The following is a 60,948-nucleotide window of genomic DNA, read 5'->3' on the forward strand; positions in this document are numbered from 1 at the left end:
AGGGCTCCGGCAACAGCACTCAAGAGCAACTGGTGACCTAAAGCCCAGCTAGAACCAGTTCCAGGTGGTTTTATATGTAAGAGAGTGTCCAATGAGTGTGGTCACTCTCTTGCACAAAAGCACATGGCTTTACAGTGAGCTTTTGTAGTGTGGACACGTTTTTGTGGAAGATTTCTTCCACTAAAAGGTTCTTGCTCAAAAAGCCTGAGATGTAGATGTAGCACACTAGGGTTTTGCTATTTTCATGCCTTCAGGAAAATACCAGAACCTTGCAATAGAGGCTTTGAGTTAAACCATGTGAATTTGTTGTTTCAAAGTTGAGCAAACATTGGGCTTATGTTTGTTCTGATATGTACAGATGCCAACTCATTTAGGGATACACCAGTGTAAACAAAAAATGAATTTTCTCCTTTTTTATGTTGTATTCCACCTACCGGATCCTGGCACATTTTATAGGAGATCTTGCTCATGAGGTTCTTACTTCATTTATGATCTGGCTACATGCTGGAAGCACAGGCAACGTGGCACAGGCACCCCAGCTGCCAGGAGAGGGAGGAGTCAGGGCAAGGAGTCAGCAGCCAGAAGCTGCACTTTGCTCACACAGCCTGCATGAGAAAGACAGTGGAAATGCTGCCTGACCCCTGCACCTCCACTGCTGCTGCCAGGTACTGGGACTGGAGGAGGGAAGGGCTGGGCAGGACCCCATGGGGAGCAAATGGGAGCAGCTGCTGAGAGGGGAGGGAAAGGTGTAGCTGCTGTGGGGAGAGGGGTGCTGTCAGTAAGGGAAGGCAGCTGTTTGAGGGGCAGAAAGGGAACAGCTGCCGGGAGGTACAGGCGGGGACTGCTGGGTGGAGAGCTGTGCTTAGCATGGCAGCCCCCAGGCAGCAGCAAACAAATAAGCAAGTCTCTGGAGTAGACCAGGCCAGGGGTTAGATGGGGGATCACGGGTTTGGGAGAGTCCCTTGGGGAACACGATTCAGAAGAGGGCAGAGATGGGGGAGGTTAATCATAGAGGAAGGTGGGCATGGGCAGATTCACTCTTATGCCCCCCCCCCCCCGGAATCTCCCCAGGATATAGGGTGAGGCCAACAATAAGGGTTTCAGAATGCAGAAGGGGCTCCAGGGTTGGGCGGTGAGAGTAGATGAGGACTCTGTCGGTGGTGGGGGTGGGTTCTGAGGGATTTGGGGTACTAGAAGGGACTCCAGGCTGGGGCCCAGGGTTTTGGCCTGCAGGGGGAGGCTCAGACTGGCCTGACAGTAGTAAGCTAAGGGGCCAATTGCCTGAATTCCTGGGAGCCCCCTCCTGCTCTGGCAAGGGTGGAGAAGGTCTCCCTTCTCTTTGGGGAGTCTAAGTCCTGGTTCCTTTCTGTTCCCCCTCACAGGCCAGAGCCACATCTCCCCACTCCTTGAAGTGCCCAATCCCTTTCCTACTCTCACTGAGATGTTGGTCCCAATCTCTTCCCATCGCGCTGAGTTCTAAAGTTAATTGTTTGTTTTGCAAAAAACTATTATGGTTCATCACTTTTCAATTAGTCACTGTCATGGATTCACGGGCCTCAGGCTTTCTCCCAGCTCCATTCCTGGAAGGAAACCTTGTCATTGCAACATCCCTTCTCAGGGGTCCACTCTTTCTTGGGGGTTCAGCCAACCTCCTGGAACCACATCCCTGAGCCTTCAAAACACAAGTCGCTTGTGGTGGCCCCCACAGGGAGGCCACTCGCTCTGGGCCTGTGGGATCCTCTTCCAGAGGGAATACTCTCTGGGCTCCCAGGCTTAGCACAATGCATCTAGTTCTTTCCTGCACCCAGGGGGAGCCCAGCTGCTTTCTCTCTCCAGTTCAGAAGCCTCCTCCTTCTAGCAGGTCATCCTGTATCATCTCCCCCTGTCCTTTGTCTTTGATCCTAGTTAAACAAGTTTCCTGGGCCCTTCCTCTTACATCCTTTGTTCCCACTGGCTGGAACTAGCTGCCAGGTCACTGGGGTCCTCTCTCCTCAGCCCTTAGTCATCCAATTCACCAGATCCGGGTGATTTCTAAGATGAGTTAGCTCTCCTGGTGACCAGGTCACCCATCAGTAGAGTTCCCCATCTCTAGGCCATTGTCTAGGACCCTGGCTGCTAGGTATGATCACACCAGGTCCCCTTCTATAACAAACTCCCTCTGCCAGCACCCCAGTAAACATGCAGCATGCAGGGAAACTGAGGCACATACAGTATTACTGCAAAACACCAACAAAATTCCCAAATTCAGAACAGTCACCTTTTTAAATGCATTGATTACCTCATCATGCTTGTGTTAAGAGACACTGAGAAAAGAACATCAGCATCTAATCTTCATAGATCATTCATACCCTCCTATACCTTTGACCCTTTAAGTTTTTAATTAACCAGAATAAACATAACATAGCCCTAACAATAGCCGGCAATAAAACTTCTGCTTCGCAGAGGCAGGTTTACACTTGAAATGCCAGAGTGGCACAGCTCCAAAGGGCATAGTAAATCCATCTCCAACAGAGACGATAGCTAGGTCGGGAGAAGAATTCTTCCATCACCTGTCTACACTGGGGATTAGGGTGGCTTAATGACATCGCTCAGGGGTATGGATTGCTCAGACCCCTGAGCAATGCAACTGGGTTAACATCAATTTTCAGTGCAGATTGCTTACTTACTCCTATAGGAAACCAAATTTGAAAAAAAGCCTGGTAGAGCTTTTCTTCCTGATCATTTTCTAGCTTCCTGCTCCCCTCGTCCCATGATTCTGCTTCCTCTATCTTCAAGGGTCACCTGGTAACCTTCATATTAACCCCCCACAAATTCCAAACAATCCACCTTGGTGGAGTTTCCATTCCGGATTCCCTTCCTCTGTGTGTCTTTGCAGCCACTGCCATACATTCCTTTTTGGTCATTATCCATCATAAAATTCCACATACAAACTCTTAAGCTATGACATTTCATAACATACACTTCCAAGGTATCATTGCCCCTTCTTCACTTGGGCTACATCTATACTACAAGCCTCTTGCAGAAGAGCATTTGCATATGTCACACTCTCATTTGCATTTCCTCTTCCTTTCTCTTTTGTGTAAGAGGTTTTTGCACAAAAGGGTTTTGAGCAAAACCCACCTTTTGCGCAAGAGTCGTTCTTCTTCAAAAAACACATGATATATGTAAATGAGCACTCCATTTGCATTTGCTCTTACGCAGGAGTCTTGTAGTATAGACGTAGCCTTGGTTTAAAATTTTCCTTTCACTGTGGGTTACTCTGCATTGATTGACGACTGGAAATGGTGAACTGGAGCCAATGGGAACTGTGAGGCTCTGTGACTAGGACCCTTTATGTAAACAAAGAAGTGCAGGCATGTTAGTGGCTTTGACAAAATGGGCCTTCAGCCCACCTTGAAAATCACTGCTCTAAACCTAACTGATCTAAGAAGCAATCCTTTAAAATGTTGAGAAATTGTGTGTCTAAACTGTCCTTCTGGCCATTTGCGAGTCTGGACATCCTTCTGCGAGTCATTGAAGCTTCCCATTATTGTCAGGTTTTTTGGATTATTTTGCATCTTTGGGTGAATTTACACTGCACCGTTTTTTTGGAATAACAGCCGTTATTCTAGCAAAAGAATGCTAACATCCACATCACAATTGTGTTCTTTTGAAAGAAAATTGAAATAACAGAGGGCTTTTTCTGACATTGGTAAACCTCATTCCATGAGGAATAATGCTTCTTCTGAAAAGCTTTTTTGGAAGAGGGTGTGTGTGGACACTCCACTGCTGCTATGTCAAAATAGTTCCTCACTAGGGCCATTCTAAAGTTATTTTCCCCACTGCCTTCTAGGGCTCTAAATTGAGATAGTGTGTCCACATTAGGAGAGCCTGCCTCAGACTAAATTTGAGTCTTCCCTGTAGTGTGGATGCTGTATTTTGAAATAAGCTTTTCAGGAAGATATTTTCTGGAATAGCTGATTCCAAAAGAAGCTTGCAGTGTAGACCTACCCTTACTAATTCCCTCTTTTATATTAATATAAAAAAATTTGAATGGGTCAGAACGTCAATTGTCCAGTTACTAAGAATTCATAAGTAAATCCTCTGTGACGGCACAATACTATTAGTGAACATGAAAGCTAAACGTCTGGTCTGTGGCTAAAACTGTTTGCACAAACCATTTTGCACTAAATCAATATGGGTGTGTAGGTTGTAAGACATTCATAGATAAACTAATGCTTTAAAATTCCTTTCAATATTTGCTAATCTAAAGCTCTTAGATTTGTTACAAAACCAAAAGCATAAATAACTCAGCAACACAATGCAGGTAGAATGATTTACTTCTGGGTATATGTTTGGCATATTTTGTGGTTTGAATGAATGCAAAAGTTTGAGCTGAATATTCATATAATTGCTTGAAGTATTTAACTTCACATTTAAATGCCAGCTTCACATTTGCTGACAATTTCATTTTATTTCATGCAAAATGGCTACTAAGTATAACAAAGTCCCTTGAGGGAAGTAAACTTAGAACTTCCAGATTTGAAAGCACAGGCTATAGTTGCACATGGGACAACTTGGCAGGTTCAGAATCATTAGCAGGCTATTATCCTAGAAACACACAGGAGTCCCTAGGAGGGGACAGACAGCCATGCTTTTTGAGCATGGGTTACGTACTCATCCCCACTGTAGAAAGGCCACTCTCTGCTTCAGGACTCCACAGAACTTCAGCTTCCCATATCGTGCCCAATAATGTTTCCATCACTAAGGCTGGGTGTGGAGACTAAATCCGGGCTTCCGAGATCCAAAGGCAGGATCCCCTGCTGTTTCTGATAAATAATGACAACAGTAAATTTGATTTCCGTAGCTGAGTCATAAAGCTGTCTATGTGATCTTGGTACTAGATGGAGAAAGGACTGAGATGGGATGGGTATGTGCTCAGAAATCAGGGGGCTGCCCAAGTTAAGGTTGGTTCAGTGGGGGAGTGTCCACTGCACACAGGATTGGAAGGGGTTAAGGTGGCCAGGTCTGCCTGTTTGAGCCACATGCTGCATTCAGAGGGAGAGCCAGAGAGCAGGGAATTGAGAACAAGGAGGCTTAGTGGAGCAGGAACAGGTGGGGCCTATAAAGCCAAGAAGCTGGCAATGTCGAAGGGCTGCTGGAAAGGGCAGCCATTCCCTGGGTAGAGGGAGGAGGGGTTGGACTTGCTACACCCAGAACAAGGAGGGGGCCTGGAGCTTCAAGAAGCAGTCCAGGGAAGGAGCAGTGAGAGCTGGGGCAGGAAAACCATGAATTGCTGAGTGGAGAGTCCCTAGATTGGATCCTAGAGTAGAGCGAGAGCCTGGGTTCCCCAATTAGCCCCTATGGGCATGGCAAAAGACAGCAGACAGCCTGAGGCTTCTGGAAAGACTTGATTACACCTTCTCCAGAAGGGGAAGACACATATGGTGACCCAGCTGGAGGGGCAACTCTGGAAGAGGAGGCTGCCGTTCCTGGAGTGAGAGGGGTGTTTATGGTGAGAGGACAACAGGAAAAGCACTGCTGGGGGCAGGAGGGGATCACCTCTAACCCCCAGGATGGTCGGCAAGAGATTCCACTTGCAGTGTTGGGAACGAAACGCCAAAATGTGCAGACACACAGAATTTAAGGCCAGAAAGGACCACTGTGATCATCTTGTCTGAGGTCCTGAACATCATAGGCCTGGCACCTCATCCCCACCCTCCCCCAACTCCTGTAACAGACCCCTAACCTCCGAGTTACTGACTACTGAAAGTCTTTAAGTTAAGGAGAAGCCACCATTGTCTCTAATTTAAATGTGCTTTTGACCTGTGCCCTTTGCTGCAGAAGAAGGCCAAACAGATCCAGTTTGACTTATGGGTATGAACCCTCTGTGTTAACTCAGAGCCCTACCTATGTAGTGTCCCACATGAGGCCATTAGGGATACTTGCTACTACCAGTTGTAGGCTGGTCACATGACATTGTAGGCAATTTCAACATACTTTTTCCTCCACAAACTTAACAGGCTCACTCTTAAAATCTCTTTGGGGCAGCATTCCCAAAAGGCCACTTCTCTGTTTAAAAATCTTCATCTGTTTTCAAGCCCCAACATCTTAATGGCCAGTTTGCAGCCATTTCCTCTATTGTTAGCATTGATGCTTAACTTGAATAACTCCTCTCCTTCCCTGGTGTTTATCCCTTTGCCGTGTTTATAGAAAGCCATCTCCTCTCTCCTCAACCTTCTTTTGACTAGGTAAAACAAGACAAGCTGCTCGAGTCTCTTGTTGGAACCCAGGTTTTCCATTCCTCTCATCATCCTAGTAGCCCTTTTCTTCATCTGTTTCAGTTTCAGCTTGTCTTTGTCAGACATGGGAAACCAGAATTGTACATATTATTCCAGAGGAGGCCTTACCAGTGCCTTGTGCAGTGATAATGACACTTCCTTATCTCCGCTGGAAATACCTCATTAGTTCCATGCTACACATTATTAGCCCTTTTCCTGGCTGCATTGCCATGGTGATTCATAGTCATCCTGATATCAACCAAAACACCCAGGTATCTCTTTTCCTCTGTTGCTCCCAACTGGTACATTTCCATCTTATAGTAACAAAATATTTTTAGACCTTGCACTTTCCACTGTTAAATTTAATCCCTTTCCTATTGTTACAGTTTTCAAGGTTGTCTGGATCTTATATGATATTCTGGTTCTCCTCCATATTGGCAATAGCTCCTCTTTTTGTATCATCTGCAAAATTCAGTTAGTCTACTCTATAAGGTGCCACAGGACTCCTCGTCACTTTTGCAGATACGACTACCCCTCTGATACTGCAAAAGTTGTTCACACAATCCCATTTCTGGTGCCAAGGTCCTTAATGAAAAAAGATTGGTCCCGAGGTTGATCTCTGGGGGTCTGTCTACACTGCACGCTTATTTTGGAATAAGCTATTGTGGAAGATATATTCCGAAATAGTATGTAAACACTACGGCTGTGTCTACACTGGGCCACTTATTCTGGAAAATCAGCCGCTTTTCTGGAATAAGCTACGAGCTGTCTTCACTGGCCCTTGAATTTCTGGAAAAGCAACGACGCTCTACTGTACAAAATCAGCCGCTATTCCGGAAAAGCTACGCTGCTCCCGCTCGGGCATAAGTCCTTATTCCGGAACACTGTTCCGGAAAAGGGCCAGTGTAGACAGCCCAGTAGTCTTTTCCGGAAAAAAGCCCCGATCGCGAAAATGATGATCGGGGCTCTTTTCCGGAAAAGCGCATCTACATTGGCCACAGATGCTTTTCCAGGAAAAGGGCTTTTCCGGAAAAGCAGCCTGCCAATGTAGACGCTCTTTTTCCGGAAATACTTATAACAAAAACTATTCTGTTTTAAGCATTTCCGGAAATTCATGCCAGTGTAGACACAGCCTATAGGGATGCCTTAAAACTAGTCAAAGGCAGGGTCCCCTAATGTGGATGCTCTACCTTGATTTAATGACCCTGGAGACACTAGAGAGAAATTACTTAGAATGGCCTTGGTAAAGAGTTATTTTGAAATAGCAGCAGTGGAGCATTCACGCTGCAGCTATTTCAAAATAGCTATTTTGGAATAGGAGTTATTCCTCATGGAATGAGGTTTACAGAAGTTGGAATAAGCCGTCCATTATTTTATGTTGTTTTGAAATAACGGAATTGTGTAGATGCTTCCATTTTTATTTCGGAATAACGTCTCTTATTCTGAAATAATGGTGCTGTGTAGACACACCCTGAGGAATTCCACAGTACCTTCCCTCGGTCTCACAACTCACCTTTCATTATGACCCAATTTAGTCTTTCCTTTATGCAGTTCTTTATTTACCTTACAAGTCTTGTATTAACCCTCATAATTTAATTCGTAATATCTCATGTGGATTTGTATCAAATGCCTCACTGAAATTCAGGTAGATTAGATCTACTCCGTTTCCTTTGCCTGAAAAATCAAATTATTTTCTCAAAGAAAGAGATCAGGTGGGTCTCGCATTATCTACTTTTAGTAAAACCATGTTAAATGTATTCCAATTACCATTTTCCTCTATGTCCCTAACTACTTTCTCTTTCAAAATGTGTTCCAACACCTTGCTTACAATTGAGACCTGTATTTCTTGGATCATTTCTCCCCCTGCATTCTTAAAAAAAGGAACTTTATTAGCAATTCTTTAGTCATAGTATATTATTGTACCTCGGTGTTCTGTACCTCGGTATCTTCAGTGGTCTGAACTGCCAGTGTCAGCGTCGTCTGGTAATGGTCGTCCTGGCGTGCTCCTGACAGGACCTCTACTCTGTCGGCGATGATAAACTTTTGGCTGTGTGCATTACAATCAGTACTCCCTTAATCTACAGTGTTAGACCCTGTGCACTTGGGTCAACACAAAAGATCTCTGAGAAACCCCGGAAACGACAGATGCAAGCAAGATTTTGAATCAATCGAGCAGGTTTATTGTCAAATGCGAAGCTCTACTAGTTGGTAACAGAGATCAATACAATGTTACACCACTGAGCACTATGGCCCGTGTTGACAAGGTACCAACACTGGGCAGGCCTATTGCCATAGAACAGATATTAACAGCAGTCAGTCAGAGTTAAGCTACTGTGCATTCTGTAAGTTTAGGCAATGGCACCTGCCATTCAGGCGCCTAGTGCGCCCCCCCCCAGTCAAGGTCGGCCAGAGAGCACCTTTTGTGGTATCATTTTATAGACAGGTACAAACAACTTACATCACTTCTTTACGTACCAGGTTACCACCCTTTGTTGCCTAGTTACCACCCCTCACCTTACGGAAGGAGGGCTTACTTACTATCCTTCATGCAGTCAGTCTTGACCCAGTCCTGAAGCTAGGTCGGTGTGTACATTTGTTTTTGGGGAGTCTTTGTACCAAGACATTTCTTATTAAGATGTTCCATTACTCCTATTTGGCTTACAGTCTGTACCCAGTGCCTCCCTGTTTCCTTCCATGCTCAACATACACAATTACACAGTTCTCAGTAGGGCCTCTTTCTTGGCTCCTGTGTTCCTGAACCAAAGTCTCGCTTACTAGATTCTAGGCCTGTTGCTGTTTTCATGTTACAGGCCTCTATTTAGGCCTGCTGACTCCATGTTACTGACCCTCAACTTACTACAGATATTACCCCTGAGTTTACAGATTCATTAAAAATCCTTGCAATTGGGTTGCAATTTCATGTGTCAATTCCTTTAATTAGTCTCCAGCGGAGATTAACTGGTCTCAGCTTGGTCTCATTATTATTTTGGAATTGCACTAATTTTTACTTTCATAACATCATTCGCATTACCCATCCTGCCACAGTCCCTAAGCTCTTCAGTACCATCATTAAAAACTGAGGTAAAATATTTGTGTAGGTAATGGGACTTGCATAGTTAATTTTAGCTCCTCCCCAATCATCAGTTATTGGATGTCCCACTTCTTTCTTTTTTTATCTGACCTTTTTTAATGGGTAGCAGGTTTAAAACTAATAAAAGAAAGTTCTTCACACAGCGTGTAGTCAACCTGTGGAACTCCTTGCCAAAGGAGGCTGTGACGGCTAGGACTATAAGGGTACGTCTACTCTACAACGTTAATTCGAACTAATTTAGTTCGAATTAGTTAATTCGAACTAACTTAGTTTGAATTAGTTAATTCGAACTAACTTAGTTCGAATTAGTTAATTCGAACTAAGCTAATTAGAACTAACGGATCCAGACTAAAAAACTAGTTTGATTAGCGTTTTGCTAATTCGAATTAGCATGTCCACATTAAGTGGACCCTGAACCGGGGTTAGGGATGGCCGGAAGCAGTGCCGGCAGGGCATCAGAGGAGGACTTAGAGCGTGGAGATGCTGTCTCAGGCTAGCCGAGGGCTGTGCTTAAAGGATCCCGAACCCCACCTCGGACAGACAATTCTCAGGGGTGCCCCGCTTGCAAAGCAGTCCTGGCTTGGAGTGCCCAGAGTACCCACACTGGGCACATCACAGCACTCGGCCATCAGACTGGCTGCACTTGCCACAGGCTGCCATCTGGGGAGAGGAGGCAATCGGGGGGCTGCAGGAGAGGTTCCACCCCAAAAGCCCGCAGAGCCAGCCCAGTCCTCCCCATCGGGGGCGCGTACCCCATTCCTCCCTCACCTCCTTCCACTTACCCTTCCCTAGCCCCTTTTCTTGATGTACAAAATAAAGGACAATTGTGTTCAAAAATGGAATCTGTCTTTATTGAACAAAACTGGGGGAGACTGGGAAAAGGAGGTGGGAGAGGGGAAGAGAGAGGCTGGGAGAGGGGAGGGCAACTAAAATGATCAGGGGTTGGGAACATGTCCCATATGAAGAGAGGCTAAAGAGACTGGGACTTTTCATCTTAGAAAAGAGGAGATGGAGGGGGGACAGGATAGAGGTCTCTAAAAGCATGAGTGGGGTGGAGAGGGTGCATACAGAAAAGTTCTTCATTAGTTCCCATAAAGAAGGACTAGAGGACACCAAAGGAAAGGAATGGGTAACAGGCTTCAAACTAGTAACAGAAAGTTGTTCTTCACAAAGTAAAGAGTCAACCTGTGGAACTCCTTGCTGCAGGAGGCTGTGAAGGCTAGAACTAGAACAGAGTTTAAAGGGAAGTGAGATCAAGTCATGGAGGTTGGGTCCATGGAGTGGTATTAGCCAGGGGGTAGGAGTGGTGTCCCTGCCCAAGGTTTGTGGAAGGCTGGAGAGGGATGGCACGAGACAAATGGCTTGGTCACTGTCTTCGGTCCATCCCCTCCAGGGTCCTTAGGGTTGGCCGCTGTCGGCAGACAGGCTACTGGGCTAGATATACCTTTGGTCTGACCCAGGACGGCCATTGTAAGCTCAGGGCTCAGGGTCGGGGGTCTCAGTGGATCACCTTGATTTTTATGCACTCCTGCTCCTGGGTGGCCAGGCTGGCAGCTCTCCAACCCTAGATGGCCACTTTCCTGTGCCTAGTGCGGAGGTCGTGGATGAGGTCCACGATGTCTGCACTAGCCCAGGCAGGTGCCCGCCTCTTGCGGTCCCAGGCAAGCTCCTGGGAGCCGCCAGCCTGGTCCCGGGAAGAGGGGGAGGGCTGGGGGGCATCGGGTGGCTGGCTCGAGCTGTGCCAGGTGCAGGGTCTGCTAGCTGGGTGCTGGCAGGCTTGCACCTGGCATGGGCACCGTAGCCAGCCCCTGCCCCTTTAAGGGGTCCAGGGCCAGGAGGGGGGCAATAGAGTTTCCCTGGTGTTGGCCACAGTGGCCACCAGGGCAAGCTGGGGAGGGCTAGCTTCCCACTAGTTCAAATTAAGGGGCTACACACCTCTTAATTCGAACTAGTAAGTTCGAACTAGGCTTAGTCCTCGTAGAATGAGGTTTACCTAGTTCGAACTAAGCGCTCCGCTAGTTCGAATTAAGTTCGAACTAGCGGAGCGCTAGGGTAGCGCCTATCGAAGTTAATTCGAACTAACGTCCGTTAGTTCGAATTAACTTTGTAATGTAGACATACCCTAATAGATTTTAAAGAGAAGCTAGATAATTTCATAGATGTTAGGACCATAAAAAGCTATTAGCCAAGGGATAAATGGTGTCCTTGGCCTCTGTTTGTCAGATGTTGGAGAGGGATGGCAGGAGACAAATCACTTGATCATTGTTTTCGGTCCACCCTCTCTGGGGCACCTGGGCTACGTCTACACTGGCCCCTTTTCCGGAAGGGGCATGTAAATTTCATGAGTCGTAGTAGGGAAATGCGTGGGGGATTTAAATATCCCCCGCGGCATTTAAATAAAAATGTCCGCCGCTTTTTTCCGGCTTTTAAAAAAGCCGGAAAAGAGCGTCTACACTGGCCCCGATCCTCCGGAAAAAGCGCCCTTTTCTGGAGGCTCCTATTCCTACTTTGAAGTAGGAATAAGAGCCTCCGGAAAAGGGCGCTTTTTCCGGAGAATCGGGGCCAGTGTAGACGCTCTTTTCCGGCTTTTTTAAAAGTCGGAAAAAAGCGCCGGACATTTTTATTTAAATGCCGCGGGGGATATTTAAATCCCCCGCGCATTTCCCTACTACGATAGGTGAAATTTACATGCCCCTTCCGGAAAAGGGGCCAGTGTAGACGTAGCCCTGGTGCTGGCCACTGTCGGCAGACAGGATACTGGGCTAGATGAACCTTTGGTCTGACCCAGTACGGCCGTTCTTATGTTCTTATGTTATGTTCTTATGTTCTTATGTACCTCTACACGGTAGTTTTACTTCCTGATCCTGCTTTCAGTAAAAAACCCACTTAAGAGGCCTAGTTTTATATGCAAACCTTCTCTATGTTTTTTTCACCCTGCATGAGATACAGACCTCGGATAGTTTTTGTATCTTTGACTTCAAGTAATTCCAAGCCTCCTTCACATCCAGATCCTTCAGTTCTTCAGTCCAATCCAGTTTCCTAATTCCCCACATTTTTAAAGTTTGTCCTTTTGAAATCAAAGAATCATAGAACAGAATGGAACTTTGTGAAGTCACCTAATTCAGTCTCCTGCCCTCATGGCAGGACCAAGCACCGTCTAGACCATCTCTGAGAGATGTCTGTCTAACCTGCTCTTAAATATCATCAGTGATGGAGATTCTACAACCTCTCAAGGCAGTTTATTCCAGGGTTTAAACAGCCTGATAGGTAGGAAGCATTTCCTAATGTCCAGTTGAAGCCTCCCTTGCTGCAATTTGAGCCCATTGCTTCTTATCCTATCCTCAGAGATTAGGGAGAATAATTTCTCTTCCTCTTCCCTGTGACATTTTAAATCCAGGTTAAACCTCTCTAATTCAACAGCTCATGATCTGACCTATGCTGAATCAAACTATGGGAGGTTAATATTATCTATCAGCATTATCAACACTTCCTCTGCTTACTGGGCTCTTAGAAGACATTTAAGGGGTAAATTGGAGCAAAATAACAGAGCAGATCACTGGGAGCCAGAACTGGTGACTGTAAATAAACTTTATGGGGACACAGATACTTGGTCACATCTGGCTAACTAAACTCATGCCAGACTACAGATGTTGCTGGACTAGAGAGTGCCAGACTAGAGAGGTTCAACTTGGACCTAAAAACTGTTATACTGTCCCCTCTCGGTCTTCTCTTTTCCAGATTAAACAAACCCAGTCTTCCCTCACGGGTCCCTCTCTAGACCTTTAGTTGTAATTCGTTGCTCTGCTCTGGACCTTCTCTATTTCCTGAAATCTGGTGCCCAAAATTCAAAGAATACTCTACTTCAGTCCTAATCAACACAGAGTAGACTGATAGAAGGATTTTTCACATTTTGTTTACAATGTTCCAGTGAGTGCATCCTAGTGTGATATTGACTTTTTTTGGAAACATCACACTGACTCATATTTAGGTTTTGGTCCACTGATGCAGAGATCCCTTTCTGCGGTACTCCTTCCTAGATAAACTTAAAAAAAACAACTAATAGTTCTGTATAGGGCTGTCAGTTGAAATGTGTTAATGCCTGCAATTCCATTTTTGTAATGCGTTAATTGCAGGTGTTAATGCTACACTGCCCCTTTGAAGTGCTGCTGACCCTGGGCTCCACTGCTCCTTTGAAACATGCAGAGGAGGCATTTCTAAGGAGCAGCCACCTCACAGCTAAGCTAGGCTATGTGCAACATTTCCACAGCTAACCCTGGGTTCCTGGGAACTGCTGCATAGAACCTGGGATCAGCTGGGAAGTCCCCAGCTGACCCCCGGGCTCCAGGGCTCCAGGGCTGCCCCTTTCAAATGCAAGTGGAGGCAACATTTTAAAGAGGCAGCGACAGCATAGCTGATCCTATTTACTTCAGACCACTTCTGAAGTTTGTCTAGATCATTTTATACTACGGCCCGATGCTCCAAAGCACTTGCAAACTTTCCCTCCCACACACACACACGTCAATTTATATGGGCCTAAAGCATATGAGATTCTACCAGCCCACAACTCCCAGTAACTTGGCAGTAATCTCTGGGGAGCTGGTTAGCATGTGTGTACAACAACTTAGTGTTTTATAAAAACAGATGTTCCTTCTGCCCTGTGTGCTTACCTATTACATAATTTGCCCGAACACTTAAAAGGAAAAAAGTGATTAGCTAGAGAACATAAAAAATCTCATCCTTTCTATGTAGGAAACAGATAGAAATGATACCTGCAAAGAAGGGGAAATATTGATTTTGTCACAATGCAAATTATTTTATTAGTAAAATGTTAGCAGTCTCTCCTTCACTGGTGGTTTTTTTATCTATTTCTCACCCATAATGCACATAGACCAATGCACAGGAAACCATATGTAAAACATTTTATTTCTTTTTTCCCCCCTCAGAAAACTTTGAAACAAGAGCACTGGTAGGTCTGTTTATTATTGATTGAGTAATATCATCTAAATAAAAGGTAAGAATCATTTGTGAGTTGCAGATAACAGTCCTTTTAGGTACTGAAACAACTTTAAGGAAAGTCAAAGAAGAAAAATGCATTTTTGAGAACCTAAAATGAGGGAATTTTGCAGAGGGTTTAATTAAATTCCTTAACTGCAATATCTATATGTAAGCCATATCTATAGTCAATTTGTGGTCTGGATCTATTAGCAAATCACTGGATAAATTTTAGACTATATCTTTCCTTTTTACATTCTTAAAGATTTTGCATGTCGTGAAAACTATTTGTTTTTTTAACACTCTTTGATAAATTATTGAGGAATCATGATGTTGTGTGTGTTTTATTTGTTTTGAAAACCTGACATGTATCCATTTTGTCCAGTTCATTTGTCAAATAATTTTAACTGTGCTTCCAGCAAACACACACAATAAATGACCCCAACCTAAAATCATTTTGTCTCTTAGGCTATGTCTATACTACAAGATTATTTCAAAATGAGTTATTTAGAAATAATAACTCCTGAAATAACTTTTTTAAAATAGTGCTGCTACTCCTCACAAGCAGGAGTTATTTCAAAATAACCAGCCCCTTCTTTCAAAATAACAGGCTGGGTAGGATACACCTACACTGCAATAGTATTCCAGGATACTGGAGTATTCTGAAATAGCTAACCCATGTCTTCACAGCAAGCCCATTATTGAGATCGCTATTCCAAAGTCCCTGTAAACATCATTCTACAAGGGGTAAGGGAATTTTGGAACAGAGCTTTATTTCAAAATGCGGTGCTCCATATAACGAAATAAGCTATTTTGAAATAGTCTCAAAAATTAACTATTTTGAGTTACAATACAGTGCAGATGCACCCATAGTGTAGACACTCTAATTGTTATTTCAAAATAACTCCCTAGTGTAGACATGCCTTTATAGACAGATACCTGTGGATCAGGACAAATCTGTGACTCAGACGTTTTCAATAACTAACATTTTTTTCTTGATCTGCAGAAAAAAGTTTGAGACTAAATGAGACCAAGATTCCCATAGACATGGATCATTTAGCCATTATTATCATTGGGCTTTTCTTCATAAATGGTTCTAGTCTAGGTAAGAAAATCTTCTTTCTGTATTTTTAATCTGTTTTCATAATTATAATATAAGGCCAAATTCTCTGTAAAATGTATATGACCAAAAGGATATTTCTAGATGAAAAAAGTCTTTCTTTCGTTCTTTCGTTCTTTCTTTTAGTTTTCTGTATAATTTTAGGGGCAGTGATTATAAAAGCACAAATGATGATAGGGAAGTGCTAGTCCTGTGTTTTTAGACTTTGTACCTGCTTTATTGGTTTAAAATTCATTTTTTATTTATTGTAGAATGTGCAATGGCCTGTGGATATAATGCTAAATTAAAACACTTTCCCAATCTTTAGTTGAATTAGCATTGAGGGGAAAACTTGCTGCGGAGGGTGCTAAGTATTACACATGCTGCTATTGCACTCCCTGACTGCAGTGCAGTGGCAGCCTTAGACATCATGACTGATCCTACTGAGGAGAAACGTGGGTGTAGATTTTCAAAAGCTATGTTGGGTGCTGAACTCTTCTGAAAACTTGGCTACAGATACATATTAATGGAGATATACATGGAGAGACATTATCGTAGCCATAGCCACATCATAGCCAGCCTGGTGTGGTAGCCCCAGTTAGGGCTGTGCATGGCTCTTTGTCTTACTTTAGAGGCTGGTCAATTTAACAGCAGAATAATGTGATAAGAACAATGATCACCTCCAGTGTGCAAGACAGCTGATGTCTCTGTTCATGCTATTCTCCAAAGAATTAAACTTGAAAATGAACTGATGTTCCAACACTTATGTGTGAATTTGGTTTGCGGAACTGGCCTGAAACAACACTGTGAATTGGAAATCCAGTAAACTGAGGGGTCTGTAGTTTCCTGGGTTGTTCTGATTTACATTTTTATACTTGGGCACTATAGAGAATGGGGAATACTGTTAGAGAGGAGGGATAAACTTTGTGAATGTGGCTACTATGTCAACCCTTAGAATAATAATGACACATGTAGTTGGTGATTTTCTCAAATCCAGGAGAATTCGGGTCTAATTCCACAATCACTCATAGACACATAACATTCCTCAAAGGAAAGGGTTCTTGAAGTCATTGGGATGTGAGTAAACTACACCTATGAGCAAGGGATATCTTTCCTTTCTTCCGTGTGTTTCTGGCCTACCTGGAAAAACTGAAAATGTCCCCCTTTAGCACTTTAAAGGGTCAGAACCTAAAAGGGAAACAAAGAGAACCCGGACTTCATTTAAAAAAAATCCTCCACATTTGTAAACTACTCTCATTAATTTGGGGATTTGGACCCATGATTCTTATTTTTATTCTTATACTTATACTTATAGAACATCCTTATTTGCTGGATACATAGCTAAACTAGTTTTGCATTGAAACTGTTTGATTTATTAAACAATGCACGCTCTGAAGTTAGTGAACTGAACCTTTTGTTTCTAGTCATTATGTCCTTAAACTTTTTAGAACTACTTTATTTTATTCTTTCATACCTAGTACTATACAAGAAGAAAACAAGCTTCTTCATTTACCAAAAGAGTAACATTTTATCTTGCCTTACTTGTCTCCACTAGCATAAAGATAAAACCTAGCCAAGAGGAAATGCTTTATAGTCAAGACCTTTTTCTAATAAAGTGATTTGTTGGCCGTAACCCAACCAATCCTAAACTTGAGTAGATTTCTGGAGCTGAGGACTCACTAGTGAGCAGCCCCCTGACACTGGTCAATTAGAATGCTCAAGCTAATCCTATCTGCCACAAATCGGAAGAAGGAGAGGGGCTGTCTCTCAGACAACGAGACAAAAAATGATCCAGAGCCTCAGATCGATTGTGCCAAAGACAATCCCTGTCTCTGAAACTCTAGTGTTTAACATGGTCACGATTTTTTTCTCAATTGCTTGAGGCAAATCATCATAAATGCTTGAATGAAAGAGAAAAATGTAAGATCATCTTGTATGTCAACTGAAACATTTTGTTGCATTTGAATTGGTATTTTCAAGTATTTGGTGGGGTTTTCTTTTCTTTTCTTTTTCACGTGCGAAAAATAAAAAAAATTGTTTTGAACTGAAGTAGTTTTTCTTTGTTTTTTCATTCAATCCCCAGTCTGAAAAATCCATTATTTACCCAGCTCCATTTGTAAACTTCCTTACGTAGCCCAGCCACTACAGGGGGTTAGAGTGCCCACTGAGTTACATGTAACATTGTCTCTCCATGGATCTAGCTAGCCCTGTGCATGGCTCTTTGTCCTACTTTAGTGGCAGGTCCATTTGACAGTAGAATAATGTGCTATTCTGAATGATTTCATGCTACAGCTCCTGCTGAAAGGCCTGGACTCAAATCTCATACTTGGCCCATGAGGCAGTGGCATCATTTAGTTTTGTTTTAGTTTCAGTGTAATTATGAGCAAGCACTCCCCATAGTAGAAACGTGGCATTTTTATTTGTCTGAAACGTGCCACATACACACCCCTGTGGGGGTTTCCGACTCATTAATAAACCACCCAGGAACTCAGGTCATGATTATTGTTAATTACCGTAGAATTTATTAACATTATGTATTTCTCTTTTCTTTAGCGCCAATACCCAGAGATGACGGCAAGCCTGTTGAAGGTAAGTGTAAGGGTCTTTTCTCAGGTATCTGTGTTTGCAAACACACCAGGCAGGACTGTGATCTCTAATCCCCAGAGATTACCTCAAAGACTGAAAAGTCAGCTAATTGGCAGAGGAAAGGATTTACAGATTCCCTCTCTTGTATACAGTTTGCACCAGGGGCAGGCCAGAGTATAGCTCCTCATGGCCAGTGACTATTGAATGATTAAAGAAGAATAATGGGAAAACAGGAGCTGGTAGAGAGATTCTGCAGATGGTAGAGCATTCAGAGCTAATGCTCCTAGAGAAAGGGAGTGCAGGTTTAGCAGCTGATTGATAGCACCTTAAAGACTAACAAACCATGGAGATAGTATCATGAGTTTTGGCGGGCATAACCCACTTCTTCAGAGGACTAGAATCTTAGAAGTTCAGCTCCAATAATAAATAAGGAAGATGGGGGAGGGGGAAGAAAAGCGAAGGGGAGAAAAAGGAGAGAGTGGACTGATCTTTCAAGTACTATCAAGGGGCTGATAAGAACAGTTATCACATCAGGTGTGGAAGCCAGCTGATGTCAGTGTTCTTGCCATTCTCATAAGAATTAAACTTGTAAATGAAATGATGTTCTAACCCTTCCCTGTATATTTGGTTTGTGGAATTGTCCTTGAACAACGCTGTGAATTTGTGATCCATTTAACTGAGGGGTCTGTAGTTTCCTTGGTTGTTCTCATTTTTCTTTTTATAGTTTGTCTGTATAGTTGCCCTTTTCCAGTGTTCTGGAATCTCTCCTGTCTTCCATGATTTTTTCAAAGTCAAGAGGTAAAAGCTGAGGTACCTCCTCTATCAGCTCCTCGAGTATTCTAAGATGTATTTTATTAGGCTTTGGTGACTTGCAGGCAACTTTTCTAAGTCATTTTTAGCTTGTTCTTGTTCTTATTTTATATTCTAAACCTACCACCTTCCCTCTAGCATTCACTATATTAGGCATTCCTTCATCATCAGACTTCTTAGTGACGATCCTAACAAAATCATTAAGCATCTCTGCCATTTCTAGGTTTCCTGTTGTTTCCAAATCTCAGAAATATCCCATATTGTATGTCTACATTTGTAGCCTAATTCAAAATAGCAGTGCAAATGAATGCATTTGAAATTGCAAATGAAGCCAGGGTTTAAATATCATTGCAGGAGGAATATCAGGTATTTTGATACAGGGCTTTATTTCAAGCGCCCGTTTTCCTGCCGCTTGTAGACGCGGGCTGTTATTCCGGGCTTGTCAATTTCAAAAAATGGCACCCAGCTGGGAAGATGCAAATCAAGCACAGGATAGTTAAATCCCAGGCTTGATTTTCAATTCTGAATGCATACATTTGCAGCCCTATTTCTAATTAGGCTTCAGGTGTAGACATACCCTTATAGAAGAATGAGGAATACTGCTAGAGAACTGGGATGAAGTTTGTCAAAGTGGCTTCTATGGCAACCCTTAAAATAATAATGATACTTGTAGCTGGAGATTTTCTCAAATCCAGGAGAATTTGGGTCCAATGCCATAGTCACTCATAGACACATCACACTCCTCAAAGGAAGGGGGCTGTTGAAGTCATTGGGATGTGTGTAAACTACACCTATGAGCAAGGACATCTTTTCTTTTTTCCTTGCATTTATGGCCTGCCTGGTTACAGAGGAAACACTGAAAATGTGCCCTGAGAGCACCTTAAATAGTCAGAACCTAAAAGCAAAACAAAGAGAGCTCAGTTTTATTTTAAAAAAATCCTCCAAATTTATTAGCTAGTGTCATGACTGGAGATTTAGACTCATTGATCTGCAATGGCAAGGGTTGACAACCCTGAAAGGGTTCCTGAGAATCTTAATAGCTTGGATTGGACTATTGAGGAAAAAAGATGCTGTTCTTTTCCTGTCTGATTTATTTCCATACCTGTCTCATATTTAGCAGAATTTTGAGAAACATTACTACAAACATGATATGAATGTTGAGTTAGATATGATGAGGTTGCCTAGAATCATAGAATCCTAGGACAAAATGAGACCATGAGAGGTCATCTAATCGAGTCTCTGCACTTTTGGCACAAATAAGTATTATCTAGATCAACTTTTCTTAAAGTGTTCTAAGGAATCACTTTCAGAAACACTTCAACAGGCTGTTCCAGTTTGTTCGTTTACCAGCGCCATGACCATGGACCCTCAACTGCTCCCATTGGCTCCTTTTCACTCTTTGCAGTCAAGGGGAGCCACAGGAAGTGGTGTGTGCTCAGCCACTGCTTTCCATTGCTACACTTGGCTGCAAAGAACTAAATGGACCCAATGGGAGCCTTGAGGCTCCGTGACCACGACACCGGTAAATAACTAAACAAATTGGGGTGTCCAGTTAATGTTTCTGAGTGAGATTCCATAGAACACCTGACAGGTGTTTGTCTAACATACTGTGAAATATTTCTAATGATGGAGATTCCACAGCCTCCTTAAGCAGTTTATTCCAGCATTTAACTACCCTAACAGGAAGTTTTTCCTAATGTCCAACCTAAACCTCCTTTGCTGCAACTTAAGCCCCTTGCTTCTTGCCCTATCAAGGACACAAATTGTTTGAAATAAAAATATTTTTTTTCTTTTCAGGTCAAGTTCAAATAGAACTGAGTAAGTGTGTATGGATTCTTTTAATATAAAAGACAATTCAATTTCACGCTGGAAAAGAGATGCAAATAGAAATGAAGTTCTCACAGTTAGAAATAAGGGAACTAAATGATGGTTGTAGTTAGTAGAATATCATTCTGATAAAATGTGCTAGGACAGACAGCTGAATTATACAGACCTATTCCTGACCTCTTGGCGGAAGTCTTCCCTGGGCTATCTGTGTCTTACATTCCTCATATCCATTCAAAATAGGGCATGTAAGTATCTTGTGCTGTACAGGTCTAGCTAGCACTTGTTCACTGTCCTGGAATGAATTTTATCATTAAGCTGTCCTTACCTGTATGTGAATATATAGGGAGTTAGGACAACATATTTAACTACCCTGACAATGGGTCTCCAATGAGGTGATTTGGAATTTTCCATTCACGTCAATCACAGCAGTAGAATCACACGGTTTAAGAGAATGAATGGGTGTCCCTCACTCAAAGTATAAAATATTTATCACACGGCCTAATTGTTTGCTATATGTGTCAATTGTCTTCTCCACTATCATCCTCCTCCCAACCCCTCTGAAGTCTGGGGAGTATGCTTCTGCCGGAATCGTATGCTTCTGCCAGGCTCCAAGTGTATGGGAACCCCTTCAAAGTCTGTCCCACTGGCCAGGCCTCCATGTTCCTCCATATCTTTGTGGGCTATTACTCTTGACCTAATGGGCTGGGGATGATGGAGCTAAAGAGGAGAGAAAAGGAGCAGAGTCAAATTGTATTGGTGCCTTCCCAGCAGCAGAGTGATGAAAGGGCTGAGGACTTCAAGAGTATTCCCACATTTTTGATACAGGGGGATGGGAAGGGAGAAACCTTCTCCATTTGCTGAGGAAAGAGACTATCACAGGCAATGTCTACATTGCAGAGTTTTTCAGGCAAAACTACTTATGTCAACACTGCAATTGTGTTATTTCAACAGAAAATCAAAAGAATGCAGGGGTTTTTCTGACAATAATAAACCTCTTTTAGGATGTGCAAGTCCTGTGTTCTTAAACTTTGTATCTGTTTAATTGGCTATCATTTAAAATTAATTTTCTATTTATTATAGGATGTGCAATGGCCTGTGGCCATGATGCTAAATTAATTAAGGACTTAGTTCGAGTTAACGTTTGACTGCCGCGTGTAGCCACGGGCAGTTAGTTTGGACTAAGGGGATTTAAAAATGGTGCCCAGACGGGAAGATGAAAATAAAGCCCAGAATATTTAAATCCTGGGCTTCATTTGCAACTTCGAATGCCTACATTAGCCTCCTTAGTTCAAACTAGGGGGCTAGGGTAGACATAGTCTAAGATATTTCCTCCTTCCCGCTCCCCCAATTCTCTTTCAGAATATGATCTTAAGAAGTGGGTCTGGCCCATGAAAGCTCATCTCCTAATAAATCTCCTTGTTAGTCTTTAAAGTGCTACATATTTTTTCCTCCTATAGTGGAAGAGTTCCTGGGGAAACTGTGAACCACTAACTTATGAGCTGTAGTGTGGGCATGAATCACCCCTCAGTTATGACTGCTGTGGCTGTAAGTTGGCCTATTGTAGGTCAAAGTACATTTTTAGGGTAGACCTGCCCTCAATCTCAGAGCAAATGCTGCCTCATTGGGGCATGATCTTCTTGCTCAAATCTCATCTTTAGAGGTGGTGGCATAGGGTGGTAATAGTCCTTCTGGGTATTCCTAAGGAGGAAGCGAGAAAAGAAGAGTCGGTGCTAGAGAATTCAAGTGTTCCAGGAATGCCCAACACACTGGTGCCTGCATGGGCCTTGATCTTGGCATTTATTCCAAATAGGATCAAACTCTGCCTGGAAGCATGTGGTATTGGCAGGGCCGGCTTGAGCCATTCCTGCACCCCAGGTAGTGGGCATGCGACAGATGCTTGGCTCTGCCCCCAAGCATACGGTGCATGTGTGGCCCTTCACCCCAGTGCACTGTACACCTTACATCTGCAATTGGACGTGTAGTGCCTGATGGCAGCTCTAAGGGGTGCCACACAGCCCCCGGCCCTGGGCGTGCAGCACCCCTTACAGCTGCCATCAGGTGCCCCCCATAGGTTGGTGCCTGGGGAGCTGCCCAGCTAGCCCCCCTTAATCCGGCCCTGGGTATTGGCACCATAACATGTGGGTATCCTTAAATGTTTTCCTTAGGACTGATGCACTTAGGGAAAGCAAAGTTCCCAACCACCATGTCCCTGTAGAGCTTTCATTACCTGGTGCAGACATGTTTCTTTTCATATTACAGTTTGTTAAACTGGGGAAGAGGAGGTCATAACTATTGGAGATTCACAAAAGGGCGATGGGGTCCACCCCCACATTAGCACTCCCCCGTTGCCAAGGATGTCTCATGCTTTCTCTAGTTGGCTGTTTGCTGGAGAGGAGGTGTTTGTTATGTGGCCTGGGACCAGGCTCCTTTTAACCCCCTGGATGCAGTTGATAGAGGTTGGGAGGGACCCAGGCATACCCACTTTTCTGGGTCCTGGACCAGGAATCCTGTGAGCAGCAGTTACCTGCTCAGAGTCTCTAGTGCTTGCTGCTACCTTGCTCCCTGGGCCACTTCCCTAAGATGCTGTGGCATCCCTCTCGTTCTTATTTTAGGGCTTTAAGGCCCAGTTCTGAACACCCTATCCTGGGTTCTGCAGACTTTGGGTGCCAGTTGTGGCTAGTCTTCGGTCCCTGGAACTTGAGCTTAATCAGGTGTAAAGTTCAGCTCATGCTCAGAGGTGGCCAACGTGCTGCTGTCGTCCCAGTCAGAGCCTATGTCTTGCTGGGTCTAGCTCCAGTGAGGAACTGCCAGGCCCTAGCTCAGCAGATTCTTTAATACTGGCCAGCTGGGCCCAGATTGGCCTCCACAGAAGCAGCCTCTCTATCCTGCTTGAAGGACTTCTCTTCTGCTCCTCTCACTGGGGCAGAGGGTGTCAAGACCTCCAGCCTCTAGTAGGGGGCATCAGGGCTTAGTCTACCCCATCACAGCACATTAGATGCCTGCATCCAAAGTTCAGATTCTCACAGTCTCTATTCTGCGCTGCTTGATCTGTAATGGTCTGAAGTCCCTTAGCAGCTGCATTTTAATTCGTAAAGTCCCTATTTTGCCTACATTTCTGCTGCTGGGCATATGCAAAGCCACCTAAATCCTGGAAGCCAGGTGCCTCACTCACACCTAATCTTGAGCAAGATAGTCAAACTGCGCCCTGCCCTCCAGATCAGTCCATTCATAAAATGATGCCAAAAGAGGTGCCATTGACCCCCTTACTGCCAGTTGCTCACTTGTCAGACCTCTCACACAAAACTCTAGAGACATACACAGAAATGTGGTGATCCCAGCTGTTGCCATTTAGGAAGAGTTCTTGAACAGACAGACAAACAGAAGGGGAAGAGCAAGCACCCCTTGTATACAACTTGGGGGGGAGGGGTTATGGCTTCCATCCTCCCAGTACACATCTCTACACACAAGCATGTGCACACACATAAAACCCCATGCCCTAAGCCCCTTCTCACTACCATCCTGATTCCTGCAGCCTCCACACTACCAGCCTCCTGCCCTGAGTACTCCCCCACACATCTCCAATTCCAGTTGCTTGCCATGAGCCACTCCTCATTCTCAGTCCCTGCCTTTTGCACCCCAACAAGCCCAGACATTTGCTTTGAGTCCCTCAACTCCTCAGTGCTCTCAACCTTCAGCACCCTGCACCACACTTCACACTTAAATTTCTTACAGGTACACACACATGCACACACACACACAACAAAACAACAATCCTGCTTTGAGGGTCCTCCCATGGGAGGTTGTGATATGAAATGCCTGAATGAAATATAAATTAGATCAAACCATGGTTCCTTTAACATTGTGCACTTACATATCCCATCGTTTACCCAATCACAGAAAAGAAAGGAGCTGGTTAGATAAAGAACACCAAAAATTCACCCTTTTTACACAGGAAACAGATATAAATGATTCTTACAAGGAAGAGGAAAAAATCATTTTGTCTCAATGCAAATTCTTTGATTGCTAAAATGTGGGCACATTCTCTCCTTTTTGGTCTATTTCCCACCCACTGTGCTCATAAACCAGTGCAGTTTTGAGGAAACCAAGTGTAAAACATTTTTTATTTTTTCCCTTAGAGACCTCAGAGAACAGAACTGGTAAGTCTGCAATCTGTGTGTGCTTTTTTTCAGTCACCCCACAACGTTTATTATTATTTGATGAATATCATAACCAAGGAGCTGTGCCCACTATGGCTGCCAACTCCCCTCTTGGTCTGGGAGGGCTTAAATCTTAAGCCACCTGGCCCTGGATCTTCCTACCCTACACTCTTTGCTGCCAGGGAGTCTCTGAGGGTATGTCTACACTACAAAGTTAATTCGAACTAACAGCCGTTAATTCGAATTAACTTTGATAGCATCTATACATACAAACCGCTAGTTCGAACTTAATTCGAACTAGGTAAACCTCATTCTACGAGGACTAACGCCTAGTTCGAATTAACTAGTTCGAATTAAGGGCTGTGTAGCCACTTAATTCGAACTAGTGGGAGGCTAGCCCTCCCCAGGTTCCCCTGGTGGCCACTCGGGGCACAACCAGGAAAACTCCTCTCCTCTCCCCCAGCCCCAGGCCCTTAAAGGGGTAGACTCTGGCCAGAGAGCACTTGACACAGCCCGCCCTGCCAGCAGTCTCTGGCCCGAACCAGTGGCCCCAGGATGAGCCAGGGAGCCAGTGCCAGTGAGCCGTCCCCTGCTCAGTCCCCCAGCACCCAGGGGCCAGCCAGGGGCCGTAGATGGCACGCACCCTCCTGGTCTAGTGCGGAGGTCATGGACGTCATTGAGGTTTGGTGGCAGGACCCCAACCTCCATGATCTCCGCACTAGGTGGAGGAACGCGGCTGTCTATGGCTGCATAGTGGCTGCCATGGCCCGAAAGGTGTGCCTGAAAGTTAAGCAGCTGCGTCAGGCGTACGCCAGGGCCACCAAGGGCGGCACCACAGGAGGGGCTGCCACCTGCCCCTACTTCCCCACCCTCAACTGACTCTTGGGGGACGGGGCGGTCCGTGCCAGTCTGGGGGACAGCGAACCGGGACCGGAGGGCCCTGACCCGGGCACATCGGAGGGGCCACCGCCAAGTATTCCAGCACTGGAGTCGGCAGGGTCGTCCAGGGAGACCGTACCGGGTAAGTAGTTTGAATTAAGTAGTTTGGGGGGGGGGAGGTGGGAGGGAGACCAGAGACCACGTGTGTGAGCCATGCCTTCCACGGATCACGCAGACACCTGTGCACGTGAGAGCATGTGCCATGCCACCCTTGGGCAGGTGGGAGGGGGGGAAGGAGGCTGGGCATCATCCGCTGCGTCCCCAGGGAGAACTGACCACTTCTCTTCTTTCTCTACAGCTGCACCAGCTGCTCGTGCAGGGCACACCATCCCACCCGGGACATGCTCCTGCACCCGCGGCCTGCTCTGGACCACCACCACAGAGCAGGAGTACTGGGACCAGCACCTGGGGTCCTTGCGAGCCCTGCACCGCACAGTGGAGGCCTGGATGTGGGCAGACCTCCAGCTCCGCCAGGAGCAGCTGGCTGAGGTCCGAGGGCTGAACTTAAACCTGCAGGCCCTGCTATAGAGCATGGTGCCCTATGCTGGTCCTGCGCCTGCTACCCCCCCCAACTACAGTCCCTCCTCCCACTCCTGCCCCCCCACCTCTTCCTCCTCAACCCCCACACCCTCTTCCTCAATGTCCACACCCCCCACCTCAACCTCCGCACCCTCCACTCCATCTTCCCGGGGACGCCGAGGCCCCCTCCCTTGCCGTGCTGGGAGGTGCTTGGCCCGGCGAGACCCCCACCCCAAACCCTGAGTTTCCCCTCCCCCTCCTTTCCCTTGTCTCCCCCTTCCAGCTCCCTCCTCCCTGTTTTCCCCCTCCCCTCTCCCACACTCTCTCCTGCCCTTTCCGCCTCCTCTCCCCCGTCTTCCCACAGTTTTATTCCCCCCCCCCAGTTTTGTTAAATAAAGAGAGTTTCTATTTTTGAACACGTGTCCTTTATTTTGTACATCAGGAAGGGGGACTAGGGAGGGGTAAGTGGAAGGAGGTGAGGGAGGAATGGGGTATGAGCCCCCGATGGGGAGGACTGGGCTGGCTCTGCGGGCTCCTCGGGGTGGAAGCTCTCCTGAAGCCCCTCGATTGACCCCCCCACCGGATGGCAGCCTGCAGCAAGTGCAGCCGGGCTGATGGCCGAGTGCTGTGATGTGCCGAGTGTGGGCACTCAGGGCACTCCAAGCCAGGACTGCTTTGCAAGCGGGGAACCCTGAGAACTGTCTGTCCGGGGTGGGGGTCGGGTCCCTTTAAGCACAGCCCTCGGCTAGCCTGAGACAGCAGCTCCACGCTCTAAGTCCTAACCTGATGCCCTGCCGGCACTGCTTCCGGCCATCCTTAACCTCGGTTCAGGGTCCACTCAGTGTGGACATGCTAGTTCGAATTAGCAAAACACTAATTCAAACTAGTTTTTAGTCTAGATGCACTAATTCGAATTAGCTTAAGTTAGTTCGAATTAGTGCTGTAGTGTAGACATACCCAGAGACTGGCCTGGACCTGGCTTTTCCCCGCTGCTGCTGGGTGCCAGGGAAAGCCCACCCCTGAAGCTGCCCCAGCCCCAGGACAACATTGGTTCTTGCCTCCCCTCCCGACAGCCACTGAGAGGGGGTGGTCTGAGGCACGTTAGGCCTTACTCTTCCACTGGCCGCCAAGAAGAGCCAGGTCAAAGCCTCACTAGGCTTGACTTCCCCCCAGCCACTGGGAGGGACCCAGCTGAGATTCTTCGCCTGCCCTCCACCGGCAGGGAGGGTTTGAGGCCGTCCTGGCTCTTTCCCCCTTGCCTTGAGCCTCCCCTAGACCTGGCCCCAAGTCTGCCATGGCCTCAAGGCCACCTCATCTCTTGAGTTCCCTGGCCCCTTTCTCCCAGGCTTTTGCACCCCCTCTGGGGGTGCCCAGCTCTACCACTAGCAACCAGGGGTGGGGGGACCAGGCCAAAGTCATGCTGGGCCTGGCTCTCTGTATCCATTGTGTCCATTTCATTTGTCCAATAATTGTAATTACAATTTTTTGGTACAAAAAGGCAAAAGAGACATTTTACAACAAATTACTCTAAACAACCTAGAATCCTTCTGTATTTTTAAAATGGACAGATATTTCATTCATTCGGTCATCTGAAGAAGTGGGCTGTGCCCATGAAAGCTCATGATCCCATCTGCATGTTTTGTTAGCCTTTAACGTGCTACCAGACCATTTGTTGGTTTATAAGTTTTTCCTAGATACTTTAGGATAAGGACAAATATACACATTAGACATTTTCAGTAATTAATAAACTAATAAACTTTTCTTTTGTTCTACAGAAACTCCGCTTGAGGCTAAATTAGCCCTCGAAAACAAGATTCTCATAGGCGTGGTTGTTATCCTTTTACTTACTGTGATTGTTTTATTGTTTTTTTTATGTCGAGGTAAGAAAATCTTCATTCTACATTTCTAAATTTTCTTCATGCTTATAAGGCCAAATTACTACACAGAGACTCCAATTTTTCACTCAGCCCTCATGTATTACAAGTTTTCTTAGCTTTAGATACCAAGCTAATGAAAATAATATCTTTCCACAAATAGAGCTCTCCAAGACTAGGAGGAATTACAGCAGATATTTGTTGGTATTTCCCTGTGCTTTGGGAAAGGGCTACAGTAAGTTATGTTCTAACCCTGACAATAATATCGATGTCAATTTGTAGGGTAAACAAGCCTAAATCAAGCCCCAATCCTCTCAGACAGAGAAAGTATTTGAACCTAAGGTCGCAGGGTTAAGAATTCTCAGTTGACGTAAGTCATTCCCTTATCCTCAGTGTTTCCTATTGGCTAGTTAGGGCATGTCCCTTCACAGCATACTGGCTTCTGTGTAGTCATTTTTAGGTGTCTAACTCTCCTCACACATTATACAGGTAATGCAAGTGCCTCACTCCAACTTCTATGTTGCACTAGGAGTCGGATGACCTAGAGATTAGGCATTTGAAGCCAGAGTCCTAACCATTTGTGACACTGTCTTTAACATATAGGGTAGATTTTCCACCTTGATATGTGATTACCACTGAGGAATGCTGAGATCATGTTTAATGAATACTCACCATTCGCTATGTATATGTTAGAATTTTAACCTATAGCCATAGTGCTATATTTAATTAATAATTGATACTGGCACCTCCGTTGGTGATTTCATATATTATTTCTGATTTTATTTTAGAATGCAAAAAGGAAGATCCTGAAAAAAGTAAGCATTTATGTTTATTCAGTTATAACTCAAACACAAACACACACATTCACTCTCTCTTTCTCTCTGGGTATGTCTACACTACAAACTTAATTTGAACTAACAGCCATTAGTTCGAATTAACTTTCATAGGCGCTACACATACAAACCGCTAGTTGGAACTTAATTCGAACTAGCGGAGTGCTTAACTCAAACTAGGTAAACCTCATTCTACGAGGACTAACGCCTAGTTCGAATTAAGTAATAGCCACTTAATTCAAACTAGTGGGAGGCTAGCCCTCCCCAGCTTGCCCTGGTGGTCACTCTGGCCCAAACCAGGGAAACTCTTCTGCCCCCCTCCCGGTCCTGGAGCTCTTAAAGGGGCATGGTCTGGTTATGGTGCTCATGCCAGTTGCAAGCCTACCAGCACCCAGCCAGCAGACCCTGCACCTGGCACGGCACGAACCAGCCAGCCACCCGTTGCCACCCAGCCCTCTGCCTCTTCCCAGGACCAGGCTGGCGGTTCCCAGGAGCCTGCCCAGGGCCATAAGAGGCGGGCGCCCACCTGGTTTAGTGCGGAGATCGTGGACCTCATCAAGGTTTGGGGGGAAGCCTCCAACGTCCACGATCTCCACACTAGGCACAGAAATGCGGCCGTCTAGGGCAGGATAGCTGCCAGCCTGGCCACCAGAGGCCACATGTGAACCCAGGAGCAGGTTTGCATGAAAATCAAGTTGGTCCAGTGAGACCTCCGACCCTGAGCCCTGAGCTTAGAACCTAAGAAGATAAGAATGGCCATACTGGGTCAGACCAAAGGTCCGTCTAGCCAAGTAGCCTGTCTGCCGACAGCAACCAACACCAGGTACCCCAGAGGGGATGGACCGAAGACAATGACAAAGCGATTTGTCTTGTGCTAGACATCTCCAGCCTTCCACAAACAGAGTCCAGGGACACCATTCCTACCACCTGGCTAATAGCACTCCATGGACCCAATCTCCATGAATTTATCTCACTTCTCTTTAAATTCTGTTATAGTCCTAGCCGTCACAGACTCCTGTGCAAGGAGTTCCATACATTGACAATGTGCTGTGTGAAGAAGAACTTTCGCTTATTAGTTTTAAACCTGCTGTCCATTCATTTCATTTGGTGTCCTCTAGTCCTTCTATTATGGGAACTAATGAGGAACTTTTCTTTATTCACCTTCTCCATACCAGTCATGCTTTTATATTCCTCTATTATATTCCCCCCTCAGTCTCCTCTTTTCTAAGCTGAAAAGTCCCAGTCACTTTAGCCTCTCTTCATATGGGACCTGTTCCAAACCCCTAGTCATTGTAGTTGCCCTTTTTTGAACCCTTTCCAAGGCCAAAATATCTTTTTTGAGGTGAGGAGACCATATCTGTACTGAAGATATGGCGTAGCATAGTTTTATACTTCCCCTCCTCCTTCTTCTCCTGGCTTCCCCCTTCCAGCTCCCTCCTCCTAGGTTTCCCCCTCCCCTTTCCCACCCTCTCCCACCTCCTTTTCCCAGTCTTCCAAGAGGTTAATCCCTCCCTCCCCAGTTTTGTTAAATAAAGAGAGTTTGTATTTTTGACCATACGTGTCCTTTATTTTTTATATTAGGAAGGGGGGCTACGGAGGGGTAAGTGGAAGGAGGTGAGGGAGGAATGGGGCACGAGCTCCCGATGGGGAGGACTGCGGTGGGTCTGTGGGCTCCTCAGGGTGGAAGCTCTCCTGCAGGATCCGGAGGATCTCTTATTCCTACCTGAGGTCCTTTATTCTGGAGGATCGCGCCAGTCTAGATGCTTTTTTTCCAGCTTTTCCCCAAGCCAGAAAAAAAGTGGCAGACATGTTTATTTAAATCCGCGGGGGATATTTAAATCCCCCACGGATTTCCCTATGCTGACTTACCTGATTTGCATCCCATTTCTGGAATTTGGGGCCAGTGTAGACGTAGCTTTGGTGTTTACACTTCCACGTCAGCTTCTAGAAATGGGCCTCATCCTCCCTGACTGAATTTACCTTGTTATCTCCAGCCTTACTCTTGATAGAGCTCTGTAACAGGCTTCCAAAGGAGGTTTCACAACATGTTCCTGTCATTGAAGGGTTTTAAGAATAGTTTGGACCAACAGCTATCAGTGATGGTGTAGGTTCACTTGATCCTGACTTGCACAAGGGATTGGACTTACTGATCTCTCACAGTCCATTCCAGGCCAACATTTCTATGTCACCCCAAATAATACCAGCTGACGATCTGCCCCATATGTCCACAGCATATAATAGCAGAGGGATTTTTCTGAGGCAATATGAATGTGATGCAGTAATTATGTGATAATGATTGTCAGTGTGCAGGTGGTATTGCTGTTAAATATTCTAACCTTCTCTGTGTTGCTTTGCTTTCTTTTAAAGGAAAACTCATCTCTGCGGAAGAAGGTAGATATGAGATCATATTCCATCACTTCATCATTTAAATTCATTGTGTAAAATGATGAGAGTCCTCTTTCATTCACATAATAATATATAGACTCTATTACGTTGTCCCTAGATTTCTTCAAAACAAATTCATAATGTTTTGCTTTTCATTGCTGTAAAATGGGGCTGTCAATATATGAGACACATCTTCTTAAATGTATTTTGTGATGGATCTTGGTGAAACACACTCTGCCAACCCTGCCAGTAACAACTGCATAATGCCCTTTGGGCATCTACCAAGATTTCTTTCACGGAAAAGTATTACTGAGAAAGTGCTGTGTCTTTTTAGATGCCTTTAGTCAGAGGTCATCAGAGTCCCTGAAAGAAAATTGTTCCCAAAGCTTTTTCTTCCAATGACACCTTTGCGTCTTCCTAAATTTCCTGGATCACTTTCATTTTAAACATAAGTCGAATGTAATGATGATGATGATGATGGACTAATTTATTATTTTCAGATATATGTTTTTGTAATTAACATAAGAATCATAAAGGAACTCAAAGTAAACAGTTTCCAATTATTACAAGTTATCACATCATCCTTATTTTCACGTCAGCAGTAATTGTGGGGGGTAGTCCTGAATGGATACATACAGCTGGCACCAGAATGCCCTTGTCAGCAGGGAAGAATGCCCCCAGCACCATGATCTTCATTCATGGAAAAAGAGAGGTCACAGCATATGAAGAAATTATAGCATCCTGACATGAATTTTATTATGGGCACCAGTATGAAGGTGACGTGTCAAACACCACTTACATATCACACATCACCTCTGCATTAGTGCACAACAAACATTTGTTCCACTTGAGAGTGAAAAAATTATAGGGAACACTGGTCCAGAATGTGCCATAAAAATATTGTGGCATTTTAGTTCCATATCAGGAACTAATAAAAATATTGTGGTATTTTAGTTCCATATCAGGCTTTTATTTTGTTTTCAAAATGAAGTCCTTTCTACACTGTGGTCTCTCTTTTCCTGTGTATGCATCCTAAAGGTGAACTACATTCCTCTTTCAAAAGGGGTAGGCAAATGAAGCAAATTGAAAGTGCAAATGAAGCACAGATTTAAATATCACATATATCATTTGCATATTTACTTCCAATCTGTGTTTCAATAAAGGATTTTTCTAAAGGGAAAGCGCAGTCTAGATGGGGTGGGGTGGAAGAAAAATGGTGGGCTTCTGGGGATGGATTGATTTTAATCAAAAGGATTTAAATTCCTGGTTTTAAACATAATTTGAACCAGTACATATTGATTTAAAAATCAATGTTAATGGTGTTTTGTATTGTACTTTTTAGTTGTTTTCCCAATGGAAAGTTTATTCTCATTGATTTGTAATCATTAAAGATTTTAACTTGCATCTAAATATAGCTGCAGAGGTGGCACCAGGGCTGGCGTGGCCTAGGCTCTTCCCGGTGGCTGGGGTGGGTGAGGAGTAGAGTGAGGGCTTGCATAGCCACAGGGTGCGAAAGGTAGAACTGGGTCTGTCCTGGACTTGGCCCTGAACAATGACTGGGGAGGGAGAGCTGAAGCTGGTCCAGCCTTGCCCCACCCGCACTCTTTGGATGCTATGGCAGGAGAGTCAGAGCTGGAATAGCCTTGGCCTGGTGGCTGGGTGGGCCACGGCTGCCGTGCTTCAGTCTGGCCCTCCCATTGGCAAGTGTAGCAAACAGGTGGTGCAACCCCCTTATTCTTATTCTTATTCTTATTCTTATTCTTATTCTTATTCTTATTCTTATTCTTATTCGTTGGATACATATAAAAACAAGATTTGCATTAATATTATTTAATTCATTAAATAAAGTACCCTCTGAAGTTAGTGAACTGAACTTTTGTTTCTAGTCATTAGTTCCTTAATTTTTTTAGAACTACAGTACTAAATTTTATTCTTTCATAGCTAGTTTTATACTAGAAGAAAACAAGTTTCCTCATTTACCAAAAGAATAATATGTTATCTTGCCATACTTGTCTCCACTAACTTAAAGATAAAACCTACCCAAGAGGAAAACTTTATGACCAAGACATTTTTATAATAAAGTGATTTGTTGGCCATAGCATCCTAAAGCCAACCAAACCTAAAACTTGGGTAGATTTCTGGATCTGAGGACTCACTAGCGAGCAGCCCCCTGACACTGGTCATGTACAAATGCTCAAGCTAATCCTATCTGCCACAAATGGGAAGAAGGAGAGGGGCTGTCTCTAAGACAGTTAGACAAAAATGATCCAGAGCCTCAGATCAATTATGCCACAGACAATCACTGTCTCTGAAATTCTAGTGACTAACATGATCATCAACGGTTACAGTTTTGGGGCTATTTTGCTCAATTTCTTGAGGCAAAAACATCACAAATGGTTGAATCAAAAACAAAAATGTAAGAAAATCTTTTGTATCAACTGAAACATTTTGGTGTATTTGAATTTATATTTTCAAGGGTTTTTTGTCTTTTGTTTGTTTTTATGTGACAAAAATATAGTTGTTTTAAATTGGTTTAGGTTTTTTGGGGTATTTTCATTCCATCTCCAGACTGAAAAATTCATTACTCTCCCAGCCCTATTTATAAACTTCCTTGTGTAGTGCAGCCATTAAAGGAGGATAAAGTGCCTGCTGAGTTACATGTAACATTGTCTCTCCACTTATCTACTCAGCATAGCGCTGTGCATGGCTCTTTATCCTACTTTAGTGTCTAGTCCATTTAAGAGCAGAATAATGTGCTGTTCTGAATAATTTCTTGCTACAAATCCTGCTGAAAGGCCTGGTCTCAAATCTCATCCTTGGCCCATGTGGTAGTGTGGTTATGGGCACCATTTAGTTTTGTTTTAGTTTTGGTGTAATTATGAGCAAACACTCCCCATGGTAGAAATGTGGCTTTTTGATTTGTCTGAGAAGTGCCAGTTACACAACCCTATGGTAAAATGCGATATTGTTTTTAAATACTCATTTTTTCTAAGGAAACCTCATAGAAAAATGAGTTTTCTGACACATTAATAAATAATTCAGGAACTTAAGTAATGATTATTGTTAATTAGTATTAATTAAAATTATGTATTGATATTTTATTTCGTGCCAGTACCCAAAGACGATGACAAGCCTACTCAAGGTAAGTGCAAGTGTCTTTTATAATGTATCTGTATTTGAAAACACACAGAGCAGGACTCTATTCTCTAGGCATGTAGATTAGGCTACCTGGCATAGGAAAATGAAGTGGCAATTTAAATAATCGGTGCTTCTTTTAAATTTAAATGGCTGCCAAGCTGAGCTAATCAGCTGTTTGTCGGCTCAGCGTGGTAGTCTGGACTCTCCACGATCGACATCAAATGCATTTGTTGACCTCCCAGGTATGCCTCCTGTAAATTTACTTCTGGAAGAATGCTCGTGCAGTGTAGACAGCCGGCAAATTTTTGTAGAACAACTATTCTTGCACAAGAAGCTGCCATTGTAGACGTAGCCCACTTGTTATGCTCTTCCAGCAGGATTGTGAACTGTTAATAAGTACTGTCTGAAAATGGTTATCCAGCTAGTTATGCACCCACCTTATAGTAGCCCCACTAAGTTATATTTGCCTAATTTATTGATAAAAAAATCATGCGAGACCATATCAAACACCTTCTTAAAGTCTAAGTATACCATGTCACTGCTTCTCCATTATCCACAAGTCTTGTTATCCTATCAAAGAAAACTATCATATTGTATTGACATGGTTTCTTCTTTACAAATCCATGCTAGCTGTTACCTAACACCTTGTTATCTTCCAGATATTTGCAGCTGAATTTCTTAATTACTTACTCCATTATCTTTCCTGGCACAGAAGTTAAATAGACTGATCTGTAGTTTTCTGGGTAGTTCTTATTTCCCTTTTTGTAGATGGACACTATATTTGCCATTTTCCAGTCTTCTGGAATCTTTTCTGTTTTCTGATTTTTCAAAGCTGATAGCTAAAGTCTCAGATGCCTCCTTTATCAGCTCCTTGAGTATTCTAGGATGCATTTCATCAGGCCCTGGGGACATACAGACATTTAACTTTTCTAAGTGATTTTTAACTTATATTTTTTATTTTATTTTCTGAACCTACCCCCTTCCCACTAGCATTCACTATGTTAGGCATTCCTTCATCAGACTTCTTGGTAAAGACCAACATAAAGATGTCATTAAGTGTCTCTGCCATTTCCTTTATTTTCAAATCTCAAAAATATTCCTAATAGAAGAATGGGGTATACTGCTAGGGAGCTGGGATAAACATTGTGGCCTTCATCTATATTGTGAGCTTTGTAGCAGAAAATATTCTAATGAGGGACTCATTTGCATAAATCACAATCTCATTAGCATATTATCTGCTGTTTCTTTTTGCACTAGGGGTTTTTGCACTAAAAGAAGCAGTGTGGACATTTCCTTTTTGCCAACCCCCCCCCCTCCCCATTTTTTGCAAGATCCTTATGACTCTCAAGCGGAGCCACAGGAAGCATTATGGTCCCAGCCATTGCTTCCCACTGCTATGCTTGGCTGAAAAGAGCAAAACAGAGCCAATGCAAGCTGCGAGGGTCGATGACCACGACACCAGTAAATAAACAAACTGGGTCAGTCTGTGGGAAATCGATCTGGAACATCGATCTAGACTACCCCTGACAAGTGTCTAACATACTATTAAACGTCTGCAATTATGGGGTTTCCACATCCTCTCTTGGCAGTTTATTCCAGTATTTAACCACCCTGACAGGAAGTTTTTCCTAATGTCCAACCTAAACCTCCTGGGCTGCAATTTAAGTCCCTTGCTTCTTGTCCCATCAATGACACAACTTGTTTGAATTAAAAATATTTTTTTTTGTTTTCAGGTCAACTCCAAGCAGAACTGAGTAAGTGTGTGTGGATTCTTTTTATTATAAAAGTCCAGTCAATGCTGGAAAAGAGATCCAAAAAGAAATGAAGTTATCACACTTAGAAATAAGGGAACTAAAGGATTTTTGAAGTTAGTAGAATATTATTCTGATAAAATATGCTAGGACAGACAGCTGAATGATACAGCCCTATTCCTGACCCCTTGGCAAAAGTCTTCCCTGGGCTACATGTGTCTTACATCCCTCATATCCCTTCAAAATAGGACACACGTAAATATCTTCTGTGCTTGTTCACTGTCCTCGGTTATATTTAATCTCAAATCAGTCCTTACCATTATTTGAATATATAGTGAGTTAGGCCCTGACAATAGGTCTCCAATGGGGTGATTTGGAATTTGTCATTGACATCAATCACAGCAGTAGAATCACATGCTTTGAGAGAATGAGGGTACTTTTACACTTGCTCCCTCGTTCGATCTAGAGATGCAAATGTAGCAGACCGAAATTTCTAATGAAGTGGGGATTTAAATATCCTGCACTTTATTAGCATGATCTCGCCTGTGCGTTATCCCACTCAACAGCTGATTTGAACCAGGAGGTGCGCTCCTGGACGTGTTAGTTCAAATCAAACCCTTTGGTTCAAACTAACGTTACTCCTCATTTTTTTCAAAGCTGGCATGCCACACAGAGCCTGGGTGCTCCCTCTGGCATTTTAAAGTGGCATTTAAAAGTGGCTGCAGTCTCCAGCAGATCCAAGTCTCCATGCAACTCTGCTGCTTTGAAGTGCCACTTGAAGCCTGGGATCAGCTGGGGACTCCCCAGCTGCTCCTGGGCTCCATGTGGCACTGCCACTTTGGAACACCACAGCGGCATTTCAAAGGGGCGGTGCCACTCAGAGCCCAGGATCAGCTGTGTGCGCTGCCACTTTGAAGTTCTCCTCTCTTCTCCCCCTCTTGTTGCTTCTATCTGATAGAGGCACCAACCTTGGGGAGAAGCGACTAGTCGATTAGTCCTGAACATCCCCAGTAGAGAGTATGTTGCTTCCCACACTGCCAGCACCACACACAATGCCAGGTGATCTGCCAACTCCTCTGAGGCTAAGGATTGAGTGAAGGATTAAACAGACCCGGGGAATCCATGAGTGGCACAAATAAGTCCCCACACAGCACAATAACCGCAGTGTGTGTGTGAGTCATTAGTATGCTGCTTTACTTTCCCCTTCTGTGCACAACTAAATCACTCTGTGCTGTGTCCAACCTCTTCGCTATGTAGAGAGTAGTTGGGGCCATGTCAGTCCAGGATATTAGAGAGATGAGGTGGGAGAATCTGGTCCAACATCCAATATTACCGCACCCACCCTGAGCCTCAGTTATACTCAACCTGGAACATTCCTACTGCAAAAGGAAGAAAATGTCTCTGAACTCAATGTCTGTTGTTTCTCACTTTGATTTCAGGGTGGAGAGAGACTCACCGCTATGCAGGTAACAGAATACACCTTTCTCCTGGTAATCTTCATGCTTTACAAAACCTAGAAACAGAACATACTACTGTAAATAGCAACTGGGCTTTACAATATTTCTTGTCGGGCCTTATTCATTCTGTTCTTTCAGTCTGGGTAGCTTGTATCCAAATCTGGTGCAATATAGATGAGCATCAGAAAGATAAATATTTCAAGATCCCTCCCTTTTCTGCATGACATTTAATCAAATGTCACATCTCTGAAATATTTCAGGGTAACTAAACTATCAGAACAGAACAAACCCCAATATCAGTAGGCATTTTGCCTTGGTAAGAACAGCAGGAATTGACCCATGAACCTTATCTCCCATATTATCAGCTTTTGCTGCCTTTAAATAAGGATTTGTTAAATTTTCTTTTTGCAGAAGACATAACTCTTAATCCAGACACAGCCCACCCCAACCTCTCCATTGCTCGGAATAAGAAGCATTTGACACATGAAGTCCAACCTCAAAAAGCTCTGCCAAAGCCAGAGAGGTTTGATTCAACTGTCTGTGTGCTGGGCTCTGAAGGATTCTCCTCTGGAAAGCACTACTGGGAGGTGGATGTCGAGAGCAGCACTGAGTGGGACCTGGGAGTGGCCAAAAAATCCATCGAGAAAAAAGGGAAACTGTCTGTGTCCCCTAAAGAGGGATTCTGGGTCCTGGGTCTCAGTGGGAAAGATTACTGGGCCAAAACAGACCCATGGACCCGGGTCATGGTGCAGAGAAAGCCCAAGAAAATCGGTGTTTACCTTAGTTGCAAAGAGAGTCAGGTGACCTTTTTCAGTGTAACTGACATGTCTGTGTTGTTCACATTTAGCGATTGCAGTTTCACAGGAGAGATTTTTCCTTTCTTTAAAAATCCACAAAAAGAAACAACACTGAGAATTTGTTCTTTAAGAGATGAATGACTGTAATGTGGGACCGCTACTCATTTATCCCAGTCTATCTTTGAAATGGAGTTTCTCAGCAATGAATCTGTGTAACACTGTATGGAATTTGGGGGACACTTTAGGATAAGGTTGGGGATCGTAAAGCCTGGGACCTGGATGTGGCCCCTAGGTAGCCTGGATCTGGTCCTCAAGGCTTAGGGCCTTCCCCAGGAATGGGGAGCCCATGCTGGCACTCCAACTCCCTCCCCCGCTGCCTCCCCAGAGTCTTCAGGCCCCAAATGATTTCGTCAGCCCCAACCCAAAAAAGGTTCCCCACCTCTTCATTTGGATATTATGAATATTAATATGATAAAGTTCCAATGAGTTATGACAGATCTGCCATGTAAGATATCTGCAAAATTGTTATAATCTGCCAAAGATGATAATTTCAGTTACTTTTTTGTGTCTCCTTTGCATTAGGGTTATAAATATGTATGTATGCCAGTGTTGCAAACTTGTGCTATGCTTCTGGGGGATGCCCACAGAAAGTCTGATAATGCATGGGCTAGCCTGCTTGATGGCATCAAAACCCATCTGCTATTCAAATGACTCACTGAAAGAAGGCAAGAGATAGCCTTGTCACTCAGCAAACCATGTAGAGACATGCCTCTGGACTCAGCTCTCACGCTTCCAAGCCATGTGCTGGGTTTATTGTGTTTGGGGTAAAGGAAGCCACATGGCAACAGGAATATAAAAGTCAGCTGCATCTTTTCCATGTTGTCTTCATTCCTGCTTCTTACTTTGTAAACTTAAAAAACCCAGCAAATGGCCTGGTAGAACTTGATAGACTAACAGAACATGTAGATGGTATCATGAGCTTTCGTGGGCACAGCAAAACACCAATCATCTGAAGAAGCCCTCTGTGCCCATGAAAGCTCATGATACCATCTTCATGTTTGGTAGTCTATAAAGTGCTACCAGACCATTTGTTGTTTTTTAAGTTTATCCTGTACAGATTTACTCAGCTACCTGCTGAAGCTTCTTACTTTGTAGGGGGGTGCCTGCCCCACTCTGGCAAGAGAAGGGTTAAAAGCAGCCCAGAAGGACCCAGAGTAGTGGTTGGGCCTGGATCCTCCACCACCCCCTTGCATAGCACCTTGCTACCATGAAACATGGCTTTTATAGACTGCAGCTTACCCCTGAGGTAAGGGACTTAGGGTACATCTAGACTACATGCCTCTGTTGCCAGAGGCATGTAGATTAGGCTACCAGACATAGGAAAATGAAGCGGCGATTTAAATAATCGCCGCTTCATTTAAATTTACATGGCTGCCTCGCTGAGCTGACAAACAGCTGATTAGCTGTTTGTCGGCTCAGCGTGAGAGTCTGGACGCGCGGGTGTCGACATCAAAGGTATTTGTCGACCACCCAGGTATACCTCATCCCAGGAGGCATACCTGGGTGGTCGACAAATACCTTTGATGTCGACACCCGCGCGTCCAGACTATCGCGCTGAGCCGACAAACAGCTGATCAGCTGTTTGTTGGCTCAGCGCGGTAGCCATGTAAATTTAAATGAAGCGGCGATTATTTAAATCGCCGCTTCATTTTCCTATGTCTGGTAGCCTAATCTACATGCCTCTGGCGACAGAGGCATGTAGTCTAGACGGACCCTAGAATTTGGGACTGCAGCTGAGCCTACTGATTCCTCATTGATTCCTCTGGACTGAGATGCTCCAGGAGGGGGTGATGTGATCTCCAGCCCAGCTAGACACGGAGATACCACAAACTCCTATACACCAGTACTGCTAGGAATCTAATGGACTTTGAACTTGTTGTTGGTATGTGAGTGTTTGATCACTTAACATCTCTCATTCTTTCTGTATAATAATACTTTAATTTTAGACAATGACAGATCTACACTGAGGTGCTAAAGTCGAATTCAGCTATGCAATTTTGTAGCTGAAGTCGAAATAGCTTAATTTGTATATTCAGAAGGTAGTTAAAGGAAGAACGTTCTTCCTTTGACTTTGCTTACACCTCGTGAAATGAGGGTTATAGGATTCGGGGTAGGAAGCCCTCCAGCTCAACAGTATGTCAAAAGAAGCTTGCAGTGTAGATGCACACGATGTATTTCAGAATAACATCTGTTATTCTGAAATAACACTGCTGTGTAGATGTATCCTAAGGGACTAGCTGGCTCTGTTGTATTTTGGTAAGATCCAAACTATAATATGATCCAGCAATGGGTCAGAAGAACATGCTGTGCATGTGAGTAGAATTTAAAATCTCATGTGACTGCTCTGGGCCTAGGTACTGACTGGGAGCCAGAGACCTGGAAGGCTATAAGGGGGCTGTGTGATTTTTTTTTCTTGATAACCAGTGTAAGGGACTGGAAGCACAGTTTGTGACAGCTTGAGGAGTCTAATTTCCATGTTACTCACCAGAGTTGGGAGTATCCGCTCTCCATTTTGCAGCCCATTCCAAACTTGGAATTTTCATTGCGGGCTGCCCCAGGCACCACCAGTCACAATCTGAATCACATTTTGTTTCTATATCATCTGTGGTGCCATCTCTAGGCCGGCACTGTTACTTTATTTTCTAGCTATGAACCTATGTCATCAAGTTTCTCTCCAATACAATGTGAACTGTAATTTTTATGCCATACGTAATTACTTGCTTTCAGATGAGCTTGTGACTGCTGACAAATATTTGAATTGGCTGTGAAGAAAAAGGTGTTAATGTTGCTGATCTTCAAGAGAAGTTCCAGAATTTTTAGGATTTCCAGATTTTCAGGAGATCCACTGCCATTTACCCAATGTGAAGAGCTCCTTAGAAAATCTGAGAGCAACTGTCACTGTGGGAGCTGCTGGGTGGCTATTAATAAAGAAAAAAATCCAACTCATTCACATTCATACATCACACATTCATTTTTATGTCAGACATGTCATCACCACACTTAGACAAAGGGCTTGTGACTGGCCTGTGCAGCCCCACTGTGAGGTAAGGGAATATAAGAGTTCCCAGTTCTCTACACAAGCACAAAAGATTTACTGTCATAACCACAAAGCAGCAGCACCTCTGACCCCTTTCTAGTTCCTCTGAGAGGCCACACCTTGTAGCCTTTCGCCCTTATCTGTGTCAGGGTAGAATCTCATGAGTCTTCAAGTCTTAGGCAGGGGTCTGACTACAGACTAACCTGGGTTGTACCATCCACTTACCACCCTTGAGTGATCTCTCAGATTGGACATTTGCTTGATCCTCCATTCAGGAAACTGTCCAGTGATTCTGACCAAAACCCTTTCAAAAACTAAGTCTTTAATCGAGCATTTGTGAGGTTTATTGAAATGGAGTGGGGGCCCTTTAAATAGTCTATGAGCTCTCTGTTGGTGTTCACCGTAATCTCTGAATTGTACGATTGTGTCTATACATAGAAAACTCATTTACAGTATTTGGAATAAACTTGTTTATTTGGAATATTTGGAGCCAATGTTGTTTCTTCATGTTGTTTTGGGTTTGTAAGGAACAAAACACTTAGAGTATATTTACTCTAAGGGACAAAGTAAAATTAAGATACACAACTTCAGCTATGTTAATTGCATATTTGAAGATGAAGTACCTTAACTCGACTTTTGGTGCTGTCTTCTTTCAACTTTTTTTATTCCTAATGAAAGCATGACTATCGGCATCAACTGGGAGTGCCCCTCTCAGTTCAAATTAGTTGTCTTAACTAGACATGTCTAGTTAAGACAACTAATTTGAACCCTGGAAGATTAACATCGGCAGCTTCGATCTTCCTATATAGTGTAGACATATCCATAGGGTACATCTACACAGTGTGGCTATTTCAGGAAATGGGAGGTATCCCAAAATAGCTACCCCATATCTTAACAAGCCACGTGTTATTGTGAAATAATGGGCGCACTATTTTGGCATCCCTGTAACCCTCATTCCACAAGGGTTAAAGTATGTCTCAAAAATGTATTATTTTGAAATTTGGTGCTCTGTAGATGTGCCATATTTCAAAATAAGCTATTTTGAAATACACTCGAAATAAGAAACATAAGTTACATAGTGCCAATTGCCTATCTTATTTCAACTTTAGGGTGCTTTGTAGAGGCATGATAATGATCTGGTCCCAAAGGCTACGTCTAGACTGGCCACAAATTCCGGAAAAGGGATGCAAATCAGGTAAGTCAGCATAGGGAAATCCGCGGGGGATTTAAATATCCCCCGCGGATTTAAATAAACATGTCCACCGCTTTTTTTCCGGCTTGGGGAAAAGCCGGAAAAAAAGCATCTAGACTGGCGCGATCCTCCGGAATAAAGCCCTTTCAAGTAGGAATAAGAGATCCTCCGGAAAAGGGCTTTATTCCGGAGGATCGCGCCAGTCTAGACGCTTTTTTTCCGGCTTTTCCAGAAGCCGGAAAAAAAGCGGCGGACATGTTTATTTAAATCTGCGGGGGATATTTAATACCCCCGCGGATTTCCCTATGCTGACTTATCTGATTTGCATCCCTTTTCCAGAATTTGTGGCCAGTCTAGATGTAGCCACGGTGAATAACTGCTTAGTTGTGGAATAAAAGAAATGTGCAGCCGCTTAGATTGTGAGAAAATTGATCATTCCAGGGAAAAAAATAAAAGGTTTGTAACAGTGTGGCTGTTCCGGGGAAACTGACCTGTTTGATAGGTGGGTCAGTGTATTACTGCTCTGTGGTGAGAGAGCAGAGCATAGTCTGACAGCTAATGGTGTCCATGTTGAGCAAAGAGTGTAAGTTATACTGAGTGTAGTGGGGACTAAAACCTTTAACACGCTACATTGACCTGGCACCATTGCTAGAGATGGTTTGTAGGTGCTCACAGCTGCAACTGTGCTTATGGTACCTCATCCACAACAACTTTCACAATTATGTCCCTTTGTGGGGATGTTGAGGTAAGATTCTCACTGCTCTATTCAACTGCACTTCTGTTTCCCTGTTGCAGCCCAACAAGGGCAACCAATCTCAGGCTCCTGGACTCCCAGTCATCACCTTTCTTAGACTGAAATCCACGTCCTTCAGTCCCTTCTCACCAGGTTATTTCCAGGCTGCACAGTCCCCTGCCTTCACTGTGTATTTCCCAGCACAGGAGGATGGCTTGGGGACCCCTGTTTGCCTTTTCTTCAGAGGCAGTGATCAGGTGTAATTACAGAGAAAACATACTAAAACAATTGAATAACTCACACAGTCTGCCCCCCCGCCCCAGGTCCAAGCCCTTCCAGGAGCATGGAGCTGAGCCCTTCCCACATTACCCCAGGGCCCGTGGAGATTGTCAACTCCCCTGGCTGCAACCAGAAGGAAAATAATTCTATGGCTGCCAACGTCCTTTACACACAAAACAAGCCACTTTCCAAAGCTAATGAGGCAGAAAAAAACATCTACACAAGGAACACATTCTTCAGCCTGCACAATTCCTAGTGGGAGTGTCTAGTTTGGAGGGGAAAGCGCCATTGTCAAAAAGCAACACATTTTAGCTGGGATGCTATGAAACAGTTGGTCCTTCATGTGGTCAAGGACAGACATGTATATTAACGGGTCAAGGGAGATTGTCCACAACCAGCTTGCCCTTCTGAAACATGGCTCACCTTGTCCACCCGATGGGCACAAATCCTATTTAACATCATGCCAGTTAAAATGCGAGAGTTGATATTTTTTGCCATCTGTGTGCACAAAACCAATATGTGAGAGAGACCCAAAATGAGGAACAGAACTAATAATACTTTCAGGGCCCTGAAAATGACATGAGCGTCATCTTGTTAATGTAAATCTCTCTGGGTATGTCTACACTACAAAGTTAGTTCGAACTAACATCCGTTAGTTCGAACTAACTTTCATAGGTGCTACACTAGAGCTCCGTTAGTTTGAATTTAATTTGAACTAACGGAGCACTTAGTTTGAACTAGCTAATCCTCATTCCACGAGGATTAAGCCTAGTTCGAACTAGCTAGTTCGAATTAAGGGGCTACACACCCTTTATTAAGGGGTGTGTAGCCCCTTAATTCGAACTAATGGGAGGCTAGCCCTCCCCAGGTTTCCTGGTGGCCACTCTGGCCAACACCAGGGAAACTCTATGCCCCCCTCCCGGCCCCGGACCCCTTAAAGGGGCACGGGCTGGCTACGGTGCCCGTGCCAGGTGCAAGCCTGCCAGCACCCAGACAGCAGACCCTGCACCTGGCATGGATCGAGCCACCCACCTGATGCCCCCCAGCCCTCCCCCTCTTCCCGGGACCAGGCTGGCGGCTCCCGGGAGCTTGCCTGGGACCGCAAGAGGCGGGCACCCGCCTGGGCTAGTGCGGACATTGTGGACCTCGTCCACGATCTCCGCACTAGGCACAGGAAAGTGGCCGGGTTGGGCAGGAGAGCTGCCAGCCTGGCCACCCAGGAGCAGGTGTGCAAGAGAATCAAGGGTGCCCACTGAGACCCCCGACCCTGAGCCCTGAGCTTACAATGGCCGTCCTGGGTCAGACCAAAGGTCCATCTAGCCCAGTAGCCTGTCTGCCAACAGCGGCCAACCCTAGGGACCCTGGAGGGGATGGACCGAAGACAGTGACCCAAGCCATTTGTCTCGTGCCATCCCTCTCCAGCCTTCCACAAACCTTGGGTAGAGACACCACTCCTACCCCCTGGCTAATACCTCTCCATGGACCCATCCTTCATGACTTGATCTCACTTCCCTTTAAACTCTGTTCTAGTTCTAGCCTTCACAGCCTCCTGCAGCAAGGAGTTCCACAAGCTGACTCTTTGCTTTGTGAAGAACAACTTTCTGTTACTAGTTTGAAGCCTGCTACCCATTCCTTTCCTTTGGTGTCCTCTAGTCCTTCTTTATGGGAACTAATGAAGAACTTTTCTGTATGCACCCTCTCTACCCAACTCCTGCTTTTAGAGACCTCTATCCTGTCCCCCCTCTGTCTCCTCATTTCTAAGCTGAAAAGTCCCAGTCTCTTTAGCCTCTCTTCATATGGGACCTGTTCCCAACCCCTGATCATTTTAGTTGCCCTCCCCTCTCCCAGCCTCTCTCTTCCCCTCTCCCACCTCCTTTTCCCAGTTTCCCCCAGATTTGTTCAATAAAGACAGATTCCATTTTGGAAGACACGGTATCTTTATTTTGTACATCAAGAAGAGGGGCTAGGGAAGGATAAGTGGAAGGAGGTGAGGGAGGAATGGGGCACGAGCCCCCGATGGGGAGGACTGGGCTGGATCTGTGGGCTTTTGGGGTGGAAGCTCTCCTGCAGCCCCCCAATTGCCCCCTCTCCCCAGATGGCAGCCTGCGGCAAGTGCAGCCGGGCTGATGGCCGAGTGCTGTGATGTGCCCAGTGTGGGTACTCCGGGCAATCCAAGCCAGGACTGCTTTGCAAGCGGGGCACACCTGAGAACTGTCTGTCTGGGGTGGGGGTCGGGACCCTTTAAGCACAGCCCTCGGCTAGCCTGAGACAGCATCTCCACGCTCTAAGTCCTCCTCTGATGCACTGCCGGCACTGCTTCCGGCCATCCTTAACCCCGCTTCAGGGTCCACTTAATGTGGACGCACTAGTTTGAATTAGCAAAACGCTAATTCGAACTAGTTTTTAGTTCTAGATGCGTTAGTTCGAATTAGCTTAGTTCGAATTAACTAATTTGAACTAAGTTAGTTCGAATTAACATTGTAGTGTAGACATACCCTCTTCGACTACATCTACTCTGCAGTTATTTCGGAATAAGCTATTCCTGAATCGTTATTCTGAAATAGCTTATTTTGAAATAGCAGGTCTATACTACAGGGAAGCCTCAAAATTGTCCGAAGCAGGCTTCCCTAATGTAGACATGCTATCTCGATTTAGAACCCAGGAGGAGTAACTTAGAATGGCCCTAGTGAAGTGCTATTTCAAAATAGCTATTTTGGAACAGGCATTATTCTTCGCAGAATGAGGTTTACAGGCATTGGAATAAGCTGCCTGTTATTTTGAAATTATTTTGAAATGACAGAATTGCTGTGTAGATGTTCACATCGTTATTTCAGCATAACAGCCATTATTCCAATATAACTTTGCTGTGTGGACACACCTTTACAGAACCTCAGTTTCACAATTCTTTTTTTACATTTTAATGGGGAGCTGGTAGTGACTTCTGTTTGGCTTACTTGATTTTATTAAATACGTTTCCAACATCGTTTAGCCATGCCCACACCTCAACTGTTTGCAGGATACCTTTGAATGTCACCAGAGGGAGCCCCTGAGCTAGAGAAATGCCTTTTATGTGTCCCAGGAAATTTTGTTAAGGTTTGGCTGAGTTTTGAAATTCACCATTTCACTAGCAGCCTGCCAATGCCATTACTGAATGCAAATATCCTTAAAAAAGCCCGTGACCCATACCATGGCCAAAATAGTAGCAACAACATTGCCTTGGCTGCTGTGAGGGAGGAATACAGAGCTAGCTCGGCTTCCCCAGTCACACTCTTTTGCACATGGTCCCAGCAGTCCACCCCCCAGAACAGCCCTTTTCAGCAACATAGTAATGTCTGTACCTGTGAGAGTGAGTTATGACTCTCGCTGTTCTGTTCAACTGCACTTCTGTTTCCCCGTGGCAGCCCAACAAGGGCAACCAATCTTAAGCTCCTGGACTGAAACCCACGTCCTTCAGTCCTTCTCACCAGGTTATTTCCAGGCTGCACAGTCCTCTATCTTCACTGTGTATTTCCTGGCATGGACCTGAGCCCCTTCTAATGTTGTCCATGGGCTGTACGATGTATGTCTGTTGTATCTTCTCTTAACTGATCCTCCTGCCCTCCCTTCCCCAAATGCTCTAGCAACAGATTGCAACGGCTGACTGTGTTTTGCGTGAAGAAGTACTTTGTTATTTTCAGTTTGTTTCTTTCCTTCCAATAAAAGCTTTAAACCACAGGAGAAAGGAATGGGGATGTGGGCTGGAAATATCAGCTGCACACACCAGAGCACAATTGAAAAATGGTATAGACCATGCCACTGGAACTTGAGACCATTGCTCCTTGTTCTCACATCTGTCACTACTGAAAACAGCCTGTCTCCATCCTCTTTGGACCCTCCCTTCAGGAAGTTGAAGGCTGCTATCAAATCCCCCCTCACTCTTCTCTGCTTCAGACTAAACAAACCCAAATCCCTCAGCTTCTACACTGCTGCTTTTCTCTAGACCCTCAAAAACACCTGAAACTGGATACAGTTCTCCAGATGTGGACTCTACGAGTACCAAGTAAAGGGGAACATGACCTGCTATGTCTTACTCCTATTAGTATATCCCAGACTGGTATTTTCCTTTTTTACAACAGCACATTGCTGTCTCATTTTGCACTTGTGATTGACTATAACCCACCAAGTCCTTGTCAGCAGTACTGCTTCCTAGCCAGTGATTCATTCTTAAGCATGTGCACATTGCAATTTTCCTTCCTACATTACTTTGCACTTGTCTTTATTTACTTTGCACTTGTCTTTATTTGCACTTCACCTTGTTTATTTCAGAGTAATTCTCCAGTTATCAAAATGTTTCTGAATTCTGGTCCCAACCTCCAAAGTGCTGTCAGCTTGGTGTCATCTGAAAATTGTATTCATGTACACTCCAGTCCATTATCCAAATTGTTAAAGAAAACACTGAATAGAGTCAGGCCCCGGAATGAACAAGCAGGACTCCATCAGATGTGCCCTCATGTTTTAACAGCAAATCATTGATAACTACTCCTTGAGTACAGTTTTTGAACTAGTTGTGCACCCTCTATAACATGCATGAAAGCAGATCCTATAAAGTGCACTATTAAATATTATATATTTTGAAATTAAAGCAGAATCCTGCATTAGTGTCTCTTCTCCAGTTAAAGAAGGTTGCGCGGTCTCTTACACCTTTCACCCTTCTCCCTCTGTAAACCGGTACAGAGATAGTCTAAAAGTAGACAGCAGACCAAATTCCAGACACTTTTGCCCTGACCCCTAAATCTTTTTTATTTTATTTATTATTTTTTTTACATTATTTTTTGGAGGTTGGATGTTGACTTAATCTTGTCAAGAACTGTGGACCTTGAAATATATGTCCCTGATTACTGTCAACTTTAGCATAGTCGGTGACTCCTCTCAAATCTTTTTCACCCCTTTCCTTCCAATGTTCTTTCTCCTGCTTCCCTCACGCTTTTCCCTCTAGAGGCTGCGTCTAGACTGGCAAGTTTTTCTGCAAAAGCAAGTGCTTTTGCAGAAAAACTTCCCAGCTGTCTACACTGGCCTCTTGAATTTCCGCAAGAACACTGACTTCCTACTGTCTGAAATCAGTGCTTCTTGCGGAAATGCTATGCTGCTCCTGTTCGGGCAAAAGCTCTCTTGCGCAAATGCTTTTGCGCAAGAGGGCCAGTGTAGGCAACGCGGTATTGTTTTGCGCAAAAAAGCCCCCATCACGAAAATGGCGATCGGGGCTTCCTTGTGCAAAACCGCGTCTAGATTGGCACGGACGCTTTTCCGCAAAAAGTGTTTTTGCGGAAAAGGGTCCATGCCAATCTAGATGCTCTTTTCCACAAATGCTTTTTAACATTAAACTTTTCCGTTAAAAGCATTTGCGGAAAATCATGCCAGTCTAGACGTAGCCTCTGTGTCTTCCTTTCCCTTCCTTTGAACCACACCCACAGAATTCTAAGACAGAACCACACCCACAGTTCTGAACCTGCCCCAAGGAAGCTGCCTCTAATTATGCTGGGAAAATTAGAGGGGTTAGAAATATGTCAGTTAACATGTTTACTGACTGTTTTGTGAAACGCAACAAAGCAGCGAGTGTCGACCAAAACAGACATGTCTACAAATATATTAGTAGGTCATGATTAATTCCAGGTGTCACCTAAAATCCTTCCATCACTTTTGTCTCCTTCGGCCTTCAACAGATACTCCTGATAAGTGCCCTCTTGCACCTGATTGCAGCTTTCCCTTCCCTGGGAAAAGCACCCTGTTCTCCTCTGCATACAATTCAGACCACAGATGAGGTGCTGCAGGCCCCAGAATGGCTCCCTCATGGGGGATCACTTCTGCATTTCCCATTCAGAGATGTCACTGTGTGGGAATTCCTGGCAAATCAAGTCTGACTGGTTCACAGAGAGAAAAGAGGCTTAAACAAAATTAAATTACTTCATCGAGCCTCCATTTTACTTCTCAAAAGCAGAGCAGACAATTGCAGAACAGATGGTGGTAAAACACTCTTCAACCTCAGAGAGCAAATGCTAGAGACTGAACTTGCATCTGCATTTACTCTCCTCTATGCTTGTCCCCATACCAATGCTATCCCACCGTCTCTCAGGTTCATTGCCCTTATTTCCCGGTTTATCAGTGTGCCTCCTAGGGATAGAAAGTTTCTGAGGACATATCTGTCACCCACCTTTTGTCTATAATATACCTTGTTTCTAGTCTCCTGAGAGCAATATAGCTAGAAAACTGAAATACTCTGAGTGGCTTGAAAGCTTGTCTTACTAACGTATTGCCACACTCATGTCTCTTATCTCTTTGGGCAGAGGTTTCCAAACTGTGGGTTGGGACCCCAAGGTGGGACGTGACCCCATTGGACTTTCTGGGGCCTGGGCTGAAACCAAAGCCCAAATCCCACCAACCAAGGCCCAAGCCTGAACCCCACAGCCTAAGGCCAAACTGATTACCAACCACCATCGCCCAGGGCAAAGCGGAAGGTCAAGGGCCTTAGCCTTGAGTGGCAGGGCTCAGATTACAGGGCCCCCACCTGGGACTGAAGCGCTTGAGTTTCAGCTCTATCCCACACTCAGATGGGCTCACAGGTATCCTTTAGGAAGGGCCAGGGGGCTGCAGTTCCTCCCCTCCCCCAATCAGAGGAGAACATTGCTGTGTGCTCCCTTCATCAGGGAGTGAGGGGAAAGTGCATAGTTTGCTCCATTCCTCACTCTGGCTGAGGAGTTCAGGGGGCAGATGAACCTGGACCTGCCCCTGTTGGGGGACATGCACCCCTCCCCTGGCTGTGCCTGTTGGAGTTGCAGCAGCTATGGAGAGGCGCTTCTCACCTGGCCCCGAGCTGCTGCCATGGTGACAGAGGGCAGGGGTTGTTCTCTCTCCCCAGGACAGCAGGCACACTGAGCCCCTTGTTCCTAGCCCCACCCCATGGCACTGATTTACATGAAAAGAAAAGAAAAAATCAATGTAGAGATTGAAGAAACTCTGGGTAATTATTCCAGGTTTCTATATTTTTACATGGAAAAACATTTCTGAAGCAGCAACATAATCTATGCAGTGGATCTTGTCAGAAAGTGCAGACCATAGTTTTGTTTTGTTTTGTTCTGAAGAGAACATGGACTTTCCTAAACTGGTCCTGGATAACAAAATGCTCACAGACATTATCGTTCTTGGTCTAATGCACATAATTATTGGGATTGCTTTCCTCATTTATCATCGCAAAGGTATGGAAACCTTATTTCTATATCGCCTCAGAGGGTATGTCTACACTAGCTCATTAGTTTGAGCTAGGTAGGCAAATGAGGGCAACCGGAGTTGCAAATGAAGCCCGGGATTTAAATAGCCACCATTTTTAAATCCCCCTTAGTCCAAACTAACTGCCCACAGCTATACGCGGCAGTTAAAAGTTCATTTGAACTAACTCCTTAGTTCGAATTAACTGTTACTCCTCGTGGAATGAAAATCCGTGTAAACTGATGCATGCAGAGCTCATTCTCCTGATTGTTATTGACATTTTTTCATTAAAAGGTTTTCTGTTAAAAGCATTTTCGGAAAAGCGTGTCTAGATTGGCAGGATGCTTTTCCGGAAAAGCACTTTTTGCGGAAAAACGTCTGTGGCCAATCTAGACGCGCTTTTCCGCAAAAAAGCCCCGATCGTCATTTTCGCAATCGGGGTTTTTTTGCGGAAAACACTATTGTGATGTCTACACTGGCCCTTTTCTGGAACATTTTTCCGGAAAAAGACTTTTGCCTGAACGGGAGCAGCATAGTTTTCTGGAAAAGCACTAATGATTTTACATTAGATCACCAGTGCTTTTCTGGAAATTCAAGTTGCCAGTGTAGAGAGCTGGCAAGTTATTCCGGAAAAGCGGCTGATTTTTCCGGAATAACTTGCCAGTGTAGACACAGCCTCTCATACCTTAGTATGGCATGGAGGGGGAATTCCAATGTTCTTAGGGTTACGATTGCAGTTGATTCCAGCTTTCCTGTTTGCCGAGGCAAAGCCCTTCCTCCCAGATTACATGAGCAGATGGAATGTTTCTGTTATAATGAACTTTCTCCAGGACGTCCTATACTGAAAGTTACATTTGGATAGAAACCTCTCTCAGAAATGTGAAAAAATCAGGGGGATTATTTTTCACACTATCAGAGCAACTTAGTTTAGTTGAATTGTGAGCCCTCCAAGCATAGGATGGTTCAGTTGTCCATTTTTGCTTTAGGAAATACGGTCACCCTAGCAGTTTTGCCAGTTTCCAGACATCCCTGGCTTCCATTGATCTTTCTTATCTTCTGGGGAAGCAGCTGTGGTTGGGGATGGTCCTTCAGTAAGACTCTTCCACAAAGTCAATATCTTTCACTACAGTTTAATTCCAATGGTATCAGGGGAAGTAATCCCCACATACACCACTATGTGTAAGAGGAGAATCAGGCTTAGTGTATTATTTTCCCTTTGGCACCAGCGGCTTAAAAGCTTCGGGATTTACTGCAGAGTTAGGCCTGCAATCAAGGCATTGATGTGTCAGCAGGACAAGAGGGCCGTAAAGTCAGTAGTGACTCAGGACAGGTGTACCTAGTACCGTGATTTCAGAATAACTGACCTTCAGCTTCCTGAAGGGAGGCTCCAAGGAGGATGGGGAGAGGCTGTTCTCAGTAGTGACGGATGGCAGAACAAGGAGCAATGGTCTCAAGTTACAGTGGGGGAGGTCTCGATTGGATATTAGGAAAACCTATTCCACCGGGAGGGTGGTGAAGCACTGGAATGGGTTACCTGGAATCTCCATCCCTAGATGTTTTTAAGTCTTGGTTTGACAAAGCCCTGGCTGGGATGATTTAGTTGGGATTGGTCCTGACTAGGTTAGGGGATTGGACTTGATGACCTTCTGAGTTCTCTTTCAGCTCTATATTTCTATGATTCTATGACCTTAGTTCAAAATAATGAAGTGTGTGTCTACACACAAGTAGTTGTTTCGACATAACGTGGAAATAATCTCCACTCAGAGGACTTTCTAATCCAACTCCTGTAACCCTCATTGTACGAGGAGTAAGGGAAGTCAGGGGAAAAATGCTCTATCTTGAAATAAGTGCTATGTGGATGCACCCAAATTTGAAATAAGCTATTTCAACTTAATTCACTATTACGCAATTAGCCTAGCTGAAGTTGTGTGGCTTATTTCAAGTTCAGTCCTGCTATGTAAATGAACCAGGGAAGCATCCCGACACTGTCACACTGGGGAAGTCAACGTAGCCAGGGGCATGTGTGGACCTGTGGGCTGTCACACCACAAGTAGCTGCAGGGAAACAGAGGCTAGGTTGCTAGGTTTTGTCCTGGCACTGCCATGAGGTAGGGTCAGAGAGACTGTGCTGGTGTATGGATTTGTGGAACATTCTTGTTTTGGGTTTGTGGAACTTTCAGAGCATACGGACAGGAAGGTTAGATAAATAACACACACTCTTGCTGGAGGGTTGCAACACAGCACTATTTCACAGAAGCCAGAATTTTAACATGCAGAAACCATCACAGAGATAAAGCAGGCTGTTCCCTAAGGCTATGTCTACACAGTTTCCCTCTTCCGCAAAAGCCTATGCAAATGAAGCATGGATTAGCATATTGTCATGATTCATTTGCATAATTAATTAGGAGCTGTCTACACAGTGCCTTTTTGTGCAAAAACCCGCTCTTGCGCAAGAGCCGTTCTTCCTGAAAAAATGAAGAAATGTGAAATTCTTTAATTACAGAACAATAGTGCTCCTCTCCCCTTGAAATGCACAAGTATCTTCACAGGCTATGACTCCAGGGGGACTCCAGGGCTGAAGCACCGATGCAAAAATATTAGTGGATGTTTAACACCCACCATCAGCCAGTTCCTCTCCCTTCAAGTGCCTCCTGTCCACTGTGATCAGCTGTTTCCTGGCATGCAGAAGGCACTGGGGGTGGGGCATAGAGGAGAGCAGGAATAGGGTGTGCATGGGGGAGGGGAGGAACTGGGTGGGAAGAGGAAGGACAAGGAACAGAGCCAGGGGTAGGGTGGAGGTGGGGATTTGAGAAAGGGAGGGAAGAGGGGAAAGGACCTGGGGCTGAGTGTGAGTTGAGACCCCCTGGACAAAGGGAAAAGCCGGTGCCTGTGAGTACCTGGTTAGCATAAGCTCCATGCTCACCCTGACAGCCAATTTGCTTTAAAGCTGTAGCCAATAATTCCCCCTTCCATTGTCCAGCACTGTTGTTAGCGAGGGCAGAATAATTGGTCGTGCTACTTTAAGTAGCAATGTGCGTGTCTCAAGGCTAGGGAAGCACTGCTTGGAGGAAACGTGTCCCGTTTAAGTACCCCCCACACACTCCCTACATTTGTTATTAGGGCAAAAGAAGTGACACAGCTCCATTTCAACACCAACAACCAGGACAGGGCTAGTTCTGGGAGAGCCCTCAGGTTTGCAGAGGGCCAAGGGAGCCAGGAGCCAGCCGTGCTATCGTGAACGATGTCACATTTTCTGGTCTGGGCTGCGCATCGAGAGAGCTGCTGGAGGGAGCTGCAGGGTTGGGGATGTTGAAGTTCTGAGTGTAGGGGCACAAGGCTGTAAACAGCTGCAGAAACCAGTGAGTACGGAACTGTCTACTAAAAAGCTTGACACCAACAAAATCAATGCCTGAGCTATTAGAAATTCTACCTGCAGTCACTAAATGTTACACGCTGTAAGATGCTTGTTGGCCTGTCTCTCATGTATCTGTGCAGTGCCCACCACAACAGGATGCCAACTGGTGGGGACTATTAAGTGCAATAATAACAATAATAATTAATCAATGAATAGCACAGTATGTTATGTATGAATTACCCTGTCACATTATCCGTCTCTCTGCCATGCTCTGTAACTCCACACTATCACTCTGAAACCAGAATCGCCTGGCAAAGAATCAGGCGTGCCTGCCTTTTCTTTTATCTTTCATAGATAAAGTCCCACACTGAGGATACATTCGCAGGCCAAAAGTGTGACTTAAATGATTTTTTTTAAATCCCATGATCTTGGGGAGGGTGTCTTATTTGTGATTTTTGAACATTTTCATCCTCCCTGTTTTTTTTAACTCTCTGCAGGACTGGCCATTCCTTAACCACGGTCTAACACAGAGCCAAAAGCCTTTGGTATCATGAACTGCTCCCATGAAAGATAACTGCGGGGTTCCCTTCACTTCTTTTTATAGTTTAGCAAATCATTGCAATGCAGTCCTTGACACTCCTGTAGATGCTGTAGCACGGTCTCATTTGGCCAAGCCGTCCCCCTGCACCAGCTGCTCCTGGCTAATCATGTCCCACCATTGCAACCAAGGTGGTACGATGCCCTGTGGCTGCTTTGCCTGCCCTCTGCCCTATACCGTGTGATGAGTAGCTCCTTGGGCATCCTTCTGGGTTTTCAACTCTTATCTTTTTCAAGCTATTTCAGTTCCAGGACAAACCTCTACTCTTCCAGGGCTCTCTCATGGGCAGCTTGTGCTTCCGCCTCCGTAATTCCATTTGTCTTCTGTGTTTGTTTTCCCACTATTCCTCTTGGGCCCTGTGAAGATCCAGGTTCTTTCAAACCTCACTCTCACTCATTTTGCTGGTTTTCCTGCCTCTATTTCCCTTACTTGAAATAAGGCAACAAAGACAGTAACAAACCAGGAACCATTTTCTCTGTTCTCCAGACACCGCATTTAGAACACTTACAACCATCACTAGCATCCAGAGCTGCCAGCTGGGCACATCATTCTGCCAGACTGTGTCACTGTGAGGAGCTGGATCACAGAGATCCCCATGAGACTGTCACCTGATGGTGACACTGAGCCCACCTACTTGCCATTTGGGGTGCCCCACCATCCTGTCCTGCTGGGCTCGAAGCGCTGGTCTCCCCAACAAAGGCACAGATTTGAGGTAACAGCCCTCAGCAGAGTAACATAGACAAAAAGAACAGCTCAGCTCAGTAAAACCTCATTTCTGACAGTCTAACTATATTAAAAAATGATGTAGAAATATCCATCCTCAATGCTGTTTGCACAAACTAATTCACAGTTTGTAAACACAGGTGTGTTCCCTGGCACAGGCGTGAAAAGAATAATCCTTTTCCCTGGAAATGTTTTCTCTGTTCATAAGTTTAAAGACCTCTGAAATTAATGCAGTAAAACTGTGTGTTAATTATACAGAAATAAAATACCTCAGGAGTGATACATTTCTATGTGCATTTTGTGGTTTAAATTCTTTGAAAAACTGAACTTCATATTCTCAGAATTTGTTTAGTTAGTTACTTACTGTAACAAAAGCAGGGCAAATAAAAGATTTTTTCAGTTTACCAGTGATTCTGAATAAATTTTAAAAAAATTCAGTCTAACCAAAAATTTTTTTAAACATTTTCAGACAGTCAAAAGTGTGAAAATGTTTGGAGTCTGCTCAAATGAAATATTTTGTTGGCCCTGATTTGAAATTTTTGTTTCAGTTTTGGGAACTTTACCAGATGCAAGGGAGGGCGGAGCAGATGGGGGCTCTCTCTTTATAATGTTGGGAATAGTGGGTAGAGTACCTTGGTTAATTTTTCTTATATTCCAAATGCAGACAAAGGAGGGTTTTGTATCTCAAGGCTCCTATAGTAGCCCTGGTTTATCCTAAGGAGTTATTTCAAAATAACTCCCCTTATTTCAAATTTATAAGCGAAGCATATACGCTACCGAGCCCATTATTTCTCAAAAAATGGGCTGGTTATTTCAAAATCTGGGCTTCTGCTTTCCTTGGAGAATAATGTTGACTCCAAAGTTATTTCAAAACATCAGAAGTGTGGATGCTCCAGTGTCTCTATTTCTAAATAACTACTCCCCAGAGTCCTTTAAACTATGTACTCCCGAGTGCTTCCTGGGGCTCTAAGGGTGTGTCTAGACTACAGGGTTTTGTCGACAAAAGTGGACTTTTGTCGACAAAACTATACCTGCGTCCACACTGCCTTCAAGTTATGTCGACATAACGTCGACAAAACTCAGCAGTTTTGTCGACGTATGTAAACCTCATTCTACGAGGAATAACGCCTTTTGTCGACAGAGTTCTGTTGATAAAAGGCATTATTGCATCTACACTGTCCTTTGCGTCCACACTGTTATGTCGACAAAGCAGCTTGCTTTGTCGACAGAACTGGATGTAGTCTAGACGCTCTTTGTCAACAGAAGCTTTGTCGACAGTATCTGTCAACAAAACTTCTGTCGACAAAACCCTGTAGTCTAGACATACCTTAAGTTGAGGTAGCACATCCACATTCATGGAGCCTGCCTCAGACTAATATCGAAGCCTCCCTAAAGTGAAGACACGCTAGTTTGATTTTGTTATTTCAGGAGTGATGATGTTGATTTTAGTTACAGGCAGTCCCCGACTTACGCGGATCCGACTTACGTCGGATCCGCACTTACGAACGGAGCTTTCTCGCCCCGGAAGTCGGGGCGAGAAAGCCCCGTTCGTAAGCTGCTCCGGTGCCCCTGGTCTGCTGGAGACCGTCTCCAGCAGACCAGGGGCACCGGGCGGGTTCCCGCGCTTCTGAGGCTTTGCCAGAGCAAAGCCTCAGAAGCGCGGGAACCGCTGCTGCTGCCCCTTGAGACCCGGTGCCTGTGGTCTGCTGGGGACGGTCCCCAGCAGACCACAGGCACCCTGACTGAAGCCGCAGCCGCGGTGGGGTCCTGCGCCTCTGAGGCTTTGCCAGAGCAAAGCCTCAGAGGCGCAGCACCCCGCTGCCGCTGTGGCTCTGCTCCCCGTGTCCCTGGTCTGCTGGGGGGGGGGCGCAGCTAGTGTGCTCCCCCCCCCCCAGCAGACCAGGCTTTTGTTTTGGACTCTGGGGCAGAGCAGCTGGGGCGCTGCCGATTGGTCCTGCAGCGCCCGTGGGCACTACTGGACCAACCCGGCAGCACCCCAGCTGCTCTGCCCCAGGTCCTGATTCAGCCGCTGCTGGTCAGTTTCAGCAGCGGCTGAATCAGGACGTCTGGGGCAGAGCAGATGGGGTGCTGCTGGGTTGGTCCAGTAGCACCCCAGCTGCTCTGCCCCAGGCGTCCCCAAGTCAGCTTCTGCTGAAACTGACCAGCGCTGACTACAGGAAGCCCCAGGCAGAGTTGCTCTGCCCCGGGCTTCCTGGAATCAGCTGCTGATCAGTTTCAGCAGCAGCTGACTTGGGGATGCCTGGGGTTCTTAAGTTGATTCTGTATGTAAGTCAGAACTGGTGGTCAGTTTCAGCAGTGTCTGAATCTGGAAGCCAGTTCCGACTTACATACAGATTCAACTTAAGAACAAACCTACAGTCCCTATCTTGTACGTAACCCGGGGACTGCCTGTATTTCGCAATGATTTTCCTTCTGTAGACATGCCCTGAGCTGTGGGCTGTTCTGGGGGCACAAGGGCTCCTCAATCTTTCCTATTGATGCTGCCCCATTCTGACTAGCTAATTAAACAGTCCTTCACACAGGAACTTGAGCTGTGGGTTCCAACACCTTATTTGTGCACCTAACCACAAGGTAACAGAGTCAAGTACATGCCCTTCCCATGGCTCAGTGTTCATCATCCTCCAGAGCAGTAATTCATGGTCATTCCTCAGCACTGTGTCTAAACATACATGCCCCCATTTTGGTTGACTCTCTTTATGTGGAGAAAGGGAAATACAGATTTTTTTGGTGACATTTTACCCTCCCTTTGTATTTCTTGGATTTCAGCAGCGCTCAATTATTCTGTTTTAAGTTCTCTATGCACTGACTGCTCTAGCTAACACATGGAACAGAGAGCAACAAAGAGTCCTGTAGCACCTTATAGACTAACAGATGGATTGGAGCATAAGCTTTTGTGGGCAAAGATCCACTTTGTCAGATGCATGGGTCTTCATCAGATGAGGAGTAATGGTAGTTCAAATTAGGAGCTTTAATTCGAACTACCTAGACCATGCCGTGTGTAGCCACGGGCAGGTAGTTCGAACTACCGGGCATTTAAAAATGGTGCCCGGGAACATGCAAATTTGCAAGTTTGAATGACGACATTAGCCACCCTCATCCGAACTTGGGTGGCTAGTGTAGACATACTCTAAGGTGCTACAGAACTCATTGTCGCTTTTGCAGATCCAGACTAACATGGCTACCCCTCTGATACATGGAACAGAGAGAAACTCAGGTGGAACACTCCGTGATCCTAAAACGCTGACTCACACAGGGGCAATACAGAGACAGGCTCAGACATCTCCAACCGAATGGCTGGGTCTCCATTCTCCAGCTCCCCCTTTGTGTGGAGACCATTTGTCACATGTCTGTTGCCCTGACGCACAGGGCACTGAGATGGAGGCCATGTCAGGTCAGGGAGAGTGGTGTGTAGGGTTGCCAACATTCTAACTGCACAAAACCAAACTGCCTGACCCGCCCCTTCTGCAGGAACCCACCCCTGCCTCATCCTCTTGGGGTCTCCCCTTCACCTCCTCCTTCCCTCCTCCCAACTTTGCTCACTCTGCCCCACCCTCGCTCACTTTCACCAGTTGGGGGCAAGAGGCTGAGGTGCAGGAGGGGCTCAGGGATGGGTCCGGGGGTTAGGTTCCGGGAGGGAGCCAGGGTGCGGGAGGGGACACGGGGACTCAGGGACTCAGCGCTGTGCAGCCAACTGGACTTTTAACTGCCGAGTCCATGGTGCTGACCGGAGCAACCAGGATCCCTTTTCACCTGGGTGTCCCGTTTGAAAACCAGACACCTTGCAACCCCCTGGGAAGGGGGAGACATGGGTAGGGGACAGGAACTTCAAACAGGGTGTTATATCCTGAGCCAACAGGTCTGCCCTTGGACTCTGTGAATACACACACACTGTACCCCCTGGCTTGTGCTGATGCATCATCTCTGTCTGAGATCTAAGCCGGGCCTGGTGGGGTGCAGTCAATTCTCAGATAATTGTTCTACTTAAAAAGCCAGAAGTTTTGCTGATTTAAATACCCAGGAATCATGTAACTGTTTGGTAGATTTTAATACTGTGCTGAATTTCTGTTCTCATGTAAACAAATGTCAACTTCCTCTAATGCCACACCAGTATAAATAGGAGCAGGACTGCCTCCCTTTCATATTGAACAGCTGGTCTGGTTACACACCATCTCCAGGATATCACCTGCATCCGGTAGGAGCACTTTCTCTCTCGTTCCCTAAAATTGTGTCTTAACCAGACAATCTCTGGAGGTTGTAGACAGAGCAAGAAGCTGAAGCTTCTCTTCCAGCTGAATATGTAAGTACAGAGCCACTTACTGCTTTTGCTCAGACATTTTGCTAGGGCTTGTTTGCTCAGGGCATCATATCATGAGTGGCAGTTCCAGTCTGTTGTTTTCTTGCCACTGCCTTCCCATGTCTTTGCTCAAGGATGTTCTAAATGGTATATGAGATTTTCTAGTGAACTATCAGAGAAGCATCATGCACCAAACCTGATAGTCCAGCAATCTGTGTTATCAATTGAGTTCAATCTGCATTGTAAATGACTCTTTCATAAATCTATTCAGCACAATACTCCTCTTACAACCAGTTGTAGAATCCCACCTTGCACTCTTTGACCATCCCAAAACCTTAATGACTGCAAACCTAACTCCTTCTGCATCACTTTGCTAGCTGCTTCAAAGGGCTGCCGTACAGTCAGTGGCTGTCTCTTCCCTTTGCTTTTCGTTGTTAAAATTCTGTCAGCCCTGTTGTAGAAAGCTTTGAGAAAATGCACAGAAGGACCCTTCTCTCACACTGTATTTGATTTTGCTCTGCCAGTGTAATACAATCTCAATTATAAATGACTTCCCCATGTACAATTCTCCTTAGGTAGTACTGGTCTTCCTGCTGTGAGGTCAGGGGGCTGGACTCAATGACTTCATAGAATCATAGAATACTAGAATCATAGAATACTAGGACTGGAAGGGACCTCGAGAGGTCATCGAGTCCAGTCTCCTGCCCTCATGGCAGGACCAAATACTGTCTAGACCATCCCTGATAGACATTTATCTAACCTACTCTTAAATATCTCAGGAGATGGGGATTCCACAACCTCCCTGGGAAATTTATTCCAATGTTTGACTACCCTGACAGTTAGGAACTTTTTTCTAATGTCCAACCTAAACCTCCCTTGCTGCAGTTTAAGCCCATTGCTTCT

General features: G+C 44.9%; 1 protein-coding gene across 4 annotated transcripts; it reads left to right on the forward strand.

Annotated features, from left to right (window-relative positions):
- Positions 1-432: 432 nt before the first annotated feature.
- LOC102450868 (butyrophilin subfamily 2 member A2-like) lies at positions 433-39,870 on the forward strand. 4 transcript variants are annotated; one of them, XM_075914350.1, is made up of 14 exons: positions 433-665; positions 14,295-14,362; positions 15,350-15,448; positions 17,996-18,031; positions 20,636-20,656; positions 24,802-24,822; positions 28,056-28,160; positions 28,318-28,389; positions 28,943-28,969; positions 31,355-31,378; positions 34,485-34,514; positions 36,244-36,264; positions 37,701-37,727; positions 38,130-39,869. In XM_075914350.1, the coding sequence occupies exons 3-14, from the start codon at positions 15,391-15,393 to the stop codon at positions 38,654-38,656; spliced, it is 969 nt and encodes a 322-aa protein (XP_075770465.1). In that variant the 5' UTR covers positions 433-665; positions 14,295-14,362; positions 15,350-15,390; the 3' UTR covers positions 38,657-39,869. The 4 variants fall into 4 exon arrangements, with proteins under 4 accessions (XP_075770465.1, XP_075770466.1, XP_075770464.1 ...); XM_075914349.1 differs by having other exon boundaries at positions 434-665; positions 14,295-14,317; XM_075914351.1 differs by lacking the exon at positions 14,295-14,362 and having other exon boundaries at positions 38,130-39,870.
- The last annotated feature ends 21,078 nt before the right edge of the window (positions 39,871-60,948 follow it).

The sequence above is a fragment of the Pelodiscus sinensis genome, chromosome 33, assembly GCF_049634645.1.
Source record: "Pelodiscus sinensis isolate JC-2024 chromosome 33, ASM4963464v1, whole genome shotgun sequence".
In the NCBI taxonomy this organism is placed as follows: domain Eukaryota; kingdom Metazoa; phylum Chordata; order Testudines; family Trionychidae; genus Pelodiscus; species Pelodiscus sinensis.

Excerpts from the sequence above, each read along its gene's own strand:
- LOC102450868 (XM_075914351.1), top strand. The coding sequence starts at position 15,391 with ATGGATCATTTAGCCATTATTATCATTGGGCTTTTCTTCATAAATGGT. Across the intron at positions 31,379-34,484 it reads ACTCATCTCTGCGGAAGAAG|TACCCAAAGACGATGACAAG; the intron begins GTAGATATGAGA and ends ATTTCGTGCCAG. Across the intron at positions 37,728-38,129 it reads AGAGACTCACCGCTATGCAG|AAGACATAACTCTTAATCCA; the intron begins GTAACAGAATAC and ends TTCTTTTTGCAG.